At 33.8% G+C, this 72089-nt stretch overlaps 3 protein-coding genes across 5 annotated transcripts in view; all 3 read right to left on the bottom strand.

Moving 5' to 3' along the window:
* The window catches only part of LOC100606450 (NKG2-D type II integral membrane protein), a 15497-nt gene extending 5245 nt beyond the window's left edge, over nt 1-10252 (bottom strand). Inside the window, exons 1-6 of the mRNA XM_003265485.4 lie at nt 10213-10252; nt 8355-8462; nt 1492-1584; nt 1240-1275; nt 351-502; nt 1-32 (exon numbers count right to left, since the gene is read on the bottom strand). The exon at nt 1-32 is cut by the window's left edge and continues 72 nt beyond it. Coding sequence (XP_003265533.2) covers nt 1-32; nt 351-502; nt 1240-1275; nt 1492-1584; nt 8355-8462; nt 10213-10252 — 461 coding nt within the window. The remainder of the gene's footprint in view (nt 33-350; nt 503-1239; nt 1276-1491; nt 1585-8354; nt 8463-10212) is intronic.
* A 23923-nt stretch (nt 10253-34175) lies between these two features.
* Nucleotides 34176-38827, bottom strand: LOC101178428 (NKG2-F type II integral membrane protein). Its single transcript, XM_004092122.2, has 6 exons — nt 38640-38827; nt 38165-38263; nt 37578-37622; nt 36883-37034; nt 35122-35222; nt 34176-34287 (listed from the first exon to the last, which is right to left on the bottom strand). Exons 1-6 carry the CDS (start codon nt 38824-38826, stop codon nt 34176-34178), a joined length of 696 nt encoding a protein of 231 aa, XP_004092170.2. The 5' UTR covers nt 38827.
* A 5398-nt stretch (nt 38828-44225) lies between these two features.
* LOC100607694 (NKG2-A/NKG2-B type II integral membrane protein) lies at nt 44226-52884 on the bottom strand. Of its 3 annotated transcripts, XM_003265490.4 has the most exons (8): nt 52536-52884; nt 51398-51469; nt 49157-49374; nt 48671-48766; nt 48106-48159; nt 47434-47585; nt 45737-45837; nt 44226-44846 (listed from the first exon to the last, which is right to left on the bottom strand). In XM_003265490.4, exons 3-8 carry the CDS (start codon nt 49341-49343, stop codon nt 44735-44737), a joined length of 702 nt encoding a protein of 233 aa, XP_003265538.2. In that variant the 5' UTR covers nt 49344-49374; nt 51398-51469; nt 52536-52884; the 3' UTR covers nt 44226-44734. The 3 variants fall into 3 exon arrangements, with proteins under 3 accessions (XP_003265538.2, XP_004092169.2, XP_030660373.1); XM_004092121.3 differs by lacking the exon at nt 48106-48159 and having other exon boundaries at nt 52536-52821; XM_030804513.1 differs by lacking the exons at nt 48106-48159; nt 52536-52884 and having other exon boundaries at nt 51398-51578.
* Nucleotides 52885-72089: the final 19205 nt, after the last annotated feature.

The raw sequence follows: 72089 nt of genomic DNA, 5'->3' as shown, positions 1-72089 counted from the left end.
CAGTGATATGACTTCACCAGTTTAAGTAAATCCTGTTTGAAACCACGAATAAACTATAAGTAAAATCAGTGGTCATAATTTTAGTAAATGCAAGACCATAACCATTTCATCTGTTCTCACACTTGTAAAAAAGTGCATTCTGTCCCCTAACTGGCATAATTCCCATCTGAGCACGCATATGTGATGCCTACAATTTCTGTGCTTTGTCATTTTCACTGAAGAAAGATTTAGGGTTGGTATTAGAATAACCAAGTCATAGTGTCCCTTATATGTTCTAGGTTCATATTCCAGTGAGTTGTCTCAGATGTTAGGATTAAATATAGGATGGGAAATTAAAATAAATACTCAACCTGGTCCTCTTTGCTGTATACTTTCAGAAGGCTGGCATTTTGAGACATACAAGAAGCCTGGCTCTCATACCAGTTTTTACTCTCATCAAAAAATTGATAGCAGTTATTTTTATAACATATCCAGTTTTTAGGACATGGGCCACAGTAACTTCCTAGAAAAGAAGAATATATTGTTAATTCTACACATCTGAACCATTATAGCAGATTTTGTCTAGACAAATTAAATGCCCTTTTCACTCTAACTCTAAAATTTCAGATTATTAAATTATTACAGTCATAACCAAAGGCATATCTCTACATATTCATAGAGAGATGCCAGGCTAGGCCTGGTGTCTCATGCGTGTAATCCTAGCACTTTGAGAGGCCAAGGCAGGTGACTCACTTGAGGTAAGAAGTTTGATACCAGCCTGGCCAACATGGTGAAACCCTGCCTCTACTAAAAATACAAAAATTAGCTGGATGTGGTGGCTCACGCCTGTAGTCCCAGCTACTTGGGAAGCTGAGGCACAAGAATTGCTTGAACCCAGGAGGTAGAGGTTGCAGTCCCAGGTACTTGGGAGGCTGAGGCATGAGAATCGCTTGAAACTGGGAGGCGAAGGTTGCACTGTGCTGAGATCACCCCACTGCACTCCAGCCTGGGTGACAGAGTGAGACTCCATCTCAAAAAAAAAACAAAAAAGAGAGAGAGAGAAAGATGATGTCAAACGTAAGTAGCCTCTACTTTTTACAAGTATTCCCTCATTGTTAAAAGGAAAACAGAAGCCATAGTGTATTACAGACTGGAATTAATTACTTTTTCCTTTTTTTACATCATTGAATACATGCCTACACAATAATGTAGGTAGATACATATAATATATGCTCTCAAATGTTTAAAAAATTCACTTACCGGTCATGGGAATTTGAACTTCTTGGTTGAATAACGCTATTAAAATAACCATAAGTATTAAAAAGTTGGTATTGTCAGTAACTTATAGTATAAGCAAATATAGTTTACAAATTTCTGGACTAATAGCAAAAATGTGACAGATACATTTAATATTTCTAGTTTATGTTTTTGTGTTTCTGAATACTAACAAAAGTAATACATTATAATTGTTAAATTGACAATGTTGCAATCTACTTCTCTGTTATCACTTACAATTTAGGAATACGGCACTCCATATTGTTACCATAATAATGAAACGGATTCCCATAGCTACAGCAATGAAGCAGCAGAAAAAAAATGGAGATGCTGTTAAAGAAAAAAGAGACAGATCAGAAGAAGAAACATAAAGGCTTTGGGTATCTTTGTATTTAATATAAATATTAGAGTTTTTTTTTAATGAGAAGGTAGTACTGATCCTTTTTCTGCCTTAATTATTTTTCCCAGAACATAAATACTTTGCAAATAATCAAACACTGGAGTACAACAATGTAATATTTCCTTCTATACTTCTCTATAAGTTCCCCAGTCATCCCTAGAGTAAATTATGCTTATGATTTATTATTTTTATGCAGATACAATAATAAACATAAAGAAGGAGGAAGTATCATCAAGATGGCTAACTACAGGCACCCAGCACTCACTTCCACAAAGGACCAAAACAACAAGTAGACAACCACACATTGAATAGAGTGTTGAAGGGAGAAGGCTGGAATTCAGCAAGAAAGTGACCAAGTCTCTCTGAGGCACAGATGCTCAGGGCGATAGCACAGAAAGGGAAGAGAAGCAGGTGACACGGATCAGCTTGGAGCCAAGAGGGACCCTCCATTGAGGAGAAAAGGTAAACAGGAGCTCCCCAGCAGTCCACATTCCCATTATAAATACCTGCTATTCTAGGTATAAGAGAGCTCCACATTCCTCACAATCCCTGAGTCCAGTATAGGGAATTGACTGACATCCACATAACTGCATTATTCCAGAGTGGGAATTCACACCAGGGTCCCTCCTTCCCTGGAACACAGGCTGCAGCAGCACTGCACCATTTTGAGAGTGTAGCCGCCACCAAAGTACACTCTGCCCTGCGGCCTAATAGTTCCTTTATCTTCACATGTTTGGGGCCCAATAGCTTATGCATCTTCATATCCCTGGGGCCCTGCTGACATTCCACCAAATCCACCTAGAGGACTGCAGCATAGCAACACCAGGTGATCCCAACCAATGGTGTAGTCGTGATCCTTGCATCAAGCCCATACAGAGCCCTATGCCCAGGGAACATGCGATGCAGCCAAGTAGAGAGTCTGTCCTCAGCATAGAGAGAGTCATGCATGTGCCCCCCAGATTCCCAGAGCCACTCGCTTGGGGCCCAGTGCCACCACTCCCAGCAATCCCACTTTCTCCAGCAGCAGGCCAGAAGAGCATGGGATGATATATTCAAAATGCCGAAAAAAAAAAAAAAAAAAAAAAAACCTTCTCCCAAACAAGAATACTGTATTAAGCAAAACTATCCTTTAGAAATAAAGGAGAAATACTCTTCCAGACAAGCAAAAACTGAGGGAATTCATCACCACTAGACTAGCCCCACAAGAGATGCTTAAGGGAGTCCTATACCTGGAAGCAAAAGGACAATATCTATCATCATAAAAATACACAAAAGTATAAAACTGGTAGAGCAGATACGCAAATAAGAAAGAGAAAGGAATCAAACATTATTACTACAGAGAACCAGCAAACCACAAAGATAAATAATGATGGAGGGGAAAAAAATCAATGGGTAGGCAAAACAACAGGTGTACTGGAAAACAATTAAGAAAATGACAGAAGAGCAAGCTGGCTGTGAAGAACCCTTTAATGATCATCTTCTCACAGAAACATCAAATTAAATAACTATCCATGCAAGAAAGTACCTTTAAAAGAATTCAAGAAATTAGGTGAGCTATCACAGTACCCTGATTTTAGCATGATAACAAGAAAGAACACATTAAAGAGGTAAGAAAAGATGGTCTTGCCTTACCTCAACACCTCCCTTCCAAACCCAGACAGTGCAGTGCTTAGAGAGAAACTGCCTGCTTGGGAAATGGAAATAAGAGTGTGGGACTTTGTGTTGGAACTTAGACCTGGCCTCACCACATTGGAACACAGCAAAAGACAGAGACCCCATGGCCATTGATTCCAAACCAGTGCTCATACGGGGAGCATTTTGACCCACCGTGGGCCAGAGGTGAATCCACTGCTTAGGCAGGAGGAACCTTAGTCTCAGCCCACTTTATCACCAGCTGACTAAAGTGGCCTTGGTCCCAGGAAAATTTCAGTGGTTGCAGGCCATAGCAACCATGGCCCTTGGGCAAGCCCTGGCACAGCACTGGTCTGGGAGGCTGTGGACAAACAGAAAACTTTCCAAACCCAGAGAAAGATATGAATAATCAAATACAGGAAGGTCAAAGATTAGCAAGCAGATTCAACCCAAATAAGATTACCACAAGGCATATAAAATTTAAATGTTCAAAGCTTGAGACAAAGTGAGAATTTTAAAGGAAGCAAAATTTAAAAAGCAAAATAAATATAAAGAAGATTCAACACATCCGTTAGCAGACTTCTTAGCAGAAACTTTATAGGCCAAGAGGAAGTGGGGTGACATATTCAAAGACCGAGGAAAACAAAATGCCAACTGAGATACTGTACCCAGCAAAACTATCAACATGATGGAGAGAAAAAGTATTTCTCAGGCAAACAGAAGTTGAGTGAATTTATTACCACCAGACCTGTCTTACATGATATGCTAAAGAGAATTTTTTCAGTCAGAAGAAAAAGAACACAAATGTGCAATAAGAAAACATTTGAATGTATAAAATTCACTGATAAAAGTAAGTACACAGACAAATTCAGAATATTCTAATACTGTAATTGTGGTGCCTCAACCACTCAGATCTTATAAGACCAAAAGACAACTCCATCAAAATAATAATAATTACAATTTGTTAAGAGATAGTCAATATAAAATGAGGTAAATCCATACAAACATAAGTCAACATGTGAGAGGAGGTGGAGTTAAAGTGTAGAGTTCTTTAGATTTTTCTTTTTTGTTTTGTTTTTCTTTGCTTTGTGATCAAAGTTAAGTTGTCATCAGTATAAAATAATTGCTATAGCTATAAGATGTCCTTGAAGTCTCATGGTAACCACAAAACAAAAACCTATAATAGATACACTAAAATGAAAATGAAGGAATTAAAATACAGTGCCAGAGAAAGCAACTTGATCACAAAGGAAGACAGGAAGAAAGGAAGACTTACAAAACCACCAGAAAACAAGGAACAAAATGGCAATAGTAAGTCCTTACCTACCAATAATAACGTTAAATGCAAGAGGGCTAAATTCTCCAAGCAAAAGACATAGAGTGACTGAATGGATTAAAAACAACAAAACCGAACAATATATTGCCTACAAGAAACTCACTTTGCTTGTAAAAACACACATAGACTGACAGTATAGGGATGAAAACAGATATTCCATGAAAATGAAAACAAGTAAAGAGCAGGCATAGCTATACTTAGATAAAATAGACTTTAAGTCAAAAAAAGTAAAAAAGAGTCAAAGAAGACCATTATAAATGGGTCACTTCAGCAATATAATATAGTATTTATAAGTATACATATGCACCCAATACTACAGCACTCAGATATATTAAGTAAATATTGATAGATTTGGAGGGAGAAATAGACAAATACAATAAGGGTAGGGGAATTCAACAACACATTTTATGCAATGGACAGATTGTTCAGGGAGAAAATCAGAAAAGAAACATCAGAGTAAAACTATAATATAGACCTAATGAAACTAACTAAATGTACAGAACATTTCACCCAACTGCTGCAAAATACACCTTCTTCTTATCAGCACATGGAACGTTCATCAGGATAGACCATATGCTAGGTGACAAGTCTCAACACATTTTCAAAATTCAATATTATATCATGTAAATTTTCTGACAACAGTGGAATAAAACTAGAAATTGATAACAAGAGGAACTTTGGAAACTGCACAGATACATGAAAATTAAACAACATGCCTTTGAACAAATAAATTCAGTAAAGTTTCAGGATACGAAAATCTACGTACAAAAATCAGTAGTGTTTCTATACACCAATAACAAACTGGATGAAAAAGAAATCAAGAAGTCAATTCCATTTATAATACCTACAAATAATAAAATACCCTGGAATAAATTTAATCACACAAGTGAAAGACTGCTACAATGAAAACTATAAAATACCGATGAATGAAACCAAAGAGGATGCAAAAAAATGGAAAGACATCTCATGTTCATAGACTGAAAGAATATTGTTAAATTAATCATATGACTCAAAGCAATCTACAGATTCAATGCAATTCCTATCATGATACCAGTAACATTCTCTACAGAAATAGAAATATATCCTAAAATTTGTATGGTACCACAAAAGACTGAATAGCCAAAATAATCTTGAACAAAAGTGAAGAAAACTGGTGGCATCACATTACCTGACTTCAATATATACTACAAAACTATAATAACCAAAACAGTATGGCATTGGTATAAAAATAGACACTTAGACCAATAAAACAGAATAGACAACCTAGGAATAAATCCATGTATTTACAGCCAACTGATTTTTCCAGAAAGGCACCAATAGCATACACTGGGAAAGGACAGCCTCTTCAATCAATGGAGCTGAAAAAACTGGATATCCACACAGAGGAATGAAATTAGACCTTCATCTCACACCATATACAAAAATCAACTCAAAATGGATTAATGACTTAAATATAAGAACTGAATCTATAACGCTACTAGAAGAGATAAGAGAAACACCACAGGACATTAGGCAAAGATTTTATGGGTAAGACTTCAAAAGTACAGGCAACAAAAGCAAAAAGAAACAAATGAGACTGTATCAAACTAAAACACTTCTCTGCTGCATAGGAAACAATTGACAGAGTGAAGAGACAACTTGTAGTATGAGAGAAAATACTCGCAAACTATTCCTCTGACAAGAGACCAATATCCAGAATATACAAGGAATTCAAACAACTCAACAGCAACAACAACAACAAAAGTTGATTTGAAAATGAGCAAAGGATCTGAATAGATATTTCTGAGAAGATATACAAATAGCCACGGATATATTTTTTGAAAGTCCAACATCATTCATCATCAGGAAGATGAAAATCAAAACCACAATGAATATCATCTCACCCGAGAGCGAAAAAAAAAAAAAAAAAAGAATATCATCTCACCCTAGTTAGAATAGCTATTATTTAAAAAGACAAAAAATAACAAATGACAGTGAGGATGCAGGGAAAGGCTAATGTTTATATAATTTTGGTGGGAATGTAAATTAATATAGCCATTATGGAAACAGTATGGAGGTCCCTTAAAAAACTAAAAATATAACTACCATATGATTCAGGAATCTCAGTCTTTCTCCAATGGAAAGGAAATCAGTATATTGAAGTAATGTCTACACGCCCATGTTTATTGCAGCATTATTCACAATAGCCAAGATATGGAATTAACCTGTGTCCATTAACAGATGAATGGCTAAGCACACACACACACAGTCATAAAAAAAGAATGAAAAGAATGAAATCCTATTATTTGCACCAACATGGATGAGTCAGAAGTACATAATGTTAAGTAGAGTAAATCAGGCATGGAAAGATAAATACCACATGTTCTCACTCATTTGTAGGAGATACAAACTTTTAGCTCATAGAAGTAGAGAGTAGAATTGTGGTTATTTAAGGCTAGAAAGAATAGGGGGGAGAAGATTGGGTGAGGTTGGTTAATGGATACAAAATTACAGCTACATGTGGGATTTTTCTAGTGTTCTATAGCACTGTAGGGAGAGTACAGTTAAGAGTAATTTATTGTGTATTTTCAGATAGCTAGAAGAGAAGGTTTTGAATGTTCCCAACACAAAGAAGTGATAAATGTTTGAGGTGATGGATGTGCTAACTACCTTGATTTGGTCATTAGACATTGTATAGTTGAATGGAAATATCACTGTATCCCATAAATATGTATAATTATTACATGCCAACTAAAAATAAACAAAAATTACCATTCCCCTTAACTGCATATTAAAAATACATTTTAAAGAAACTATAATACACAAAATATCCTATGAATTTTTTTTTTTTTAACTAAGACAATATCCTGGTGATTGGTCCTCATGGCATATAAGGATACCAAATTTATAAATATCTGCATTGTATTTCACTGACAACTCTGGACAGAATCTAATTTTTGATGGACTTTCAATTTTTTTTTCCAGTGGATATTTAAATTGTTTCTTAGGTCTTGCTATTAGAAATAATGATACATTTCATATCCATCTGTGCATATTTTTGAGTCCCTCTCTGGATAAATTCCCACAATGATAATTGCTGAGTGAAGGGACATGTGTGTTTTAAATTTTGGTAACAATTGAATATTTTAGTCCAAAAAGGGATTTTTACATATAGCACTTTGCGTTCCTTAAATTAATTCTTGTAAAGTGATGCTATTTGTTAATAATTTATTTCTTAGTTTTTAATCAAAATTGATAGGTGAGGGTCATCTGTTGTTTTCCTTTTCATACAAACTATATAAAGGTCTATTATCAATAATATTCTGCTTTGAAAAAAGACATTGGAGAATATATCTTCTTCACTGAACTCAGAAACAATTCTATAAATAATAATCAAGCTATCACTTCTATAATATTTAGGAACATATCTCTGGAGGGTTTTTAAAATATCTTTTCTCTTCTCTTTTTCATTTCTATTTAGTTTTCTTTTCAGTGATCTCTTAGAAACTCCTGCCTCGATTATATTATCATGATAATAAACTCATCATTTTTTAGGGCATGACAATATTCTAAACTCAATAGCTTTTAATACCATAATTTTATTACATATTTTAATATTATATTAGAGTTCATGTTATTCCTGCTTTCCTCATGAAGATAAAGTAAACTGAATGATTGCCATTGATTTAATCACATAGTTTCCAAGATTCCTTTCAATATACTGAGAGTAGACAAATGGAACATAGGACTTACCATTTCCTCTACATTTGCTTTTGATTACTGGACAACTTTGCTTTTGCCATCGTGTTGAAAAATCACTCTTTGCTAGATCCAAGTTATAATTATGAAATTCACTCATCTCTAGAGAAAAAGAATTCAGGCTTATATGAGTCATGGCCTTTCTGCCATTTGGGGCATAAATTTTAAAAATTCAACTTGCCATTTCCATCTAGGTACTTCCCCGACTATCCTTTTTAAAGTACAACATGAACTTACTGTTGTTTTATATTACTACATTATTATGTTTACACTTTACTATACAAATAAAATTATATTTATGCCATGCACAGTACCCTTAGCAAGACCCTATATACTATTAAAATTAGTTAACTTGTAATGTATAATGAAACCTAACATTACCAGAAAGGGACTTGCTATAGTGAAAAGACAGATATAGGGAGAAAGACATGTATTTAAATCACAGATCCACATATACAAACTTGATAACTTCACAAACAACCTAGCTTTTGTATCCTAGTTTCCTAACTTGCAAAAGAAGAAAGAAATAAAAAAGAAAAGGATATTATCACAACTCAGTATGGGTATTTTAAAAATGAAATAAAAGTACAATGAACTTAGCATCAATAACATCAATCATTTAGCAAGCTTTTAGTAAATACTAGTGTGTCTAATTTTCTTTTTTTTTAAGATGGAGCGCAATGGCGTGATCTTGGCTCACTGCAACCACTGCCTCCTGGGTTCAAGCGATTCTCCTGCCTCAGCCTCCTGAGTAGCTGGGATTACAGGCTTGTGACACCATACCTGGCTAATTTTTGTATTTTTAGTACAGACGGGGTTTCACCATGTTGGCCAGGCTGGTCTCGAACTCCTGACCTCAGGTGATTCACCCACCTCGGCCTCCCAAATTTCTCGGATTATAGGCATGAGCCACTGTGCCCAGCCGTCTAATTTTCTTTATAATAAAGGACATACATAGGCTAAAATAGTGGGCTCTAACGCTTTAGAACAAAGACAGATTATCTTGCCTCTGAACAAAATACCTAAAGAATCATTTTGCTCTCTTGAAATATTAATTATTTACTGATGATTAATATTAAAAGCCATTTTTTAAACTTTTATTTTTGGTTCAGGGGTGCATGCGAAGGTTTGTTACATATGTAAATTCATGTCACGGGGGTTTGTTGTACAAAAGCCTTTTATAAATTAAATGATAATATGAATTATCTTTTATAGGTAAAATTAAACATTGTTTGCACATGTAATATCTAACTCAGTTATTTTACATATGGAGTAAAGAGAGTAGGTATCACTTTATGGATGAAGAAATTGAATGCTAGAGATGGCCAAAATCATAAAGCTTATTTAATATAATGTTACCAACTGTGAATAAGTTATACATTTATAAACACCTTTAGGATAAAAAGCGCTTTAAAATACATGTCACTTGATTTGAATATTACACAAATCTACTAAGATAAATATGGAATGTTTCATGCCTGTATTTGATAGAAAAAGAAACGAAACTAAACTACACAGAGGTTGCAGATTGACCCCACTTCAAATCTAGAGAGCGGTAAAAGTTTGAGTGAAATTCAAGTCTAACTCCACATCTATTTCATTATTTCAAGCTGTCCCAAGTTGTGAGTGACTTTACCATAATATAGTTAATAAAATAAAGGGAAAAAAAGTTTTTAAATTTTGGAAGACTTGATTTAAAATACAATATGAACATAACATGAAATCAACATAAATAGAACATGAAAAGAATCGGACTAAATTGCTTGCCTATGCCTTATACGCTTGTATGAAATTCTTGGTATCTTAAAATTGTATAAAAACAAAACTACACACTTATGTGGTAAAAACATACCCCAGCTGTGTCGAGACCTCCGACCACGAGTCCACCCCATCAAATAATTGTAAGTGCACGTCTGCCGCAGAGAGGAATCTAAAGTCTTCAATGCACAAAGGATTGAACAATCCTGAATAAAATAAAACTGGGCATTTGTTTTTTGTTCTCTTTCCTGTGATGAGATAAAATATTTTGAATAGAAAAGTAAAATGCAGAAACTTTTCCCCTGTGCATGCCTTTAAGAAAATAGAAATGACAATTCACATAAAGCCAGGCAAAATTAATTTTATACATTTCTCTTGGTTGTAAAATAATCGCCAATTATTTTAAAATGTCATAACAATATAATGAATATATTAATTCACCTACATTGAGATATTTAATACAAATGTTTTACATTATTGATATTAGATAACAACACACATAGTTTTCTGTTTATAGTCATTTATTGCTTCTTGGTCTTTTAGCTAAGATCAAGTGTTTCTAGTTGTTTATTTTATCTGGCAATAATTTAGTTTTCTTTCTACAAGCTAAACTCAGGTAAGTTATATGCACTTTTGTTGAATGTCCTTTTCTAGTGCATTTTAATCCAACGTGCCCATATCATCATCATCAACAAATTACCATCACCATCATCATTAACAAAACTAATCTCACATGTTTATATAGTAACATCTTAGCAATGCATAGCAGAGCTTCCAGAAAAAACTATTTAATAAATATGCATAGTGCTTAGATTTTAAAAATAAAAGCTATTTCATATTTTATTATGATAGTTGGAAAGCACAGATATAACTTGTTTCACCTTGCATGTAAAGATGTGTATCAAAGGTAAGTAAGTGCCCCCTACAATGTCAGAAAACTCAAAAATTTGAGAATTCAAATTGAAGCTCAATTCTTCTCATCCTAAAAGATTCATTTTTCTAGTTTTGCTTAGAGACAAAGCTTCTTCTTATAGTAATATTACAACTTCTGATTCTTCAGTAAGTATATCCTAATTACCTATTATCAGATACAGTGATAGAATATACATCAGAAATGATAAGCATTCTGTATCCTCAGGAGTTCTATTCAAGCATCTAAGAAACAATTAGAATTACATTATAGTGTAAATATTTTTATTTTTTTGAGGTTGAAATATAGTTTCTCATATCTTGAATAATAAACACACACACATGCACACACCTGCTCAGAGAGGGAAGATCTTGATTCTTGTGGATAAAAGCCTTCTATAAAACTAGAAAATTTAGATATGTCCTCAGTTCCTGATCTAGAATTGAAAGTGGAGATACTCAGTGAATTTCTATCTTTGAGAAAGATGTGACAAATATTATATCTCATCTTCCTGTGGAAAAACATAAACCACAGTACTTCCGCCTTATCACTACAAAAATATTGTTAATTTGGTAAAAGAGTTAAGACCGCCCATTGTTGGATAAATGTTAGGTTGGTGCAAAAGTAATTGTAGTTTTGCCATTATTTTTAATAACATTTTAGGATTTGAAAATGATGAATTTAAATGATGCCATTTAATCCTAAATATTTTAGAGATTCAATTCAATTCAGGTTAACACCTCAGCTTTTGTTGTGGGGCTTACAAAGCAGAATTCTACATGTACATTAAATTACAAAAGTCAAGACTGGGTAAATCACTATTGAAGATGAAGAAAATGTGGGACCCTTGTTTTACTAGATAGTAAGACCTATGTTAAAACCATATTAATAAAGGCAAAGTGGCATATGGGGCATAGATAGACAAATTGAGAAGGGAAAAAATACAGACAAGAAAAAGTCATGTGCATAGATTAAAAAATATTTTAATGTTAACTTTTTTCACATGTAATTTGCAAATATATTCACCCATTTTCTAAGTATGTTGTCATTCTTGAATTTTCTTTTGATGTACAGAAATTTTGACATCTACTATAGTTAATGGTTTCTATTCTTGTATTTGTTGCTCATGCATTTAATGTCGTATCTAAGAAAATGGTGCCAAGACAATGTCATGTCTTTTTCCTGTATTTTTTCTAAAAGATTTGTTAGTTTTTTTATGTCTAAGTATTTTATTTAAAATATATTTTTGTATCATTCAAGAAAATAATCCAACTTTATTTTATCGATGTTGATATTCAGTTTTCAACATCATTTTTGAAGAGATGATTTTTCTCTATTGTACTCATGGCAACCTTTTGGAAGATCATTTGATCATATACAGAAGGGTTCATTCCTGAGCTCTCTATTCTGTTCTTTCATCTGTTTATCTTTGTGTCAGTATCACATTGTTTATGTTACTGTAGCTTTTAACTGTAGGTTGTATTGACATCTTCGAAAAATAAAATTTTTTGACCCTTGAGCAAAAAAAAAAAAAAAAAGGTAACATTGCAGATAAAGTGGGAAATTAGCTTCTATTCAACAATTAGTTCTGGGTTGCTATCACACTGGCCTTTAAGTTAAAAAAAATTAGTCCTGGGAATTTTTAAATTTTAATATAAAAAACATGAAATTGCATCTCTGTCATATATACATCATATGCAGAAGAATCAGGAACTTAAATAAATACACACCCCAGTATACATAAAAATAACTAAATATATGAACTGATACCAATGAGCAAGATCATCTAAATACATATTTTATTTATGTTTATTAATTTAAAATACCAACATCAGACATCATATAAAGTAATATAAGATGAACACATTATAAAATTTTAACAAAAACCAAAGTTATTAATCTCAAAACTCTGAAACATAAGGAAGGAAAAGAACTTTCATGTGGTGATGTGTTAAAGTTGGACAACAAATTTATTCAATATTTTTTTTCTTTAGTGAATACTATTTGCTATGCACTTTTCTAGGTCTCGAGAATGTCAAAGTAAACAATCCAAAAGAAAGTTTTTGCCCACATGGAAATTAATTGCTTTTTTTTTTTTTTTTAAGAGATGGAGTTTCACCCTTGTTGTCCAGGCTGGAGTGCAATGGGGCGATCTCGGCTCACTGCAACCTCCGCCTCCTGGGTTCAAGCAATTCTCCTGTCTCAGCCTCCAGAGTAACTGGGATTACATCCATGTGCCACCACACTTGGCTAATTTTTGTATTTCTAGTAGAGATGAGGTTTCACCATGTTAGTCAGGCTGGTCTCGAACTCCTGACCTCAGGTGATCCTCCTGCCTTGGCCTCCCAAAGTGCTGAGATTACAGACATGAACCACCACATCCAGCTGGAAATTACTTTTTAGTTTAGGTGATATAAAATGAGTAAGTATAAAACAAATTCAAAATTAAACAAGATAGGTGAATATAAAACAAGTTGAAGAAAACACGTTATTTTCTGACATACCAAGATTCTTTTCAGTTAATCAACATTTTCTATTAACTATTTTATATAGTAAAAATAGATCTATATAGAGGAAATATAGGCTGATATTTTCTAACAACCACATTTTAACAAATATTTTTTGGGTTTTGAAAGGAAATGAATAAATCTGTAAATGCAGGCTTTTTATGGGGAAAACCTGAATCACAATTTCCTGAAGAGTTATTTTTATATATGTAGTTTTCGACTGAATAGAGATTATCTCTTAAATACAGAATTGAGAAAAAGGGATAGGAATAGGATAAAAAAGAACATTTGAATATCCTACTTATTTCATTTAGTTCAAACGGCGACTTATAGCCAACTGGGAAGTCCCCAGACATACCTAAAAGAAGTTTTTTGAAATAAATACCATGATAAAGCTAGGCACAGGGAGAGTTATATTGTCATATATAAAGGTCCCTAAACCAAGTGACGGAGTGTGGAAAGGATTCTTAAAGAAGAAAAGTCTAAAATGGGTCCTGTATGTTGAGTTAAAACAATTACTTAGATAAAGAAATAGTATGTTAAAACTCCAATTTCTTTCTCAATGTTGAACATACACTCACTTTGCTAGTCATGATAGTAAACTTATTGGGGATTTGCTGGGCATTTGTACTGGTTTATGCTCTGTGGAATTGCACAAGGACATAGCATAGCTTTCAGATAAAATACTTTCTAATAAGTGAAATAAAACCAATGCAAATGAACTTATGCAGAAAGAATAATTGACTATAAAAGTACCTGAACAAACTTCATATAGACATATTTATATAACTTTAAAAAACTATTGTTAGAAGAAAAGTTACAATATTTTGCAAACAGCCTGGGCTCAAGTCATTTGAGAACATCCATCACCACAATAAACTATTTAATTACTTTCATTAGTTGAGAAGAGCAGACAATCAACTGGCCTTTTTGGTCAGTAAGCTAACTCACACTGTGGCCTCAGAAAACCCTTCTCTTCTGGTACACAGGAAAGACTTAACACGCAGTGCAAGTTTGTGGTGAGACACAGAGCGCTTGGCAGATTGCTTGCTTCAAGCTGTGACAGTAAAACTGGATGTGGTCAGAAGCGTTTACTGGACACTTGCCCAAATATGAAAGCGTAAGATGTGCAGTTATTGTCAAGCAAAAATTTTGTAATCTTGACCTTTTGGTAAATGTGTTTGAATTGACAAAAGACATGTCAAAAATGACAAATTTTAAAAATTCACATGGACAATAAAGAAAATAAAAGAGATTGAAAGAAATAGAGCTGAGTCTTTGGATATGCTGGGGCATCTATGGCCACACCACCGTGATGCACCCAATCTCATCTGGACACGCATGAGCATATTGAAGCAGAAGTGAAATGATGACTAATGTAAAAGTAAAAAAGTCTGCAAACATATTTTAAGAAATATATATATATATTTTCAGAACCTATTTTGCATTCAGCTAGGTATTATGTACCGGGCTACGTACTGACATATAATGTCAACTGGTGTATTGTAATTGTATGAACTCAAGGCAGAGATTCCATAAGTCTTGAATTTATACTTTGGGGAAAAACAGGTCATCATCTTGGCAATTAATTAACTTTCTCTGGCACAGCTTCCTAAGCCAGGAATGATTAAATGATTTTTTTGGCCCCATCTCCGTTGAAATTTTGTATAATTCTAAAATTTAGCAATTCAACTGCAATATCTTTAGCAAATCTTTGTGTTATATTAACTTAATACATGCTAGGACACACCGTTTTTTTGCTTGTTTCATTGCAATCTACATAGTATAATGGAACAGAAAAGTGGTTTTTCCCACGCTGGTATTATCTTTATAATTGTGCATAAATAGCCATAAATAAACAGTAACTTTAAAAAATTGCTCTCAAGTAAGTCACACGCATGATTTGCAGGTCAGATGACATCATATTTTTTATTAGCATCCTGGTTACTTTTCTCTGATTGCTTATTTGTTTGTCATTAAACCTTCCATTTCCTGCTATAGTGATAATCTCCACATTCATAAATGGAACGAGGCCTTTAATGACTTCTGCATCTTGGATTCAAATGGATTTTGTGTTTACTTCAGTGCTTCAAATATCAAAGAAGTCTTGAATTTTGAAGATGTCTTAAATCTGTGGCGTTACTTACCACAAGTGCCTAAAGACACAGATCTAGAGATAAGACAGCATTTTTTTTCCAAAGGAAAATGGCTCATTAATTGTAGATCTGAGTGAAGCAAGGTGTCTCAAGTCACATTTTTTCCCTCCTATGTACCTATTAGCAGGTGCTCAAATTTTAATTGACTTATTTCTCCTTCCTTTATCCCCAGTAGCTTCATTTGTGTGCAAAGGAATAAAAAATGCAAGTGGTTAAAAGTCTACAATGCTTGCATTATATTTTGGGGAATATAAAAATCACTACTAAAATCTTACAGTGATCCTCTTGAGGTCTTAGCCAAGAGGCCCTGGCGTTTTTCTGCACTGTAATAATGTTGTCTTCATAATTTGACATAGAAGTAATAGTACCAAAGCTTAACAAAAATAAGTAAATAAGTAGGAAATTACTGATATTTTCATAATATAATTCTATATTTATTTATTGAGCTTTTATCTATTATGGGGCAAGCATATTGTTTGACCATGAATAAACAAAGTTCAATAAAGTATAAAGCACAGTTCCTATCATCTAGTTGTCCACACTCTATTTAAGGCATACACAGAAGCATATGGTTTTAAATTAGTATGTAATTCACAATGGTAGACACAAACTCTGGGTGTTTTAAATGATAGTATTATAGATGATAATTTTCTAATAGGTCTCCAGTATTAAATACGAGAAAATGGTGTTAGAGAAGGTGTCCCAGATTGGGTGATTTCTGGAGATTTAAAAAAATATGTTAGAAATCAAGGTAATGTTGTTAAAACATACAAAATGCCAAAGACAGAAATCTCTAAAACATAGAAGAGAGACATTAAAATGAATAAAAAAAGCTATATGCAGTCCAGTATTCTTGGTTTATTAAGTGGCATTATGAAGAGCTGGAGATGAAAACAGAGCCTGGAACAACCTGGAACCACAAGAAAGGCTGTGAGTGAGAAGAAAGATTTATAATCTAAGCTATGTTGTTTTATAGTACCATGTAGTCAGTAAGAAGCCTTTGAGGGGTTTTAAGGAAGAGAGAGGTTAACAAGGCAGGGCTTCCATGCTTTGAGCAGACAATGTGACCTACTCAGAAGATAATGAATTTGATATTCATGGAGCTAGAACAGACACAAATGGTTAAGGGCCACATGCCATAGAAGCAAATGATGTTTTTATGTGGAACTGTGATATTAACAAAGAAAACTATTTCTCAGTGGAAATACCAATCTCTACCAGAAAGCAGAACTAATTACTGACAATGCTACACTAGAGCAGATTTAGAATGTAATGTTGGTTTCATTCTCTGAGGAAGTGGGGTGTATCTAAATGGCTGTTATATGGCAACATTGTGGTTGCTGCATAGTAACGTTGTGTTTATTAACAATTTATTGCCTCTTAGTTTCAAATCTATCCTTCACCACCCTGCTCTACCATAATGAAAACAGATCCCATAAAATTTCTCCCTTGCCAGTTATATGATAAATTTTGTCCCTCAAAGGCACTGTGTAGTCTGGAGGAGAAAGGGTTTTTCTTCCTGGTTTTATGATACTTTCTCTCCTTTTGCTCCTATGGCTGTGGCTACCAGCTGCATGTTTGCATGACATCCTGTGGTATTTGCCCTCCAGCAAGTTTTTGTTAGCTGTCCGGATCCCTGTTCCATGCCTTCCAGTATCTAGCTCTGGCACTCTGGAATGAAAACTTTTCCTCCTGGCCAGTCACAGCGTGAGATCCATCCTCACCAATTTCAACTTGCTAGTTTTAGAACTGCCCTGTCCTAGGGCCACCCACAATTGTTGAATTGTCATTTTAAACACCTTCAAAGACTAGAAGAAATTAACTCATCTGAATATATAAGTGGAAATATTCATTTTATTCAGCACTTAGAAATAACAGTTCTTGATAATATTATGATTTATAATTTATACATGGTGTGTTTTAATGAATTGCAGGTGTTTAAGAAATAAATAATATAGCAGGTCACGGTGGCTCACGCCTGTAGTCCCTCACGCCTACAATTCCTCATGCCTGCAATCCCAGCAGTTTGGGAGGCCGAGGTGGACAGATTGCTTGTGGTAAGGAGTTTGAGACCAGCCTAGCCAGCATGGCGAAACCCCATCTCTACGAAAAATTAGCAAGGCATGGTGGCAAGTGCCTGTAGTCCCAGCTACTTCGGAGGTGGAGGCAAAAGAGTTGCTTGAGCCTGGAAGGCTGAGATCGCAGTGAGCCGAGACTGTGCCACTGCACGGGTGACAGAGCGAGCCTCTGTCTCAAAGAAAGAAAGAGTATGCACCTGGATATGTATTTTTAAAATAATGTAAAGATTTAAAAACAGTTCTAAGAACCTAATTGCATGGCTTTTGAAGCAACTAGAAGTATGTTCTTTACAGATGGTGGGAGTAACGTTATATTAAGTTTGCGTAAGCTCTAACACTTAAGTGTTTATAAGCTTGTTTATAAGCTGGTGTTTACAAGCATGTTTTTATTTCCGAGCAAAATTCAAAAGAAGTTTGTCTTTGTAAAAATTCAAATGTGCACAGTTCTTATTCTTCTCTGAAGATACTGGAAATGTATTGCTAATACTGGTAATATATAACAATTTTTTTATGAATAGACGACTTCTTTAATAGTTATATATCTAAATCTGAATATTTTCTATATAATTTGTCTATGGAAACAAATATTTATAGAATTGTTCACGTATTGCTCTTTTCTTTCTAATATTATTCCTTCTAGGTATAAAATATAGAAGTTCTCAAGAAGATTAGTGTTTGCAACGGAAAGCTGGGCCATTTGGCCACACCTGCAAATGATTATTGGTTTTGTGGGAGACTGCAATCCATAAAAAATTACTGGCAGAGTTTGAGAATTTGTATAGGAAAACAAATTTTATGAGATGCAAAATCAATACTATTATACTAATTTAAATTTTGTAATAGCAAAGCTAATTCTTATTACTTTTCAGTCTTTCAATTCGCTAAGATAATGAGTGTTATGCACTGAACACATAAAAATGTATTGCTGTGACTGAATGAAGAGGACAAATTAACAAAACAATTCCACGGCTCTGGAAATTGATCAAAGGCTAATAATCATTTGTGAACTATTTATTCTTGGAAAAACTGCTAGAGATTCAAGGAAGAATGCAGCAAATTTGTAGTAAGTTTACCTAGTGCTGCTCCCGTGCCTCCTGCCCACCCACCACACCCCAGCACAGTGAGTAACAGTTGCAGTTTTTACAGCTTGGGGAAAATCAGCAGTGTTTTTTTGCCACAAGGACAGACTTGATTAGTGGTCAGAGGTTGGGGCATAGTGTAACAGACCACTGCTTTTCAACTGAAAGTGCTGAATTTTGCAGGAAATGAATGAGAAAACCTCATTATTATTTTTTTTTTTCTTTTTAGTCTGAGGTGTAGTCTCCTCTGGGGCAAGAACAGTGCCAGCCATAAATATAACAAAATCCTAAACATGAGAGTGCAATAGACCTCATGACATTAGCCCTCTACATATTCTTTAAATTTTTTTTAAATTGACACATTGTAATTGTACATATTTATGGGGTACAATTTGATGTTCAATACATATATATGTTATATTAAATAATCAAATCAGGGTATTTAGTGTATCCATCTACCTCATGTATTTATCATTTCTTTGTGGTGAAAACATTCAAAAGCCTCTGTTTCAGCTATTTTGTAATATGCAATATCTTCTTGTTAACCATCATCACCCTACTATGCAATAGAACAGAACTTATTCCTCCTACCTAACCATAACTTTGTACCCATTGACCAAGCTCTCACCCTGTCCCCTTCTTTTTCTCTCCTCCAGTCTCTGTTGACCACTGTTCTGGTGTTTTTCTGGTGATCGCTCTGCTTCTATAATATCAGCTCTTTTTTGCTTTAATTCTACATATGAGCGAGATTATGTGATATTTGTCTTTCGGTGTCTGCCTTATTTCACTTAACATGATGCTCAGCAGGTTCATCCATGTTGTATAAATGACAGGATTTTATTCTTGATTATTGAAAAAAATATGCATATGTTTAGAGGAGACCAGGGTGATTCCAGTAAAAAGTAAAAGCCCAAGGAGACTTGAGAACTGATTGCAAGTTTATGAACACTTCCTCCACCACACACACACACACACACACACACACACACACACCCACTGGCACAGAGTGGAGCCTCTACTAACTTAAGGTTTTTGAATAAACCTTTAAAATAATATATTGGCTGGCAACCAAGCTATGCAATTCACAAAGGCAATCCCTAGGAAATGGGGCTAAAAAATAAAAATAAAAAATTAGAATTTGAAACAAAAACATCAGCAAATGCATTTTAAAGGAAAAAGATTCTGCAGTAAAATTTTATGTAAGTTACCCCCCAAAATCTTTATAAACCCCCAAATTTATTTTTATGATACTATATTATAAAAATATCTATTATAAGAAATTAGAAAACATGTAGAAACTGGAAAATGTCTTCCATACTTGGAAGGAAAGACAGCCAGTCAATAAAATCTGACTTTTTCTGGGACAAGATGGTAGATTTATCAGAAAATATATTTTAAAGTAACTATTATAAATGTACTTAAATTATACAGAAAAGTATGTTCAATTAATTAAATGAAAATATGATGGCAATGAGAAAACAAGTAGGAAATTTTGGCAGAGAAATGAAAACCAAGAAATCAAATTCTGAGTTGAGAAGTACATTACTTGAAATGAAAACTTCACTAAATTGGCTAGAAAGAAAATTGAGATTCAAAAGGAAGAATTCATCAACTTTGGGATATATTAATAGAAATTATTCATCCCAGAGAAAAAGAGAATACAGAAAGATGTAGAAAAATAATATTAAGACAAAACTGACTTAAAAACTTTTCAAATTTGCTTTTTAAAAAAAGTATACATCCAAGATGCTAAACAAACGAATGACTAATAGAATCAGCATGTAGAAATCCTTATCTCAAAACATCATAATCAAGTGACTGAAGAGGATTTTAAGACAAAGATGCTGAGATAATCTTGTGGAACAGGTAGGATTTATTATGAGATGACTTGAGTCAGTGTGAAAATCAGGGAATGGTCAAGGTATCCCCTACCACCAGGAGCATTTAGTCCACATTACCTTCCACAGAACCCACATTTTCCCTGAATACTATTCTAGATTGGAAGGAGGCAACATCAACAAGATAGAGGAATAGCATACCCCAGCACTTGCTCCCCATAGAAACAACAACTTAATACATCCAGAAATAAACGTTGGTACATATGGACTAGTGATTTTCAATAAGAGTGCCAAGACCATTCAATGGGAAAAGGACAGTATCTTCCAGAAATAGTGTTGAGAAAACTGGTTAGACATATGCATTACACCATCTACAAATATTAACTCCTAATGTATTGAAGACTTAATGATAAGATCCAAAGCTATAAAACTTGTAGAAGAAAACAAGTGAGGAAAGCTTCATGAAATTGGATTTAGCAATCATTTCTTGATATAACAACCAAATTACAGGCAACAAAAGCAAAAAACAGGCAAATGGGGTTACATCAAACTTAAAAATGTCTGCACAGCAAATGATAGAAGCAACAAAATCATGTATCTAGTAAGGGATTAATATCTAGAATATATTAAGAACTTACGTAATCAAATGACAAAAACCCAAATAACCCTATTTAAAAATGGACAAAGGATTCAAATAGATATTTCTCCAAAGAAGATATACAAATGTCCAATAAGCAAATGAAAAGATGCTTAACATTACTATCATTAGAAAAACATACATCAAAACCACTGTTAAATATCACTTCATACCCATTAGCATGGCCACTATGAAAAAAGCAGAAAATAACAACTGCTGGTTAGGTTGTGAAGAAATTTGAGCCCTTGTGCACTGTTAATGAGAATGTAAAATGGTACGGTCACTATGGAAAACATTATGGAGGTTCCTCAAAAAATTTAAAATTGAGTTGACATATGAACGAACAATCTTACTTCTGTAGAGCCAAAGGAGTTGAAATCAGGATCTTGAACAGATATCTGCACTCCCATGTTCATTGCAACAGTTAAAACATAGAAGCAACATACATGCACATTGATGAATTGGTGGATAAAGAAAATGTGGCATGTATATAAAATGGAATACAATTCTGCCTTTAAAAAGAAGAAAACCCTATTGCAACAACATGGATGAACCTGAAGGACATTATGCTGAGTAAAATAATAGTAAATTCATAGAAGCAGGGAGTAGAAGGGTGGTTGTCAGGGGCTGGGAGAGGGAAAAACAGGGGAGTATTAGTCAAAGGGTACAAACTTTCAGTTATACGAGATGAACAAGGTCTAGAGATCTATTTTACCACACAGAACGTGTAGTTAACAATGTTGTATACTAAAGATTTGGCTAAGAGGGTAGATCTTATGTTAAGTATTTGTATCACAAAAAATAACAATAAATAAAGAGGGTGGAAGGAAACTTTTGGAGATTACAGCTATGTTTATGACACAGATTATTGTGGTGGTTTCATGGTTATATACTTATCTCTAATCTTATCAAGTTGTATGCATTAAATATGTACAGCTTTTTGTATGTCAATCATACTTCAATAAAGTTGTTTAAACATTTTTAAAAAGGATAATATATTTTATTTTAAAAAAGGAAGTCTTGTTACATGCTGCAACATGGATAAATCTTAAGGACATTATGCTAAGTTAAATCAGCCAGTCACAAAAAAACAAATGCTGCATGCTTTATTTATATGAGATATCTAAGGTAGTCAAACTCATAGCAACAGAAAGTAGAATGCTGATTGCTAGGGGCAAAAAGGGGAGTTGTCCAATGTGTGTAGAGTTTCAGTTTTGCAAAATGAACAAATTCTAGAAATCTGTTGTAAAATGTGAATATGGTTAACACTACTGACCTGTTCACTTAAAAATGGTTGAGATATATGATATGGTTAAGATGTAATGGCTCAGATGTAACATACTGTATAAGTTCAACTATATGACATTCTGGAAAAGTAACAACTATGGAGACAGTACAAAGATCAGTGCTTGCCGTGTGTTTGAAGGAGGAAAGGATGAATGGGCAGAGTACAGAAGATTTTCAGGGCAATGCAATTTTCTGTATGATCTATGATGATAAAGGCATGTCATTATCATTATATATTTGGCCAAACCCATAAAGTGTACAAAACTGAGTGAAACTTAACGTAAACTATGGTCTTTCAGTAATAATGATGTTTCAATTGTAACAAATGTACCATGCTGGTGGGGCATATTGATAATGGGAGAGGTAGTGCGTGAGTGAGGACCATGAGAAATCTCTGTAGCTTTCTCTCAATTTTCACAAGATGTGGAACTAGTATATAAATAGATACCTAGATTAATCAAATAGACTACAAAATGCAAAAATGTATCCACAAATATATGGAATGTAGAATAGTTCAAGAAAGATGTAAAGGCATTCAGTGGAGAAAGTATAATCTTTTTAACGAATGTTTAAACACTTGGCTATCAATATGCACACATAAAATATTTTGATCTATACCTCATACCATATACAAAATAAGCTCGACTTCTGCACAGCAAAAGAAACTTTAAACTCCTGTAAACAGACAACCTACAGAGTGGGAAAAATATTTGCAAGCTATGTACCTGACAAAGGTCCAATATCCAGAATCTATGAGGAACTTAAACAATTGAATAATCAAATAATAAATAATCCCATTAAAATAGGCAAAAGACATAACAGACAATTCTCAAAAGAAGACATACAAGTGGCCAACAAACATATGAAAAAAATATGAAACATAATTATCAGAGAAATGCAAATCAAAGCCGAAACGAGATTCCATCTAACACCAGTCAGAAGGACTATTACTAAAATGTCAAAGACAACTGATGTTGGCAAGGCTTTGGAGAAAAGGGAACGCTTACACACTGTTGGTATGAATGTAAATTAGTCCACCCACTGAGGAAGGCAGTCCAGAGATTTCTCAACGAACTTAGAACTACCATTTGATCCACCAATCTTACTACTGGGTATATCCCCCAAAAGACACATGCCCTTGCGTGTTCATCGCAGCACACTTCATAATAGCAAAGACATGGAATCAACCTAAACGCCCATCAGGGATAGGCTGGACAAAGACAATGTAGTACATATACACCGTGGAATACTAGGCAGTCATTAAAAAAAAAAAAACAAGATTATGTCCTTTGCAGCAACATGGATGCAGCAGAAGGCCATTATTCTAAGCTAATTAACACAGAAACAGAAAGCCAAATACTGCATGTTCTCACTTATAAGTGGAGCTAAATGATGAGAACACATGGGCACATAGAGGTAAATAACAGACACTGTGGCCTACCTGAGGGTAGAGGGTAGGGGAAGAAAGGGATCAGGAAAAATAATTAATAGGTACTAGCATTCATACCTGGGTGACAAAATAGCCTGTTCAACAAACCCGTGTGACACGAGTTTAACTATAAACCAAACCTGCATGGGTACTCCAGAGCTTAATATAAAAGTTAAGAAAAAGAGAGTTCAAAAATTGGTAGTGTTTAATTGAAACAAAATAATATAATATTATATTTAATAAACATGTATACATTTATACATACAATTAAAATATATAAATAATAATGTATTTTAAAATTTAACAGATACATATGGAATGATTTTGATTTGTCACAAAGTGCTTGTATTTAAAAATAGGGGTTTGCTATCTTTATAAGATACTCGTTTAACATAAACATAAGACATATGAAAATGAAAAATGGAAAAAATATATCATGCAACACAAACTGGTAGAAAACTACTTTAATATACTGTAATAATATAAAACAAATTGTTATTAGAAATGAAGCATATTCATAGTGACATATTTATCATCTATACCATTAGTAATTTTAAAATAATTTGTATGTACCTAATAATACACATTTAATATAGAATTGAAAGAAATATATGAGTAAATAATAAAATTAGGGATTTAATCACTTCTCTTTCATATCTCATCACACAGATACATCACTGACTACAGAGAGATTTAAACTAGACAATTAGCCAGCACACCTGTGTATACACACACATATAAACTCTATACTAATTCGAAATACTAATATTTTTAAGCTACACTATATTTTCATAAGCCTATGCATTTTAATATCAAATTTAGAAGCTTGCTATAAATACAGTAGCACTAGCCAAAGTTGGCCAGTGGACAGTTAAAATGTACCAATTCAAGTGTAATATTAATTAATTAGAAGTAAATAACATTAAACATAAGTTTATGAGTCACACTAGCTACATTTACACAGAGATGAAGAACATTTCTAGCTTCACAGAAAATGTTCTAACTACAGTTTACTAACACAGAAGTCAGTAATCAAAACTTTAGGAACTTTAGATGGTTTTATATTCAGTAATAAAAGTCTAAATAACCTAAGGGCCAAATATATTATCACCGTAAATGTTCACAATTTTTACATCAATTATAAGTAAAACAGAGCGAAATATTTTCTTGGGAAAAACTGATTGCCTCAAATGCATATATTGCAACAAAATTGCAGATACTGAATTGTCTGAATATAAACAGAAACCTGAAATTAAGTAGAAGTAAAGTGGTAGGAAGAAAACAATAAATAGTAAAAAATCATGACAAAGAGCAAAATTACAGTAGAGAGGGTCAATGAATCTGAAGGTATCTTCATTGAAAGGACTTAATAAAATTGATAAAATTTTATTACATTGATAATAAATTGATAAACTGATATTAAAGAATTTGAGAAGGCACAAATATTTTTCTAGATTAAGGGAAAACCATTATAGTTTTTACAGATATTAAACAGATAATGAAACCATATTATGATGAATACTTTTATATCCATATGAGATAGAAAATTCTCAAAAATGCAAATTACCAAATTGCAATACAACAAACAGAAATCTGAGTAACCTCTATATGTGCTAAAGAAATTGACTTTCCTACATAAACTGTCCTACAAAAATATGCTACAAACTCAGATGGCATCGCTAGTGAATAATCACATTTTAAAATAAAAGAGTACCCTTACACAAAGTCTTCTAGGTTATAGAAAAAGAGGAATGCTTCCCAATATATCCTTAAGAGCAAAGCCTCTCATGTACATAGCTATAAATTAAAACACAGTGCAATCTTCTATGCATTAATAAATTTAAACAGGCAATACAGAATGACCAGTATGGTTTTATTTCAGTATGGTTTAACATTTGAGAGAAGTGAAACAGTTTACTTTATAAACATCATGCAGAGAAAACATGTATCATTCCAACTGATGCCAAAATAATAAAAACGTTACAATTGATAACAAAATCTATTAGAAAAACAGGAATATGATAAAACTGCTTCAATATGAGAAAGGTATAATAAAAACAAACAAACTTTGTAAATATGGATGAAATGTTGCAATCTTTTTACCCAAAATAGGAAATGATACATATGATATACATATAAACTTTCTCTGCCTTCTATTCAACATTCAAAACAAAACCTTAGCTAGTCCAGATTCAATGCAATCTGTATTGAAATACCAGTGACATTCTTCACAGAAATAGCAAAAGCAATCCTCAAATTCATATGGAACCACAAAACACCCAGCATAGCCAAAGGAATTCTGAGCAAAGTATCAAAGCTGGAGGCATCACATTATCTGAATATACTACAAAGCTATAGCAACCAAAACAGCATGGTGCTGGTATTAAAACAGACATATAGACCAATGAATCCAGAAATAAATCCGTGTGTTTACAGACTACTCACTTTTGACAAAGGTGCCAGGAACATACACTGGAAAAAAAGATAGTCTCTTCAAAAAATAATGCTGGGAAAACTGCATATTCATATGCAGAAGAATGAAATTAAACATCTATCTCTCACCATATACAAAACCAAACTAAAGTGGATTAAAGACTTAGATGTAAGATCTGAAACTATAAAACTGCTAGAAAAAAACATTGGAGAAATGTTTTAGACATTGGTCTGGGCAGAAAATTCTTGAGTAAGACCTCAAAAGCACAGGCAACAAAAGCAAAAATGGACAAATAGGATTATATCAAGCTAAAATGCTTTGGCACAGCAAAGGAAACAATCAACAGAGTGAAAATACAGCCTACATAATGAGAGAAAATATTTTTAAGCTATTCTACTGACAAGAGATTAATAACCAGAATATATAATGAACACAAACAACTTAGTAACAAGAAACTAAATAATTAGATTTAAAAATGGGCAGAATATCTGAATACACATTTTTCAAAGGAAGAAATACAAATAGCTAATAGGTATATGAAAAAGTGCACAACATCACTAATCATCAGAGAAATGCAAATAAAAACCACAATGAAATATCATCTTACCCCAGTTAGAATGGCTATTATCAAAAAGGCAATAATGGATGCTGATGAGGGTGTGGAGATAAGGGAAAACTCATACACTGTTGGAGGGAAAGTAAATTAGTACAGTCATTATGGAAAACAGTATGGAGATTCCTCAAAATGCGAAAAATAGAACTACCATATGATCCAGCAAGCCTACTGCTGGGTATGTATTCAAAAGAAAGGAAATCAGGTTATCAAAGATAGATCTGCTCTACCATGTTTATTGCAGTACTATCCACAATAGCTAAGATATGGAATCAACCTAAGTATCCATCAGTGGATGAATGGATTAAGAAAATGTGGTACAGATAGATCACATACATGTGGAATAATAATGGAATATTATTCAGTCATAAAAAAATCCTTTTAATTTGTAACAACATGGTTGGAACTGGAGGACATCATGTTAAGTGAAATAAGCCAGGCACAAAAAGGTAAATATCACATGTTCTTACTCATATGTGGGAACTAATACAACTGATCTCATGGAGGTAGAGAGTAGAATGATGGCTACCAGAGCTGGAAAGGATAGTGTCAGGGGTATGAAGAAAGGTTGGTTAACGATTACACAAATATACTTAAAAAGAATAAGATCTAGTGTTTGGTAGCAGAAGAAGGCAGCTATATTTAATAATAATTTATTGTATATTTCAAAATAACTAGGGGAGATTTCAGATGTTCCCAACACAAAGAAATGATAAATTTTTTGAGGTGATGCATATTCTAATTACATGATTTGATCATTACACATTGTATGCTTGTATCAAAATATCACATATATGCCATAAATATGTACATTATTATGTACTCATAATTTTTTAAGTTATAAAAAAGAAATAGAGAAAATATGGCAATTGGAAAGAAAAAAGTGGGATTATTTACAGATAAAATACCTGTTAATATAGAAAACCTGAAAAATTACAACTAAAATGATAAATTTAATACAAAAAAATTCAGTGAAGTAACTAGATATAAGAATCAACTTGCAAATTTCAATTGTATTTCTATTTATAGCAACAATTACTAAAGAAATTTTTAAAATAAGGATGTCATTTGCAAAACCGTGAATCTGAAATACTATGCTTGTTTGCTAGCTATATATGTATTTCTATTAATTATAATTTACTGTATTTTCATATTATAATTCTAAATAACCTGATATGATACATGCTTATATGCATGTTGTGTGTTTTTATTAGAAATACATTTATTTATATTTACATATTTATTTCATTTTTATAAACTAAGTAATTTTTTGTCACATTATAGAATTAAAACAACAAAATCATTCACAGAGATGCCAAATAATGTAACATTCACTAATGTTCTCTTTTTAAATTTGAGGTACCGATGTAGACTATTCCTGCAAACACTCACTTATTGTTTTTAATTAAATAGCATTATACAGTCATGTGCAACTTAATGATGGGCATATATTCTGATTAATGGATCACTAGGCAATTTTGTCTTTGTGTGATCATAGAGTGTGCTTCTACAAACCTGGATGGTATAGCCTACTACACACGTGGGCTATCTGGTATAACTTATAGCTCCTCGGCTACAAACCTGTACAGCATGCTACTGTATTGAATACTGTAGGCAAATGTAGCACAATGGTAAGTATGTGTTTATCTAAACATATCTCAACATAGAAAAGGTACAGTAAAAACACAATATAAAAGATAAAAAATGGTACACCTGTGTAGCGCACTTACATGGAGCTTGTAGAACTGGGAGTTTCCCTGGGTGGGTCAGTGAGTGTTGAGTGGAATGTGAAGGCCTAGGACGGTACTGTGCACTACTGGACACTTTTTAAACACCATATACTTAGACAACACTAGATTTATAATAATCTTTTCTTCAATAATAAATTAAATAACTTACTGTAACTTTTTACTTTATAAATTTTTTGATTCTTTTCTAATAAAACAGCTAAAAACACACATTGTACAACTCTACAAATGTATTTTTATATCATTATTCTGTAAACACTTTCCTATATAAAAATTTTTTATTCTCATTTTTTTCTTACTCTTTAATGTTTTTGTTAAAAACTAAGACACAAACAAACACATTAGGCCTGCATAGAGTCAAGATAATCAATGTCACTGTCTTTCATTTCCACATCCTGTCCCACTGGAAGGTCTTCAGGGGCGATAACTCTCACAGAGCTGTCATCTCCTATGATGACAATGCCTTCTTCTGGAATACCACCTGAAGGACCTGCCTCAGCCTGTTTTGTAGTTAACTATTTTTTATAAGTAGGTGGAACACACTCTAAAATAAGAATAAAAAGTGTAGTATAATTCACAATAGCAAAGACTTGGAATCAACCTAAATGCCCATCAGTGATAGACTGGATAAAGAAAATGTGGTACATATACACCACGAAATACTATGCGATCATAAAAATTAATGAGATCATATCCTTTGCAGGAACATGGATGGCGCTGTAGGCTATTATCCTTAGCAAACTAACGCAGGAACAGACAACCAAATGCTGTATGTTCTCACTTATAAGTGGGAGCTAAATGATGAGAATACATGGACACACAGAGGCGAACAACATGCACTAGGGCCTATCAGACGGTGAAGGGAGAGTGGAGGGAGAGGATCAGGAAAAATATCTAATGGGTTTCAGGCTTAATACCTGGATGATAAAATAATTTGTACAACCAACCCTCATGACACAAGTTTACCTATGTAACAAACCTACACATGTACTCCTGAACCTAAAAGTTAAAAAAAGTGTAGTACAGTAAATACATAAAACTAGTAACACAATTGTTTATTATCAAGTACTATGCACTGTACATAATTGAATATGCTATATGTTTACATGACTGGCAGCTCAGAAGGTTTGTTTAAAACTAGCATCACCACAAACGTGAATAATGAGCTGCCCTATGACAATGGCTACAATATCACTAGGATATAGGAATTTTTCAGCTCCATTATAATTTTATGGAACCACCATCATATATGTGGTGCATTGTTGACCAAATCATTTTTTTTGTCACATAACTGTATATCATATCCTTGTTATATGTAAAAACATGTTTTTTTTTCACTCTTCCAGCATTTAACTTTAATGGGATCTATGCTTATTCAAAGGCATAACAATATAAAAGAGCAACAAAAGTCACCAAAAATAACAGAAGTAATCAGAATTTACTCTATATGATATAAATATATAGTACATATATAGATATAGAATCGAAATATATATTACTGTGACTACTGCTAATAATGGCAATATCTAGTGTCTTAAGAGTTATGGATTAATTGGGAGTCAATAATGAGTGAAAATATACTTAAATATGATGGCAAATAACTTCAAGAAATGTTTTTAAATGGAGAGAATTAGTTAATATTCACTAGCAGCAAAGAAAATAAAATTTAAATATATTCTAAAGATGATGCATTTCAAAAGAAATTATGTGGATATACCTACCTAGTGAATGAATAAAATATTGATGACAATGTTTCAAACTTTAAACATATTTTTATATTAGAATTCAGAAAGCAAATATAGGATAATCAGTAAATAAAAGTAGAGGGTAGTCTTAGTCCATTTTTGCTGCAATGACAAAATTCCATAGACCGAACAATTTATAAGCAACAGAAATTTATTTCTCATGGTTCTCAAGGCAAGATAGTCTAAGATCAAGGTGTCAGCAGATTTGGTGCCTGATGAGGGCTGCTTTCTGCTTCCAAGATGGCACCGTGTTGCTATGTCCTCACATGGCAGAAGGGAAAATGGGGTGAATGCTAGTTCCTAACAGCCTTTTTATGAGGCACTAATCAATCCATTATGGCAAAGCCCTGCTGACTTAATTTGTTCCCCAGAGGCCCTACCTCTTAAAACCAACAAAATAGGGATTAAGTCTCAATAAAAATTTTGAGAAGACACAAATATCTAAACCACACGAAGATAGTTAGATCTTTTCATTGTCTAAGAAGGGGTAAAAGTACTAATTTGTTGTGCCCTGTAAAATGCAGGGCACTAATGAAAGAATATTCAAAGCATATTAAATTAACAAATTGGCACAGTAGAAAATAAACAATAAAATATTTCAAGTGAAAAGATAAAACAATAAAAAGTTAGAGTTTAAAAACCTGGTAATGTTCAATCTAAATTAGATAATAATTATAATTAATTATATAATTATGTACTTACAAATAAAATATATAATAATTATATTTAAAAATCTAACACAGTAAATATAAATAAAATTATTTTTATATTAAAAACAAAGAGTGTTTATTCTAAAAAATAACTGCTGTTGTAGGATACTCCTTTAAGCACAAGGAAAAATTAAAATGAAGAGATGAAAAAATACATAATACAAACCAATAGAAAACTGCTATTGTTAACATAAAGTCATAAAATAAGACAAAAAGTCATTATTGAAAATAAAGATGCATGTTTCATAATAATAACTGTATTTACATCATTATAATATTTTAAAAATAATGTGTATGTATCTGATAATACAAGTTCAACATAGAATTGAAAGAAGTAAACAAGTTAACAATCAAAAACAAGGTTTTAACACTTCTCTTTCACAGCTTGTCACAGAAGCAGACACACCAGTGAATCTTTAAAAAGTTTTGAACTACACTATTAACCATCACCTATATGCCCAAACTCACACACACTTGTACAGACAGTATATACTAACAGAATACTTCTGTTTTTAAGTTCACATGGAAATTTTCCAAAAGTACACTATAGTCTCATGTTTCCAAGCATATTAATATAAAAATATTAAACTGTGATTTCAATGCAGTATCACTAGCCTACATTGGTCAATGGACACTTGAAATGTAGCTATTCAAATATAAAATTAACTAATAAAAAATAAAATCAATTTTGCAGTCACACTAGCCACATTTACACAGAAATGCAGAATATTTCCAGCTTCACAGAAAATGCTCTATACAGTTTATCTAATATAGAGGTCAATAACTAAAAACTGGGAAACCTGCATGATTTTAACTCAGTAATATATTTCTAAATAACTTACGGGCCAAAGACATTATCACAACGGATGGTCACATTTTAATATGAATTATAAAGAAAATAGAGCAAATTCTTTCTTGTGAAAAATTAATTGCCTTAAATATATATAGTAAAATATGAAAGTAGAATTAAATTATCTGAGCACTCATCAAATGAGATTAAAAACAGAAAAGCTGAAATTAAATATAAGTAAAGTAGAAAAATGAAAATAATAAACAGTAAAAAATAATAACAAGAACAGAATTATGGTAGAGAAGCTCAACGAGGCCAAAGGTATTTTTATTGAAAAGACTTTTGATAAATTGATGAGATTACCATAGAAAGAATTTGAGAAAACATGAACATTTTATTTCTAGATTAAACATGGGGAAACTGTTGTCGTTTTTACAGATACCAGATATTAAACCATATCAGGAATACATTTTAATATCCTACAAAATAAAAAAAAATCCTAGAAAATACAAATTACCAAAACACAATAAAAGAAACAAAAAACCAGAGTAGACTCTACATATATTAAAGAAATTGAGTTTGTTATACAAACTTTCCTACAAAAAATAATTTATAAATTAGATGGAACCACTAGTGGATAATAACATTTAAAAATAAAATTACCCTTACACAAATGCTTCTAGGTTATAGAGAAAGAGGAATGCTTTCCAATATAGCTTTGATAGCAAAATTTCTCATGTACACAGCTTATAAAAACACAGTTGAATCTCTTTTGAGCCTAGATAAAGAAACAAATCTTACTCTAAATATAATGTATGCACCAATTTATTTTTAAAGGGGCAATACCGTATGATAAATACGGTCTTGTTTCAGAAACACAATGCTTCTCTAACATTTGAAAGAAATGAAGGTAGTTTACTTAAACATACAGAGAAAAGATATATCATTTCAATTGATAAAAAAAGATAGAAATGTGACATCAATTGATAAAAACTATTAGAAAAACAGGAATACGATAAAACTACTTTAATATGAGAAAAGTATAATAAAAAATTCCTAAGCATAAATGAAATGTTGGTATGTTTTGTCAAAACAGAAAATGACACATATAATATACACAGAACGTTTTTTGTTTCTTCTATTCAACATTAGAAATGAATCCCTAACCAGTGAAAATATATCAGAAAAAAATTCATAGCATCTGGAAATAAAAAGAAAAGTATAATTTGTATATCAAACAGCTGTTTAAATGGAAAATCCAGAAATATCTATACTTGATGATAAACAGGTAAAATCAGTGAAGTAACTGGATGTACAATCAACATGCGGACATCAATTGTATTTCTATTTAAAGCAACAAAACGTATTAAAGAAAATTGAAAAATAAGTGCCATTTACAAAAGTATGAATGTGAAATGCCTGTATTTCTATATGACTTCAATCCTCCCAAATCTGATAGAAATTAAAGAAAGCCTAATGTATTGAAGGGCACAGCATGATATTGATTAAAAAAGTCAATATTATAAAGAAATCTTATATTTAAACACTACTTCATATATCACATTCAATCCCAAATATACATCCAGGAGTTTTTTTTTATTAAGGTGTCATGTATACAGCATAAATTTCATCCATTTAATGTGCATTAAGTCAGTTACTTTTAGTATATTCATAGTTATGACTATCACTGCTGAAATTTAGAAAGTTTCCATCATCCCAAAAAGAAACCATTAACAATAAACAGTCACTGTCTATTCCAACCTTCCCTTAGGCATTGGCAACCACTATTCCACTTTCTGTCTCTATGGGATTGTCTATTATTGATATTTTATATAAACACACTTGCATACTGTGAAACTTTAAGAAAGACTGAATGCCACAAATATAATGTTGAGTAAAACGAGCAAGACACAACAGCAGTAATATCTGTACTTAGTGGTGTGTATATTACATTTCAATAACTGATTTTGAAAAAACTTTTTTATTATTAGGACAAATTACATAATTTATTTTAAAACTTTTTCAATCAAAATATTATTTCCATTTTATGAAATTTAAAATTACCTGAACAGACTCCAAATTCAGTTGCTTTAATTCTAAAGTTTATGCTTACAATTATATAGTTGTGAAGATCCACATCTGTGTGATTTAAGCCCAGATGAGTGCAGCATTACACAGTTATGTTTACCAATATCTGATTCTGTTATCCTGTGATGGAGAAAAATCCATAATCCCGTTAGATTGTATGGGGACAATTCACGGAACAAGAGCATTTTCCACAAATTGTAAGAAAAGAACATTATAAAAACAGATGATATTTTCCATATAATAATATTATGAGTTGGTAATATGAAAACTGTATGAAGTAGTCCTTTCATCTGCACAGGGGATATGTTCTAAGACCCCCAGTGGATGTCTGAAATTATAGATAGTACTGAACTGTATATATTCTGTGTTTTAGCTATATATACATACTTTTGATAAAGTTTAATTTATAAATTAGGCACAGTAAGAGATTAAAACAAACTAATAACAATGGAAAAAGAACAATTATAACAATATGCCAGCATAAATACCCTTGCATTTTGGGGCCCTTATTAAGTAAACTAAGAGTGACTTGAACACAAGCGGTACAATATCGCCTTAGTCGATCTCATAACTGAGACAGCTGAGTGACTAATGGACAGGGAACTTAGGCTGTGCAGGTATCCTGGACGAAGCAATGATTCATGTCCCAGGTGAGATGGAGCCATACACTATATAAAGGATTTGATCACACCACTCAGAACAGTGAACAATTTAAAACTCATGAATTTTTTCTTCCTGGAGTTTTCCTTTTAATATTTTTGGCTGTGGTTGAGCCCAGGTAACTAAAACCACAGAAAATGTAATTGTGGATCATTCTTTAATATTTATAACAACATTTCACTAACTTTCAACATCTTTATTTATGGCTATAGTTGCACTTAAATTTATTCATAATGTTATTCCAAACCTGTCCTTTTATATCTTCTACTATATAGCATCATTCAAAAAACTTACCTCAGTTTGAACATTGAGCCATTTATTGACACCCATGGATGATCACTGCTACTACGAGAGATGCCAGCCCATGAGAGAACTGGCAGGGAGCCCAGAAATTTCTAATGAAAAATAAAAAAATTTTCATTTAAATAATAATTATAAAAGATTTTATTAATTTTTAGGTGCTTTCTTTGAATTCTAAACTTTTATTAATTTTTAAAAGTGCAGGTAATACATTCTTTCATAGGATGCTTAATTTTCAAAACAAAATAAATACCTTAAACAAAATAGTAAACTTGAAAACAACTTTTATAGTGTAAAAAACTATTACAAATTTTTGTAATTTTGACTTAAAATGAACTCTTCAATTTTTATACTTAGTACATTCATTCTTCTCATTTTAATAAGCAAAATTGTGATTCATATAATTTAACAGTTGCTTGTGTTGGTAAGACAGACACAGTAAGAACCGAAATAAATTTCCTGATACTGTGCATGTATTTCTCCAGATATTCTGATTAAATAAATGTATTTTTCCACTATGTTTCTCATAGTGGAACTTTTCCTTCTTGAAGTTTAGAAGGAAATTGAAAGGTTGCCATTGAGGAAATAAATGACATAGAGGCCAAAAATTGGCTTTTCTGGGCGCCACACCACCCTCTAACTAGATAAGCCCTCACTTTTATCTGATTTGGTTTTGGTGGAATAACAATGGTCTTGACCAGGTACATGGACACCTTTTTCTCTGCTACTCCCTACTAAATACAACTCTAAACTCTGCAAGCAATGAGAGACACATGGAAAACTCTGAAAGGTGGAAAGAGGAAGGCAAAATAGTTTGGGACCCCAGAATCAGGGATCAACAGACTGTCCGGGCATCTTCAGTCCCCCACTCAGGAGAAGAAAGTGATCTAGTCCTCTGTTTCTCAGAACCAAATCTGGCAACAGGAGGTGGCTCAGCTAAACCCACTTCCACTCTGTATTGAAAGGGAGTCCTGCCAGCAACACCAGGCAAGGCTGGTACCACTGGCAAGGATGATCTACCAGGAGACCTGCTACCAATTAGAAGCTAAAGGAAGTGCTTCTTCTCTCAAAGCAAAAGACACCAGGGTAGGTGCAGGTGAGAGGGATCAGCAAAGGAACCTCATGACTACATGTGCACATCCAGGTTCCTCTTTGTCCCTGAGGACATGAGACTCACTTCCCCATCCAGAGACACAAGACTAAACGGATTGTAAGTGTTCTATGTGCATCATGCAGCAATGAACAGTAACAAACAACAGCTAATTGCATTATTGCACAAATATCATATAGGAGTAAAAGAAGACACACATGAAAATGCACGTTGTATGGTTCCCTTGACATAAATTCAGAAACAGGCAAAGCTTATTTATCACAGTAAACGTCAATACAAAGGTTTGGAGAGGAGGCAGGAAAAGTGAGGAAGGCTAGAAACTTCTATTTCATGATCTGCCTTGTATCATGAATCCATTCACTTTGTGATCAATATGCATGGCCATGACATGCTTAGTTTTCTTTATATTTATTTTGCGATAAAAGCATTTATAGAAGCATGGGTTTCCATGAAAAGCAAAACTGGAAATAATCTAATGTGCATTAACAGTATATGAATATAAAAGTATTATGAAGTCAATTGAATATTACACAGACTTAAAAATATATGAAGTAAATATATGTATAAACATATGGATGATTTCTACAAATATGATATTGACAGAAATAAGCTTTTAGTAAAGTGTTGAAACATTTATGTCTTACCATTTCTTCTTCATTATCTATAGAAAGCAGATCAGAGTTCTTCGAAGCACAGGCCAGCAAACTCTCTTCCCAAGTTCTTTTTTCCTTACCAATGTAATAACAACTGTTGGAATATGTAATCCACTCCCCAAGACAATGGCCACAATGACGTGCTAAATAAAGATATGAATTACTATGCAGAACAATATGTTTACAAATGAAAATTATTTTATATATTTGCAAAGCTATAAACATATAGGTACACAATATCTATGCATCCTCATAGGCTGTTAAATATATATTTTAAAATAACTAGTCACTCATACACACATGCACAATAAAAGGTCCACCTCTCATCCCTTAACTGTGTTCCCATATAGAACAAGCCAGCAAACAAAAATCCACCCTACACGTCTTAAACATCACTGAACAAAACTGCTTTTCAAGTATAATAAAATTATTTATCTCATCATCTTATAGTAGTAGGAAATTTCAGTTAATTAAATGCAACAAGAGGGTATAATGATTTTAACTGAGTATTTCTACTTATTATTGGAGAAAAGGAAATGCCCTCATATAATCTTTATTTTATAAACATTTATGGCTCAATGTTATAGTTTATTTTCCCAAAACATTTTATTATCATTTTGCATCCCTTAAGATAGAGACAAAATATAAACAGTACTAACATCAGAACATTGACAATCATAATGTACCTTTCTGGATTCTTCTATTCAGGGAAAAATTGTTCTGCTCCAGTACTCCAATACCTAGAAAAATTAAAGTAATTCCTACAAAATTAATATCTAGATAAACTATAATAATTTCAGTTGCTTACTTTGAAATACAAAATTTAAAATTATTTTAAATTGGAACAATCTGAAATAAAAATGACATTTCTATAAAAATAAACAAAGTAATGAGATCTTTAAGACAAATATTTTAAAGCCATTAGCATAAAACTTCACCATCTCTTATAGTATTTGATTTAACCAGTTTCAAAAATTAATTTGTTTTTCTAAATATTTTTTCTCTTAAAACATGTCTTTGAATCATGAAATCAGAATACATCTCTGTGTGTGTGTATCATATATACATATATATTTAATACACACTCAAAAATAAATGTTTTCTACAATTATTCTGTTATTTATAAATTTGAAAAGTTCAGAAGAACTATATTATCTTGGGGTTCAGATATATACGTTAAAAAGAGAGTTTTAATCCTATTATGAAATGTTTCAAGGCGCTTCCAATCATTATAGCGAAAAGTTCCCTTATAATCGTTCAAGAATACGCTTACAAGGAATAAGAACTATTGTTTTTAACACAGTGGCCATCAGGACAATGCAAATGATTCCTAGGACCTCAGCAGTGAGCTTCTCTGGAGGTGGCAGTAAACCTTAAGGGAGAGAAATAGAGTCACTGAGAGAGGGGAGATAGAGAGTTGATGAGGTTTACATACAAGAGAACCCACGTGCACAGGTAAACATAACGATAAACTCTGTCCTCTAAATCTATATCTACTCTAGTAATCTTTCTCTCAGAATATACCATTTCATTTTCAGTAAGTATAATGCTCCATGAGTTGTTGATCACAGATTACAATTGAACAACGCCTGAATAAAATCAGGCTTCAGATTTCATATTAGAATATTAGATCCTGACTTTGACCTCTGATTCTCACAAGTGCAAAATATTCCCTCATCTTTCCCCACCCTTCTGCATTCAACTGCACATCCTAAACAATAATATTGAAGATCTATTTAACGTTTTACCTTTGCAGTGATATGTCTTGTCATTCCCTTGACGATCCGAGGAAACATTTTGAAGGTTTAATTCTACTTGGAATATTTCCTGCTCGGTTTCTGAAATGGAGCTTTTATTGCCCTTAAGTTTCCTTTGCTGCCTCTCTGGGTCCTGGGCCAGACTCACTTCTGAGTATGTTCCTCTTTGTTTATTCATCTCCGCAGCTGTGTGATGTGAGGGACTGTGCTCTATGATAACTGCACTTAAAAAGCTATAAATGGTGTATATTTTGACAGGATCCCTGGTATAGGCAAACTGCATGTGTTGGAGACTGAGTAATAATGTTCATTTTGCTGTTGACCAATATAAAAGTCTGGTACTAATTTCCTAAAGTTTTAAACTGAAATCTCTTTAAACAATAGGTCATTTTTTAAAATGTATTCTATATTTGACATAATATTATTAATGGGAACAATAAAAAACAATACATTTGTGAAAACTAAGAAGTAATTGAATATAAATATCTTCATTAATTTAAAATCAGATTCTACAGGAATATTTTATCACCAATAGAATACCTGTGTAAAAAACTAAAAGGGGTGAAATTTGAAAATAAAATGCCCTAATTGTATGACAATTTTAAAATTCATTAATGTAAGGATTGAGTGCTAAAGATGGAGGAATAATTTGTTAGCATATAGAACAACTTTTAATACTAAAATACATTAATGACTTACATTCATTTACTAAAAGGGCATGAGGTCTTGGCAAATGTTTTTTATTCTGAATGATTGAGGAAATCAGAAAAATTGCTACAATTTTAAAGAAATATTTTATACCTTGTAAAACATTACATTAACTTATGCATAAACTAAATACTATTGAAAAAGATTTAACTGTTTATTTTACAGAAGTTATTGGTAACTGATTTAATGACTAAAATAGGAAAATGATAAATGTAAGTTTGGACCATATATGAAAGAACACTTTAAGTTCAAACTTTCAGAAAGATCCTGTGGTTGTTTTAAAAGGCAGCGAGGGTCACTTTGGTTGTGTAAGTAATTGTAATAAATCAGAAAATATAATTTAATAATCTAGTCAATGAGCTCTGTAGCCAGTGAGATTTAAAATTAATTACAGCTTTGAAACTCATAATGCACGACCTTTACAAAGTTACTTGGTGTCTACAACCCCAATTTACTAATCTAGATTGGGGAAAATAATTTATGAAGTATAATGTATATAAAACACTTAACATACAACCTGGCACACATTAGTCCTCAATACATATTAGATATTTTAATTATTTTTAACACAATTGCCATTTCATTATTTCTAATTCATACTGAGTGTGTTAAATAACTAATTAGGTAGGAGTCTCATGTCAGTGTAGTACATCTTTTCTGCAATGTTTGTCTGGCTCAATTTTTTTAGGTCATCCTATATTTATAATTAAGTTTAGATTTGCATTTTATGGAAACTACTTCATTATTATGTTCTTAAAAAAATAAAATCTGCTTCAATTAAATATAAGTATGTGTATGAGAAATTATGTTTGACATTCACAATTTGATGTATCCATTAAAAAATTCATTTTTAAAGTCTGGGCTAAATATAAAGTATTATTACATCTATAATGATTATAAAATTTCAAATTAATTCTTCATTGTCACCATATTTATCGGTTTCACTCTAAATTATATTGATTAACAAACCTATTATTATGTATGCATGTGCTTGACTAATTCTCCACAGGCAATAATGTAAATACTTTAAGAAATCCTCAAACATATATTATATTTTGGGTTGTTTTTCACCCTGAATTATTCATGTAAAGACAATTCTGCTTTGATTTTATTCTGTATTAACTTTACCTTGTTGCATCACATTTAATATTTACAATCTTCTACTAAGGGAGATGAGCTAGTAGAGAAACAGGAGACTGGCAACACATACCTTCTGTCATCAGAAAGTCACACGCCCTTCAGTGGAGAGGTCAGCTTACCTCTTAAAGACACAAAAGATATCTGTGATCCGGTGAAACCCTGTCTCTACTAAAAATACAAAAACTTAGCCAGGCGTGGTGGCGGGTGCCTGTAGTCCCAGCTACTTGGGAGGCTGAGGCAGGAGAATGGTGTGAACCCGGGAGGCGGAGTTTGCAGTGAGCTGAGATGGGGAGCCACTGCACTCCAGCCTGGGTGAAAGAGCGAGACTCCGTCTCAAAAAAAAAAAAAAAAACAACAACAAAAAACCCCAGATATCTCTGATCTTCACAGACTGCTCTGTGAAAGCTCAGAGTGAGGCAAGAGTGCAAAAAGCAGATTCCTCATCAATGTATCACGTCGGATTTGAACAGGAAATTTTCACACTAGGGCCATTTTGAATCAGTTTATCTCATCATACACCTCAGAATATAAGAGATTGAGCCGCTAGGGTGTCATTTAGTTTGTCCATTTTCAAGTGACTTTTAGAAATTATTTTTATAGTAAACAAGATTTGGGGAGAATAAACTACTACTACCCATGCAGTTAATTGTTTCCATCTCAATCACAAACACTAAAATCTTATACCTTTTTAAGAGTCTCTTAGATGTTTAACTTCTACATTTATACAGGGTGGCTAAAACTTGGGATTATGTACTTCTTTATCATATACCGCTATAATATCACTGCTAATATGATGACAAATTTTTAAAATAATAATCTTACCAATAGGAATTTAATGTATTTGTCACTAATTATTCTGAGAAAATACATTTTCCACTTCATTGTAATTGACATCAGTTCTCAAAGTTAAATTCCCAACTTACCTTCTTGATAGTTCTTAAAATTCTCTCATTCAGTTTTTTTTAAATAAATTAATCAGATAACTCTCATTGAAATATATGTCTCTGGGGAGAATAAATTATTAAACAATATTGTACTATATCACCATGCCACAGATTGAAATATATAAAAGCCACCCATTATCTTGTTCATTGATTTATTTTCCAATCATAACTGTCTGCATTTTAATAGGAATATTTGTTGTAAATGACTAATGCTTAAATCAAACTATACAGAGAGGGAAAAGTAATTTTTAAAATGTCATTTCGTTAAAAATAGGGAGGGCAGAAAAAGTAGATGTTTAAAACACAAGCTAAATGGTACATGAGGACTCAGGCGCGGTGGCTCATGTCAGTAATCCCAGCAACGTGGGAGGCCAAGATGCATTGATTTCTTGAGCTCAGGAGTTCAAGACCAGCCTGGTCAACATGATGAAACCCCGTCTCTACAAAAAAATACAAAAATTAGCCAGCATGGTGGTATTGGCCTGTAGCCAGCTACTCTGGTGGCTGAGGTGGGAGGATCGCTTGAGCCTTGGAGGTGAGGTCGAGGCTGCAGTGAGCCGAGATGAAATTTACTGAAATTGGGGAAATATACTTCATAATGATAAATTAATTTTCCAAACCATTAGTAATATATTTTCTATCATTGCATATACCTAATGATACAAGTTCAACATATAATTGAATAAAGTGAACAAGTAAACAATCAGAAATGGGATTTTAAAGACTCTTCTCTTGATGCTTAATACAAGACAGGCCAGTGAGCCTATAGAAAGATTTAAACTAGACAAGTAACCATCACTCATATGAATACATTCACACACACACTCACACATATACTCAATTTCAATGTAGTACCACTAGCCAAACTTGGCTAGGAGATAGTTGAAATGTAGCTATTCGAATTTAACATTAATTAATAAAAATAAATAGTATTTAAAACCAGTACCTCACCACATGAGCCACATTTACAGAGGGATGAAGAACATTTTCAGTTTCATAGAAAATGTTCTAACTATATTTTACCTACAATAGAAGTCAACAAACAAAAATCTAAGAACCTTATATGGTTTTTACTTCAGTAATATATGTCAAAATAACATATGGGCCAAAGAAATTATCAAGATGAATGGTCACAAAAGACTACTAAAGGAAGATTTTGAAAAGGCACAGATATTTTATTTCCAGTTTAAACATGGCAATACCATTATGGTCTTTACAGTTATTAAACAGGCAATAAAACTATATTATCAATGCATTTTAATGTCCATATGAAATAGAAAATTCCTAGGAAATGCTCATTATCAAAATGTAGTACCTCAAATAGAAATCTGAGTAAACCCTACATGTACTGAAGAAATTCAGTTTAGACATAAACTTTTCTACAAAAATAGCCTGCAAACTCAGATAGCATCACTAGTGAATGATAACATTTAAAAATAAAGCGGTACTCTTTTTTATTATTATTATATTTTAAGTTCTAGGGTACATGTGCACAACGTGCAGTTTTGTTACATAGGCATAGATGTGCCATGTTGGTGTGCTGCACCCATCAACTCGTCATTTACATTAGGTATTTCTCCTAATGCTATCCCTCCCCCAACCCCCCACCCCCCAACAGGCCTGGGTGTGTGATGTTCCTCGCCCTGTGTCCAAGTGTTCTCATTGTTCAATTCCCACCTGTGAGTGAGAACATGCGGTGTTTGGTTTTCTGTCCTTGTGATAGTTTGCTGAGGATGATGGTTTCCAGCTTCATCCATGTCCCTGCAAAGGACATGAACTCATCCTTTTTTATGGCTAAAGCAATACTCTTAACAAATGCTTCCAGGTTATAGAAAAAAAGAGAAAATCTCCCCAAGATAGCCTTGAGACCAAAACTTTTTCAAGTACATAGATATAAATAAAAACATGGTCAAATATACTTGCGAACATGGATGAAGAAAAAAATCTTACCCTAGATATAATATATGCACTGATATTTTTATAAGGGGCAATATACAATGATCAGCATGGATTTGTTTCGGAAATAAAGCCTAGTTTAACATTTGACAAAAATAAAACTAATCTATTTTGTAAAATGTTATATAAAGAAAACATATATCATTTCAAATAATAAAAAAAGTTACAATTGATAAAATCTATTAGAAAAAAGTAATATTATAAAACTGCCTCAATACAAGAAAGATATGATGAAAAAAACACCAAACTTTGTAAATATGAATAATATGTTGAATTATTTTTTGCCAAAACCAGAAAACGATACATATGATACATGCAAAATTTGATTGTACCTTCTATTCAACTACGGATATAAAGCACTAACCAGAGAAAATAAATGAAGAAAAAATAAGTTGTGGCACCTGGATAGAAAAAATAAAAGTGTGACCATTTGCAGATAAAATTGCTCTTTATATAGAACACACAGAAAAAATCTATAGTTGAAATGATAGATTTAAATATGTAAAATAAGTGAAATAACTAGTTATAAAATCAAAATGCAGACATCAATTGTATTTCTATTTACAGTAACAAAAATTATTAAAGGGAATATTAAAATCAGCCTGCCATTTACAAAGGCATGAATGTAAAATATCTGCATTTCTGTATGATTCAATCCCCCAAAATACATAATATGATAGAGAGAAATTAAAGAGAACTCAGTACATTGAACCCAGTACATTGAAGGACACTATATGATATTGATTGGAAATGTCAAGAAGCTAATCTTTTAAAATTACTTTAGAGATTAAATGCAGACTCAAGCAATCCCAGGACAGTATATTTTTTTTGGACAGCTTTATTGAGGTATCGTATACATAGCATAAATTTCATCCACTTAAAATAATTAAAAATCAGTGATTTTTAGTATATTCACAGAGTTACAACCATCACCGCTACTGAAATTAGGAAGTTTTCATCACTGACACAAAGAAACATTCTAGCAATTAGTGGACACCTCCTATTTCAACCTCCCTTAGGCATTGGCAATGCTATTTTATTTTCTGTCTCCATGGTTTTGCTTGTTCTTGATACTTCATATAAACTGACCCACATAGCATGCAACTTTTAGGAAGGCTGAATGCCACAAACATCATGTAAAGCAAAATGAGCCCGACTTAAATGCCAGGATATCTGTAGTTTTTAAATTGTGTGTATTATATTTCGATAATTTATTTAGAATTTTCTTATTAGAGCAAATTATGCAATTCACTTTAAGACTTATGCAATCATAATATCATTTCTATTTTAACAAATATAAAATTTATCTGATGAACTGCAAACTCAAATGCTTTAATTCTAAAGCTTATGCTTACAATGATATATTTTTGAAGATCCACACTGGTCTGATACAAGTCCACGTACAGATAGCATTGCACAGTTACGTTCAGCATGATCTGAGTCTTTCATCCTGTAATGGACACAAATCCATACTTCTGTTACATTTTATGCAAACAACCCATGAGACAAAAGCATTTTCCATGTACTGTAAGAAAATAATTTTATGAAAAAGGGTAATTAAATTTTTCATAATATTAGTAAGAGTCATTATTCCGAATACTCAATACAGTATTGAGTATTCAATACTTCGTCCATGGGGGATATGTTTCAAGAACCCAGTGGATGCCTGAAATGGGAGATAGTACAGAACCCATAGAGAGACTATGTTTTCTCTACACATTCATAACTATGATAAAGTTTAATTTCTAAATTAGACACAATAAGAGATTGACAACAACAACTACTAATAAAAAATTATAAGCAATATGCCAACAGCACTACTATTGTGCTTTGAGGATATTCTTAAGTAAAAAAGTAAGCGTGGCTTTTTAATGAAAACAAGCACTGCAATTCCCTGATAGTCCAGCTCAAGCTTGTCTAACTCGCTGCCCATGGGCCGCATGTGACCCAGGCTTTGAATGCAGCCCAACACAAATACGTAAACTTTCTTAAAACATTCCGATATTTTTTTTTTTTTTTTTTTTGCTCATAAGCTATCGTTAGTGTTAGTGTATTTTATGTGTGGCCCAAGACTATTCTTTTTCCAGTGTGGCCCACAGAAGCCAAAGATTGGACACCCCTGGGCCATCTGATAACCAAGAAGGTTACTAGTTGACCAATGAGCGATTGACATATATGGACTACTATGGTCTATTGTAAAATATTTATGTCAATATTTCACTAACTTTCCACGTCTTTCTTCATGTCTATGATTCCACATAGATTTATTCATATTATTCTTCTGAATTTATCCTTTATATATATATATATTGCTATGTAGCGCCATACAAAACAACTTACTCATGTTTGAGAGCCAAACCATTTATTGTCACCCATGGATGATGACTGCTGTTACGAAACACACCAATCCATGAGAAAGGTGAAATGATGGCCAGAAATTTCTAAAAGAAAAGAAAGAATTTTCACTTAAATAATAATTATGAAAACATTATAAATATATTAAAATTGAAAACCACTATTTGCAGTACCAAAAACTTTCATAAATGTTTATAATTTTGATATAAATGAACTCTTCAGCGTTTGTACTTAGAACTTTTATTCTTCTCATGTTAATAAAGAAATTTTAATTCTTGCATTATAATAGTTACCCCAATTGACTGAATAAACACAGTAAGGATTTAAATAAGTTTCCTGATACTGTGCATTCATTCCTCCAGATACTGTGACTAAATCAATCTATTTTTGTACTATATTTCTCAGAGTTGGAGATTTAGAAGAGAAATGAGAGGTTGTCATTTGGAAATAAATGACATGGAAGCTACAGATTGGGTTTTCTGGGTACCACACCATTCTTTAACTAGATAAGCCCTCACTTTTATCTGATTCGGTTTTGGTGGAATAACAGTGGTCCTGACCAGGTGACGTAGACTCGTCTCTCTCTGCTACTCCCTACTAAAAACAACTATAAACTCTGGGATTAATGAAAGACAAAAGCAATGGAGAACTCTGAAAGTTGGAAAGAGAAAGATGAAATTGTCTGGGACCCTAGCATCAGAGATCAACCAAGTGTTCGAGTGAGCATGTTACGTTCCCCACACGACAGAAGAAGGTGATCTAAGCCTGCTGTTGCCCTGCACCCCACCTGGCAATAGGAGGAGGCCCAGCAAAGCTCACTCCTGTTCTGTATTGAAGGGGAGTCCCCTCCGCAACACCAGGCAAGGCTGGTACCACTGGCAAGGAGGATCTACCAGGAGACTTGCTACCAATACAGCCAGAGGAAGTGCTTCCTTCTCATACCAAGAGACATCAGGGTGGATGTGGGTGAGGAGGATCAGCAAAGGAACCCAATGACTACCAGTGCACCACCCAGGGTCCTCTTTGCCCTGAGGGCATGAGACTCACTTCCCCATTCAGAGACACAGGATTGAATGGATTCTTAGTGTTCTTTGCACATAGTACAGCAGTGAACAGTAACAAATGTCAGATAACTGCAATAATTTGGAGGAATTGCACAAATATCAGATAGGAGTGAAAAACACAGACATGAAATTCACACTGTATGATTCCCTTTATATAAATTCAAAAGCAGGCAGACGTTATTTATAACATTAAAAGTCAAGACAGTGTTTTGGAGAGGAGTCAGGGTAAGTGATGAGGGCATACACAGGGGTGGAACTGCTAGAGCTGGAAACTTTTATTTCATGATGTGACTTGTATCACATGAGTTCATTTACTTTGTGATCAATCTGCACGAGCAGATCACATCATGCCTGATAAAATTAGATAGCAAAATTTATTGTGGATTCAAAGCATTTATAGAAGCATGGTTTTCCATGAAAAGCAAAAACTGAAAACAATCAAAAGTACATTAGCAGTATATGAATTTTAAAACATTATTAAGTCAATCAATTAAATATTACATAAACTTGAAAACATATAAGCTAAATATATATACCCACACATATGGATGATTTCTGCAAATACATTATCGACCGAAATAAGCTTTTCATAAAGTGTTTAAAACATTTACATCTTACCATTTCTTCTTCATTTTCTATAGAAAGCAGACCGGAGTTCTTCGAAGCACAGGCCAGCAAACTCTCTTCCCAAGTTCTTTTTTCCTTACCAATGTAATAACAACTGTTGGAATATGTAATCCACTCCCCAGGACAATGGCCACAATGACGTGCTAAATAAAGATACGAATTACTATCTAGACCAATATGAATTTTTAAAAATGAAAATTATTTTACATATTTGCAAAGGTATAAACCTATATGTATGCAACATATCTATGCATCTTCACAGGCTGGTAAATACGTAGTTTTAAAATACCCAGTCGCTTATATACAGGTGTGCAATAAAGGGTCAGCCTCTCATCTCCTAATTGTGTTCCCATATAAAGCAAACCAGCAAACAAAAATCCACTCTATACATGTCTTGAAAATCAATGAACAAACTAATCTGATTTTTAAGGAACAATAAATAACTTGTATCTTATCATATTATAGCAGTAAGAATTTGAACATAACAGATAGAAAGCATAGTGATTTTACTTATAGTTGATGACAAGGGAATGCCTTAATCTTTATTTATGAACATTTATTGCCAAATTTTATAATTTTTCACCCAAAATTTTATTTTTGTACAGCCTAAGACCAAGAAAAAGTAAACTGTACAATATTAAAACTTTAAAAATTATTATATACCTTTCTGAGTTCTTGTATTCAGGGAAGAATTGTTGTGCTTCTGTATTAATGTAGCTAGAAAAATTAAAGTAATCTTTGTAAAAAATTAGCATCTACATCAATCATAATAATTTTAAGTTTTTGTTTGATTTTTTTTGTATTAGAGTTAGAATACTATGGAATAAAATTGATTTTAAGAAAAATTTGATAAAGTAATGGTGGTTTTTTGGAAAAGTATTTCACAGATCTAAAGAACCAAATTTTACCATCTCATATAGTTCTTATAATTCTTGATTTAACTACTTTCAAAAATTAACTTCTATTTCTCAGTAAGGTTTTTCAGACTCCTAGAACATATTTTTGAGTTATGAAATCCAAATATATACATACAATTGCATCAGAAGCGAATCCTTTCAACAATTACTCTTTCATTTATTCTTTGACAAATTCAGAATAATCATTCCACATTTAGTCCAAATATATACATTACAATGAGAACTCTATTCCCTGAAAATATGAAATGTTTAGAGGCACATTCAATCATTAACGTGAAAATTCCCCTTGTAATCTTCTAAAATAGACTTACAGGGAATAACAGCTATCGTTACCACAGAGGCCATTAAGACAAGACAGATAATTCCCAGGATCCCAACAAGGAGCTTCTCTGGAGCTGACGGTAAATCTGCAGGGAGAGAAATGGGAACAGCGCAAAAGGAGAGGTGGATACAGTTGTTTAGAAGATTCACAGACAAGAGAACCTGAATGCACAGGAATCATACAGAGAAACTTGGACCCCAAACCCTCATCTCCCATTGTAATCTTTTTCTCAGAATAATATACCATTGCATTTTCAGTAAAAATCATGCTCCATGAATTATTTGACAAAGACTACAAATTTCAACAATGAGTTAAATCAGTCTTCAAATTTTATATTGAAATAGCATATCTCAACTTGGAATTCTGATCTTTGCAAATAGAAAATATGTGAGCAATCCCTTGTCTTTCCCCACATTCCTGTACCCCAAGCTGCACATCCTAGACTGTTATATTGAGGATCTTTTAAATGCTTTACCTTTGCAGTGATAGGTTTTGTCATTCCCTCGAAAATCCTGAGAAGCTTTTTGAAGGTTTAATTCCGCATAGGTTATTTCCTGTTCAGTTGCTAAAATGGAGCTTTTATTGTCTTTAGGTTTTCGTTGCTGCCTCTTTGGGTTTGGGGGCAGATTCAGGTCTGAGTAGATTACTCCTTGGTTATCCATCTCTGCAGTGTGTGATGTCAGGGACCGTACTCTATAATAACAGTAGCTAAGAAGTTAATAAATGGTTTATATACAAGATTCCCTAGTGCAGTTAAAAGGGTGAGGTGGAGAACGAGTATTGGAGCTCATTTTGCGTTAAAGAATCTAAAGTTCTTTCTCTAGTTTTCTTCAAGCCTAAACAAGTTTCTTATGAATATTTGTTTTAAAAAAAGATTTTTGGGCCGGGCATGGTGGCTCACGCCTGTAATCCCAGCACTTTGGGAGGCCGAGGTGTGCCGATCACGAGGTCAGGAGATCGAGACCATCCTGGCTAACACGGTGAAACTCCGTCTCTACTAAAAATAAAAAAATTAGCCGGGCGCGATGTCAGGCGCCTGTAGTCCCAGCTACTCGGGAGGCTGAGGCAGGAGAATCTCTTGAACATGGGCGGCAGAGGTTGCAGTGAGCGGAGATCGTGCCACTGCACTCCAGCCTGGAAGACAGAGTGAGACTCCGACTCAAAAAAAAAAAAAAGAAAAAAAAAGATAAATTTTCTGCATTTGACAAAATATTATTGCTGGGGCAATGAGAAGCAATAAATTACTAAGGAATAAAGAAGTTCAGGAATAAAAATATATTTCTTAAAGTCTGATGCTTCACCTGTGTTAAAAATTAAAATGTTGTATTAGAAAAACTTCTGCACTCATTTTTATGTTAATTTTGAAATCCAGTAATGGTTAAGACTATGTGGTCTGCACATGAGTAACAATAAAGTTGACATATATATATAAATTTCTTGCACTGCATTACTTTTATTTAGTAATTTATACACATTAATGAAAATCAATGGGGTAATTAAATGGTCTTTTCTTAATGGCTGAAATGTTCTAAGAAATTATTAAAAATTATTTATTAAAAATTATAAAAATTTAAATATTTGTATATGACAGAAAATGCTATGTGACACAGCTGACTTATGCATAACCTAAATAGTATTAGGAACACTACATAAATTGTTAATACTTATAGAAGTATTGGTAATTTAATTAGTAATTGGTAATTTATTTCCTGGCTAAATTATGAACCAAAAAATGATAAGTAAAAGTATAGGTAATTCATGTTAAAGCACATTTCATTTAAACTTATAGAATGATTTTATGGTTGTAAAAGTGAGTAAAGGCCACTTTAGTTGTATAAGTACTTGTAAAATTTCAGATAATGTAATTAAATCATTTAGTCAATGGGCTCTGGAGTCAGTGAGATCTAGAATTAATTCTAGCTTTGACACTTATAATGTGTGACCTTTAAAAAGTTATTCTATTTTTCATAACCCAGTTTGTTAGTCTAAAACGGGAATAAGAACATATAAAATGTTGCATGTAAAACATTTACCACTCAACCCCGCACTTAAAGTTCTCAATAAGCATTTGATATTTTAATTATTATTTTAGTCACAATTGTTATGTTACTGTTTCTGATTCATGTCAGTTAAAGCATGGAAAGTAAATCTTCAGATAAATCTCCTATATCCGTGGGCTACATCTTTTTTTTGCAATATTTTGATCAATTTTTAAAAAATATTTTGGTTGTTTTTTATTACCTTTAGCATTTTATGTAATCTACCTCATTCTGATTTTTATTAAAAATAAAAACTGCTTTTATTTAATCTACACGTCTGAGGAATTGTATTTGGCTTTCATCAATTGATTAATTTATTTTAATAATCTTTAATGGCTAAGCTAAATATAAATTATTATTATTCAAAGATACATGATGTACTGATTACAAAATACAAAATTAATTGTTCATTATTGTGATGTTAATAGGTTTCACTTAAATTATGTTGATCAACAAACCCACTAGGTTTCCACAAACAATAATTTGAAAACTTTAAGAAATCCTTCAACATATTTCATATTTTAGGTTTTTACCCTGAGTTATTCAAATGAAGACAGCAATATTCTACTTTGATTTTATTGTATATTAATTATACCTCCTTTGTATCATATTGAGCCCTTGTAGTCACCCACTAAATGAGGTAGGCTAGTAGAGAGTTGGAGAGTAGCAACACATACCTTCTGTCCCCAGAAAGTCACGCATCCTTTAGTGGAGAGGCCAGGTTAGTCTGATAAAAAGGCCTGCTATAGCTGGGTAATAAAAGGTGAAATTTAAAGGCATAAATCCAGGACAAGAACAAACAATGCCTGCCATCTTCACAGACTGCCCTGTGAAGGCTCAGAGTGAGTCGAGTGGAAAAAGTAGATTTCTCATCAACGTGTTACTAAGGTTTGAACAGGAAATTCTACACATGGGCTATTGTGAAATCAGTTTTATCTCATCACACACCTCCAAAATATAGGATACTTGGTCTATTAAAAGTACAAGGTTGACTTTGAAAGTGTGTCATTTAGTTGGTCCATTTTTCAAGTGCCTATGAGAATTTTTTTTTTTCTGTCTTGATCACAAACATTGCCAACCCTCACCTTGTTAAGAGTGCCTTTTAGACTAGGTTGCTAAATCTTAACATTGCATACTTCTTTTCTTTATATTATTTTATTATGCCACTTCCATTATAAAAGAAAACATTCTAAAACTCATAGTAATATTATCAACTGATATCTACTGATTTTTTCCTTAATTATTCTGAAAAATTACTTCAGTAATTACTCAACTGATTGTAGCTGGCACAAAAAGCATCATTGCCAAAGTTATATTATTAACTTCTCTTAGTTCTTAAATTTTTGCTTTTAATTTTTTTAAATAGATTATTTAATCTTCAGATTTCCCTTGATAAAAATAAATGTATCTTGGAAAGGTAAAATATTAATCAATTTTGAAATATATTACCATACCAGAAATTGAAATATTAAATAGCTATGCATTACATTCTTCATTTATTCATTCTCCACCATAACAAATAATCTCAACTTTGATAGAAATATTTAGTTGTAAATGACAAAAACTGAAGTCAAACTGTGTATAGGGAAAAAGTAATTTTAAAATCTTACTAGGAGGAAAGTCAGTAAATTGGCAGAATAAGTGGTCCCCCACACATATGCCCCCACAGCAACAGTAATTTTTCAGCCATCCACAGACAAAAGTTCCTTTGAGGGAGTTTTGGAATTCAAATAGGAGTTTGTAAAATGCCAGCGGAACCCAAGACCTAGGAAGGTTGTTTTGGGGAATAGATTTGCATCCAAGTGGCAGACTTACCAACAGTGATTCCATCTCCAGACCTGAAAAGGGACCCATCCTCCTGTGGACTTGCCTTCAGCCCCATTAGGCCTTGGTCATGCTGCCAAAACCATTTGCCCAGGGGTCCAGGAGGAGACTCACACACTAGTGTCTCAGGAGGTAGGCATATCAACTGTAGTCTCAATGTAGACCCTGAAACAGCCCTCTAACTTGGCTTTAACTAGTGTCAGCCACAACTTGAGATCAGTCCTTCACCCACAGAGACTTCCTGGGAGACATATACATCTGTACCTCTGGGGCATGCTTGCTGGCCTCTGTCCTATAGAAGATACTAAAATGAATCTCCACTCAAACTCCTCTCAACTGTGACCTGGGTTAATCACAGGAAATTGCTGTGAGACTCACTCATCTTTGTCAGCAGTATAGGCTTGCTGACTTCAGTTCCATGGTAAAACAGCCTTGAATCTTGACCTTCACCCTTCTCAGCTGTGGACTGTGAGCAGTCTTGCCACTTCAGGATACAGAGGGATGGCTTGCGCATCCATGTCCCAACTAGGAGACCATTGACCTAGGTTTCACAGCAGATCCTTAAATTGGACAGAAAAGGGAATTCAACCCTTCTCAGCTATGCTAGAAAGCAGTTTGCCCACACAGGGACCTGAAGAGAGACATCATTAGTGACCCTGCAGACACAGACCTTAGTTTTATTTCAGATCTTGAAACAATCCTGGATCAAGCTCCAGCCCAACTCAACTACAGTCTGAGGCAAGTCTGCCTGCCCACAGACCTGCATGAAAACACACTCAACCATGACCCCAGAGACAGACATGAAGACACTGGTTTCAGCTATAGACCCCGAGGAAACCTTGTGACTTAGCACTAAATCCTCTGTGCCACAGGTTGAGGAACCCACTCAGAGACCCATGAGCAGCCTTCCCAGCAAACTAGATAAACTCTTCCCCAACTACACACCTAATAATAGACCCACCATTTACAGACCTTGAAGTGGACCCTCATCCCCTCCCCAGCCCTATACAGTATGATTCTAAAGCCAGTTTGGTCCTCTGAGGCACTAAATAGGATACAAGCCTGCTAGAAGCCCTAGTAAAAGGATCATGAACCAAAGATCCCATTCTGGACCCGTAAGCAACCATATGATCTGGCTTGAACCCCATTCAACCATGATACTGAAGGCAATCTCATCAGCCCAGGACACCAACAGGAGAAGCTTTTAACCTACCGAAACCAGTCTGTAAAGACTGAAAGAGAGTCTGCTCTTTCAAATGCACAGACACCAGTACAAGGATAAACAAATAACAAAGCATCAGACAAATATGACACCACCAAAAGAAACTAATAAAGCTTTAGCAACTGATCCAAATAAATGGAGATCTGTAAGTTTCCTTTAGGATAATTCAAAACAATCATCTTAAAAAATCTCAGTGAGATGCAAAAGAAAAGAGTACTAAAAAATCTAGAACAAAAAATACATGAACAAAATAAAAATTTAATAAAGAAATATAAACCATTAAAAAGAACCAAACAAAAATTCTGGAGCTGAAGAACACAATGAAAGAAATAAATAAGTCAATAGAGAGTTTCAATACTCGACTCAATCACGCAGAAGAATTAGTGAACTCAAAAAAGAGTCTTTTAAAATTAACAAATTAGAGTAAAAAAAGAATAAAAAGTGGCAAAGAAAGCATGAGACTTTTGAGACCCATCAAGAATATGGTATAGAAAGTACAGAAACTTCAGAAGGAGAAGAGAGAGATAAAAGGTCAAAAATATTTTTTCTTTAAAGACATACTGTCTGAAAACCTTCCTCACTTGGGAAGGATATGGAAATCCAGATTTATGAAGCTCAATGAATCATGAGCAAGATCAGCCCAGAAAAGACTATTATGAGGCACAATATAATCAAATTGTCAAAAGTCTAAGATATGAGAATCTCATGGGGGGTTTTATTTTTTAGCTTAATGTGATCCCGTTTGTCCATTTTTGCTTTGGTCTCCTGTGCTTGTGGGGTATTACTCAAAAAATCTTTGGCCAGTCAATTGTCCTTGAGAATTTTTCCGATTTTTTTTCTTTCAACTTTTATTTTTAGATACAGGGAGTACATGTGCTGGTTTGTTACATGGGCATATTATACCAGAATAGTGAGTATAATCCAAAGTAGGTAGTTTTCTGAACCATTCTTCCCTACTCTCCTCTCCCCTCTAGTAGTCTGCAGTGTCTTTTGTTCCCATATTTATGTCTAAGGGTGCTCAGTGTTTAGCTTCCACTTATAAGTGAGAACCTTCAGTAGCTGGTTTTCTGTTCCTGCATTAATTTGCTTAGGATTATGGCCTCCAGCTCTGTCCATGCTGCTGTAGAGGACATGGTTTTATTCTTCTTTATGGCTGAGTACTAGTCCATGGTGTATATATGCCACATTTTCTTTATCCAATCCACCACTGATAAGCACGTAAGTTGATTCCATATCTTTGCTGTTGTGAATAGTGCTGTGATAAAAATGTGAGTGCATGCATCTTTTTGATATAATGATCTATTTTCATTTGGTTATATTCCCAGTAGTGCAATTGAGGGTCAAATGGTAGCTCTGTTTGAAGTATTATGAGAAATCTCCAAACTGCTTTCCACAGCAGTTAGGCTAGTTTACATTCCCACCAATAGTGTATTAGCATTTTCTTTTTTCTGCAGCCTCACCAGCATCTGTTGTTTTTGGACTTTTAAATAGTGGTCATTCTGACTAGTGTGAGATGGTATCTTATTGTGGTTTTGATTTAAATTTCTCTGTTGATTAGTGATGATAAGTGATTTTCAATATGCTTGTTGGATACTTGTATGTCTTCTTTTAAGGAGTGTCTGTTCATGTCCTGTGTCCATTTTTAAATGAGGTTATTGTTTTTCCTTGTTGCTCTGTCTAAATTCCTTATAGATTCTGGGTATTAGACCTTTGTCAGATGCACAGTTTGCAAATAATTTTTCCCATTCTGTAGGTTGTCTGTATATTTCATTAATAGTTTATTTTGTTGTGCAGAAGCTTTTTAGTTTAGGTCTCATTTGTCAATTTTTGTTTTTATTGCCCTTGCTTTTAAGGACATAGCCAAAAAATTGTTTGCCAAGGCTGATGTTGAGAAGAGTATTTCCTAGGTTTTCTTCTAAAATTTTTATAGATTGAGGTATCACATTTAAAATTTTAATTATCTTGAGTTAATTCTTCTATATGGTGAAAGGTAAGGGTCCATTTTAACTTTTCTGCACATGGCTAGCCAGTTATACTAGTGATACAGGAACGAGAAAGAAATTATTTAGGCAGATAGTGAGGGTAAAGGAATTCTCAGCAAGGCTTCCCTTTTAACAAAAAGCAGCCCCAAATAACTTCTTTTCTAACAAAGAGCAGCCTGAAAAATCGAGCAGCAGACATAGATAAGCAGGCTGGAGACTTGCATGCGTGCATGCTGGCAGCTGGGCCAATAGAAAAGGGGCTGACTGGAAGCCAGGCATTTTCAACGTGGAGGCTCCATCTTCCCTTTTCTTTGTCACTAGTAAAGAACCAGGCAACATGGCCAGGTAGACAACCATCTGCATAATAAAAGATTAGAGTTGAGTGGCCAGCTTCTTTAAGTGCTATGCAAATGGCATGCCTAGTCTGACCAATCTTTCATGCCCTATGTAAATCAGACACTGCCCCCTCAAGCTCATCTATAAAACCTTCTACATTTCACTGCAGAAGCAGCAACCCATTTTCTCCAGTACCCATCCCTGGGCAAAGATCTCTTCTCTTTCTTTTGCCCATTAAACTTCCTCTCTTAACCTCACTCTGGTGTGTTCACGTCCTAGTTTTCTGTGGTCATGGGACAACAAACCTCAGATATTACCCCAGACAACAAGGCGATTTCATAGCATCATTTATTGAATAGGGAGTCCATTTATATTCCTTTTTTTCTTGTCTGTCTTTTTGAAAATCAGATGGCTGTAAGTGTGCAGCTTTATTTCTGAGTTTTCTATTCTGTTCCATTAGGATAGATGTCTACTTTGTACCATACCATGCTGTTCTGATTACTGTAGTCTTATTGTAAAATTTGAAGTTGGACAGTGTAATGCCTCCAGCTCTCTTCCTTTTGCTTAAAATTGCTTTAGCTATTCAGGCTCTTTTTTGGTTCCATATGAATTTTAGAATAGTTTTTTTCTAATTCTGTGAAGAATGGCATTGGTAGTTTGATAGGAATTGCACTGAATCTGTAAATTGCCTTAAGCAGTAAGGCCATTTTAACAATATTGATCCTTCCAATACATGAGCTTGGAAAGTTTTTCCATTAATTTGTGTTATCTTTGATTTTTTTCAGTAGAATTTTGTAGTTCTCCTTGTATAGATCTTTCACCTCCTTGGTAGGCTGTATTTATTCCTATGTATTTCATTTTCTTTGTGTCTATCATAAATGGGATTGTGTTTTATATTTTACTCTCAGCCTGGACATTATTAGTGTATAGGAATGCTACTGCTTTTGGTACATTTATTTTATATCCTGAGACCTTACTAAGATCATTTATCACTTCTAGTCGCCTTTTGGCAGTCTTTTTCTCATCTTTTAATTTTAGGTTTAGAATACATGTGAGGGTTTATTACATAGGTAAACTCATGTCGTGGGGGTTTATTTACAAATTATTTCATCACCCAAGTATTAAGCCCAGTACCCAATAGTTATCTTTTCTGCTCCTCTCCCTCCTCCTACTACTCTCCACTCTCAAGTAGACCCCAGTGTCTGTTATTTCCTTCCTTGTGTTCATAAGTTCTCATCATTTAACTTGTACTTATAAGTGAGACCATGCAGTTTTTGGTTTTCTGTTCCTGTTAGTTTTCTGAGGATAATAGCCTTGATCTTCATCCACATTCCCACCAAATATATAATCTTCTTCTTTTTTATGGCTGCATAGTATTCCATGATGTATATGTACCACACTTTCTTCATCCAATCTGTCATTGATGGGCATTTAGGTTGATTCCTTGTCTTTGCTATCATAAATAGTGTTGCAGCGAACATTCACATGCATGTGTCATTAAGGTAAAATGATTTATATTCCTCCGGGTATATACCCAGTAATGGAATGGCTGGGTCGAATGGTAGTTCCTCTTTTAGCTTTTTAAGGAATCACCATACTGCTTTCCACAAGGGTTGAACTAATTTACACTCTCATCAATGGTGTATAAGTGTTCCCTTTTCTCCACAACCTTGCCAGCATCTTTTTTTTTTTTTACTTTTATATAGTCATTTTTACTAGTGTAAAGTGGTATCTCATTGTGGCTTTGATTGCATTTCTTTAATATTTGTGACATTGAGCTTTTCTTCATATGCATGCTGGCTGCATGTATGTCTTCTTTTGGAAAGCATCTGTTCATGTTCTTTGCCCACTTTTTAATGGAGTTTGTTTTTCTCTTGTAAATTTATTTATGTTCCTTATAGATTCTGGATATCAAACCTTTATCAGATGCATAGTTTGCAAATATTTTCTCCCATTCTGTAGGTTGACTGTTGACTCTGTTGATAGTTTCTTGTCCTGTGTAGAAACTCTTAAGTTTAATTAGATCCCACTTGTCAATTTTTGCTTTTGTTGCAATTGCTTTTAGTGTCTTTGTCATGAAATCTTTGCTCATTCCTATGTCCAGGATGGTATTGCCTAGGTTGCCTTTCAGGGTTTTTATGGTTTTCGGTTTTACATTTAAGTCTTTAATCCATTTTGAGTTAACTTTTGTATATAGTGTAGGGAAGGGGTTCAGCTTCATTCTTCTGCATATAGCTAGACAGCTATCCAAGCACTATTTATTGAATAGGGAGTCTTTTCCCCATTTCTTGTTTTTGCCAGATTTTTTTGAAGATCAGATGATCATGAGTGTGCAGCCTTATTTCTGGACTCTCTATTCTGTTCCATCAGTTTATGTGCCTGTTTTTGTGCCAGTGCCATGTTGTTTTGGTTACTATAGCCCTCTATTATAGTTTGAAGTCAGGTAATGTGATGCTTCTAGCTTTGTTCCTTTTGCTTAGGATTGCTTTAGCCACCGAGACTCTTTTTTGGTTCCATATGAATTTTAAAATGTTTTATTTATTTAGTTCTGTGAAGAATATCTTGGTAGTTTGATAGAAATAGCACTGAATTTGTAAATTGCTTTGGGCAGTATGGCCATTTTAACAATAATGATTCTTCCTACCCATGACCATGGGATGTTTTCCCTTTTGTTTGTGTCTTCTCTGATTACTTCGAGCAGTGTTTTGTAATTCTCATTGTAGACATCTTTTATCTCCCTGGTTAGCTTTATTCCTAGGTATTTTATTCATTCTGTGGCGATTGTGAACAGGATTGCCTTTCTGATTTGGGTCTCGGATTGACTGTTTTTGGTGTATAGGAATGTTAGTAATTTTTTTATGTCAATTTTGTATCCTGAAACTTTACTGAAGTTGTTTATCAGCTGAAGGAGGTTTTGGGGTGAGACTATGGGGTTTTCTAGATATAAAATTATGTTGCCAGTAAAGAGAGAGAGTTTGACTTCCTCTCTTCCTATTTGGATGTGCTTTATTTCTTTCCCTTGCCTGATTGCTCTGGCTAGGACTTCTAATACCATGTTCAACAGGAGGGGTGACAGAAGTCATTCTTGCCTTGTGCTGATTTTCAAGGGAAATGCTTTCAGCTTTTGCCCCTTCAGTATGATGTTGACTGTGTGTCTGTCATAGACAGCTCTCATTATTTTGAGGTATGTTCCTTCAATACCTAGTTTGTTAAGAGTTTTAAAATGAAGGGTTTTGAATTTATTGAAAGCCTCTTCTGTATCTATTAAAATAATCATTTGGTTTTTGTCTTTAGTTCTGTTTATATGATGAATCACATTTATTGATTTGCATATGTTGAACCAGCCTTGCATCCTGGAGATGAAGCCTGCTCAATCATGGTGAATTAGCTTTTTGATGTGCTGCTGAATGTTGTTTGCAAGTGTGTCACTGAAGATTTTTGCATTGATGTTCATCAAGGATATTGGCCTGAAGTATTTTTTTTTTTAGACAGAGTCTTGCTCTGTTGCCAGGCTGGAGTGCAGGGCGCCAACTTGGCTCACTGCGACCTCTGCCTCCCAGGTTCAAGCAATTCCCCAGCCTCAGCCTCCTGAGTGACTGGAGCTAGAGGCACACACCACCATGCCCAGTTAATATTTTGTATTTTAAAAGAGACGGGGTTTCACCATGTTGGCCAGGATCCTGACCTCATGATCCACCTGCCTCGGCCTCCCAAAGTGCTGGGATTACAGGCATGAGCCACCATGGCCAGCCTGAAGTTTTCTTTTTTGGTTGTGTCTCTACCAGGTTTGGTATCAAGATGATGCTAGCCTCACAGAATAACTTAGGGAAGAGTCCCCCATCTTCAATTTTTTGGAATAGCTTGTATAGGAATGGTACAAGCTCTTCTTTGTAGAACTGGTAGAATTTCGCTGTGACTCTATCAGGTCATGGGCTTTTATTGGTTGGTAGGCTATTTATTACAGATTCAATTTCAGAGCTTGCTATTGATCTCTTCCTGGTTCAGTCTTGGAAGGGTGTATCTGTCCAGGTGTTTATCCATCTCATCTAGGTTTCCCAGTTTGTGTGCATAGAGGTGTTTGTGGTAGTTTTGGTTGTTGTTTTTATTTCTGGGGGGGTCAGTGGTAACAGTCTATTCATCATTCATAATTGTGTTTATTCAGGTCTTCTCTCTTTATTATTCTAGCAAGTGGTCTATCTATTGTATTTTTTTTTCAAAAAACTCTTGGACACATTGGTGTTTTCAATGGCTTTTGGTGTCTTGATTTCCTTCAGTTCAACTCTGATTTTTGGTCATTTCTTGTCTTCTGCTAGCTTTGGGGCTGGTTTGTTCTTGCTTCTCTAATTCTTTCAGTTGTGATGTTAGGTGGTTAATTTGAGATCTAACTTTTGATGTGTGTATTTAGTGTTATGAATTTCCCTCTTAACGCTGCCTTAGCTGTGTCCCAGAGATTATGCTATGTTGTATCTTTTTTCTCATTATATTCAAATAATGCCTTAATTTCATGATTTACCCAAAAGTCATTCAAGAGCATGTTGTTTAGTTTCCATGTAATTGCATAGTTTTGAGCGATTTTTATAGATTTGACTTCTATTTTTGATTGTGCTATTGTCTGAGAGTGTGCTTGGTATGATTTTCATTCTTTTGCATTTGCTGAGGATGGTTTTATGTTTAATTATGTGGTTGACTTTAGAGTACGTGCCATGTGATGATGGGAAGAATGTATATTCTGTTGTTTTGGGGTGGAGAGTTCTGTTAAGGTCTTTCAGATCCATTTGGTCCATTGTTGAGTTCAGGTCCTGAGTATCTTTGTTAATTTTCTGCCTCAATGATCTAATAGTGTCAGTGAAGTGTTGGAGTCTCCCACTATTATTGTGTGAGAGTCTATGTCTCTTTGTAGGTCTCTAAGAACTTTCTTTATAAGTCTGGATGCTCCTTTGTGGGGTGCCTATATACTTAGGATAGTTAGGTCTTCTTGTCTAATTGAACCTTTACCGTTATGTAATGTCCTTTGTCTTTTTTTGATCGTTGTTAGTTTAAAGTCTGTTTTCTCTGAAATTAGGATTGAAACCCCTGCTTTTTTCTGTTTTTCATTTGCTTGGTAGATTTTCCTCTATCCCTTTATTCTGAGCCTATGAGTGTCATTACATGTGAGATGTGCTGGAGAGGATGTGGAGAAATAGGAATGCTTTTATACCATTGGTGGGAGTGTAAATTAGTTCAACCATTGTGGAAGACAGTGTGGCGATTCCTCAAGGATGTAGAACCAGAAATATCATTTGACCCAGCAATCCCTTTACTGGGTATATACCCAAAGGATTATAAATCATTCTACTATAAAGACACATGCACATGTATGTTTATAGCAGCACTGTTCACAATAGCAAAGACTTGGAACTAACCCAAATGCTCACCAATGATAGACTGGATAAAGAAAATGTGGCACATATACACCATACACCATGGAATACTATGCAGCCATAAAAAAACGATGAGTTCGTGTCCTTTGTAGGGACATGGATGAAGCTGGAAACCATCATTCTCAGCAAAGTAACAAAGGAACAGAAAACCAAACACTGCATGTTCTCACTCATTAAGTGGGAGTTGAACAATGAGAACACATGGACACAGGGAAGCAAACGTCACACAGCGAGGCCTGTCAGGGAGTGGAGGGCTAGGGGAAGGATAGCATTTGGAGAAATACCTAATGTAGATGACAGGTTGATGGGTGCAGCAAACCACCAGGGCACATGTATACCTATGTAACAAATCTGCAAGTTCTGCACATGTATCCCCAGAAGTTAAAGTATAATAATAAAAAAAGCAAGAGACAAACAAAATTACATCAAACTAAAAAAGCTACTGCACTGAAAAAGAAAAAAAAAACAACAGAGTAAAGAGACAATCTAAAAAATTAGGGAAAATATTTTCAAACCATATGTCTGACAAAAGGTTAATATTCAAAATATATAAGGAACTAAACAAATCAATAGAAAAAAATATTAAAAATGGACAAAGAACCTGAAAATATTTTTTTTTTTTTTTTTTTTTTTTTTTTTTTTGAGACGGAGTCTCGCCTGTCCCCAGCTGAGTGCAGTGGCGATCTCGCTCACTGCAAGCTCCCTCCGGTTCACGCCATTCTCCTGCCTCAGCTCTCCGAGTACTGGACTACAGGCCCCCACCACGCCCGCTTATTTTTTATATTTTAGTAGAGACAGGTTCACCGTGTCTCGATCTCCTGACCTCGTGATCCCCGCCTCGCCCCAAAGTGCTGGATACAAGCGTGAGCCACCGCGCCCGGCCCTGAAATATATTTCTTAAAAGAAGATATACAAATGGCCAACAGATATATAAAAACATGCTCAACATCACTAATCATCAGGAAAATGCAAATTACAAACAGGATGACTAATCATTTGACCTCTGTTAGGAAGGCTGTTACAAAAAAAAACAAAAGATGTCAAATGTTCATTAGGATATGAAAAAAAGGGAACCCATGCACATTCTTAGTGGAAATGTAAATTAGTACACTAGTAATGAACAACAGTGTGGAGATTTCTCACAAAATTAAAAAATAAAGCTACCATATGATCCAACAATTCAACTACTGGTTATATTTCCAAAGGGAAGCATATTAATGTATCAACAATCTATCTCCTTGTCCATGTATATTGCAGCATTATTTAAGATAGTCATGAAATGTAATCAAACTAAGCGTTTATCAGTGGATCCATGGATAAAGAAAATGTGGTATGTACACACAAAGGAATATGACTTAGCCTTAAAAGAGAAGGAAACAGTCATCTGTGAAAACATAGATGAATCTAGAGGACATCAAGCTAAGAGAAAAATGCCATCCATATAAAGACATATATTATATGATCTAACATGGATGTATATTCCAAAAACAGTTGAACTCATAGAAATAGCGACAGGAATAGTATTAAATCTATAGATTACTTTGGGCCATATGGCCATTTTAACATTATTGATTCTTCCTACCCATGAACATGGAATTTCTTTTTATTAGCTTGTGTCATCTAGGACTTCTTTAGCAGTCTTTTGTATTTCTCTTCGTAGATATTTTTCACCACCTTGGTTAGATGTATTCCTAGGTATTTTGTGTGTGTGTGTGTCTATTATAAATGGGATTATGTTCTTGATTTGGCTCTCAGCTTGAATATTATCGGTATACAGAAATGCTACTGATTTTTGTATATTTACTTTGTTTCCTGAAAATTTATTAAAGCCACTTATCAGTACAGGGGTTCTTTTGGAGAAGTCTTTAGGGATTTCTGGGTATCAAGTCACATAATCTGCAAAGAGAGGTAGCTTGACTTCTTCTTTTGTTATTTGGATGTGTTTTATTTCTTTCTCTTCCCTGATTGCTCTGGCTAGGACTTCCAGTCCTATGTTGAATAGGAGTGATGAGAGTAGGCATCTTTGTCTTTTTCTAGTTTTCAAGGGAAATGCTTCTAGTTATTGCCTATTCAGTATGATATTGCCTGTGGTTTGTCATAGATAGCTCTTCTCATTTTGAGATATGTTCCTTCAATGCCTAGTTTCTTGAGAGTTTTTATCAAGAAGCCATGTTAGATTTCATCAAAAAATTTTTCTGCATCTGTTGAGATGATATTTTTTTTGTTTTTGATTGTTTATGTGGTAAATCACATGTATGGATTTGCATATGTTGAGTCAAACTTGCATTCCAAGAATAAAGCCCACGTGATTGTGGTGAATTTTTTTTTTTTTTTTGAGGTACTGCTGAATTCAGTTTGCTAGTATTTTCTTGAGGATTTCTGTATCTATGTTCATGAGGGATATTGGCCTGCAGATTTCTTTTTCTGATGTGTCTTTGTCTGGTTTGGTACCAGGGTAATATTGGCCTCATAGAATGAGTTGGAGCTTATTCCTTCCTCCTCTATTTTTTCAGAATAGTGTGAGTAGGCTTGGTATTAGTTCTTTAAATATTTGGTAAAATTTATCAGTGAAGCCATCGGGTCTCAGGCTATTCTTTGCTGGAAGACTTTTTATTGCAGCTTTGATTTATTTGTTATTGGTCTATTCAGGTTTTGAATTTTGTTATGGTTCAATCTTGGTAGGTTATATGTGTTTATGAGTTTATCCAACTTTAAGTTTTCAAATTCATTGGCATATAGCTGCTCATAGCGGTCTCTAATGATTCTTTAAATTTCTGCAGTATCAGTTGTATTGTCTCCTTGTTCATCTCTGATTTTTTTATTTGGGTCTTCTTTCCTTTTTTCTTAGTCTGGCTAAAAGTTTGTCAATTTTGTTTATCTTTTTGAAAAATAAACTTTTTGATTACTCTTTTGTATTTTTTAAAATTTCAATTTCATTTATTACAGGTCTGATTTTTATTATTTATTTCCTTCTAATTTTGGGTTTGGTTTGCTTTCACTTTTCTACTTCAAGATCCATTGCTGGGTTGTTTATTTGAAGTTTTTCTACATTTTTCATGAAGTTGCTTATTACTGTAAACTTTCCTCTTAGCACTACTTTTGTTGTATCCCATAAGTTTTGTTATTGTATATTTCCATTTTCATTTGTTTCAAAAAATTTTTGTATTTCCTTCTTAATTTCTTCATTGACTTACTGGTCATTCTGGAGCATATTGCTTAATTTTTATGTATTTGTATAGTTTCCAAAGTTCCTCTTGTTGTCAATTTCTGGTTTATTCCACTGTAGTCAGAAAACATACTTGATATGAGTTCAATGTTTTTGAATTTTTTAGTCTTGTTTTGTGTTCTAACATTTGAAAGAAACAGAAATCTAACCTATTCCAATTCTACTTTTTATATTTCATATAGAGCTTCTAGAAATTAAAATGCAATACTGGACGGATGGGCACAGTGGCTCACACCTGTAATCCCAGCACTGTGGGAGGCCAAAACGGGAAGATCACCTGAGGTTAGGAGTTTCAGATCAGCCTGACCAACCTGGAGAAACCCCGTCTCTACTAAAAATACAAAATTAGCCAGGTGTGGTGGTGAATGCCTGTAATCCCAGCAACTCAGCAGATGAGTCAAGAGAATCACTTGAAGCTGGGAGCCAGGGGTTGAGGTGAGCTGTGATTGCACCATTGCACTCCAGCCTGGGCAACAAGAGTGAAACTCAAAAAAAAAACAAAAACAAAATGCAATACTGGAAATAAAAACATCACAAACAAGATAAATAGTAGATTAGATTACCCAATGCAAAAGAATAAATCAGGGATAAGAACTATCCAAAATGAAAACAGAAGAAAGCTTCAAAAATATGAAAAAGGACCAAACAGTAAAGAATTAGTGGTTAGACAATACAAGAAAATATACCACATACATAATTGGTGTCACAAAAGAACATGAGAGACAATATGGAACATAAAATATATATATGGAAAAATATGAAAAGTATTTCTCACTCAAAAAGAGTCAGAAAGGAACATTCAGCATACTATTACAAAGTTTTATACTATACAAGAAGTGATATAATACTATTTAAAGATAGACTGTGTAGGGAAGTTTGGATAACTTTTAATATAGAACAACCAATAAAAACAAAAGATTATTATTAATAAGCCAGTATTGAAAAAAATGAAGTAATTTTAAAAACTCAATTAATATAATTGAAGGTAGTAATTATGGGACAAACCAGAAACAAAGAGAAAGATTATAGATGTAAATTCAACCATTTGAACAATTACATTAAATATAAACGGTCTGACTACAGTTAAAAGACATATAATATCAGATTGGATAAAGAAACATTATTCAATGATATACTGTATTTGTTTATGTTTATATGAATAAATAATATACTAACAGTTAAAATATGGAAATTATGTACCATGCAAACATTAATCTAAAGAAACCAGGAGTGGTTATATTTATGCCAGACAAAATATAATTCAGAAGAAGAAATATTACCATGAATAAAAAGCAGTATCACATAATGATAAATTAATCAAACATTCCAGAAGACATAAAAACACTAAATGTGTGTGCATCTATTAAGTGGGATTCAAAATGCTTAATGATTAAAAATAAAATGAAGGCCGGGCGCGGTGGCTCACGCCTGTAATCCCAGCACTTCGGGAGGCCGAGACGGGTGGATCACGACGTCCGGAGATCGAGACCATCCTGCCTAACATGGTGAAACCCCATCTCTATTAAAAATACAAAAAATTAGCCGGGCGTGGTGATGGGCACCTGTAGTCCCAGCTACTTGGAGAGGCTGAGGCAGGAGAATGGCGTGAACCTGAGAGGCGGAGCTTAGAGTGAGTCGAGACAGCGCCACTGCACTCCAGCCTGGGCAACAGAGCGAGACTCTGTCTCAAAAAAAATAAAATAAATAAATAAATAAATAAATAAATAAATAAAATGAAATTAGAAAAAATACAAAATTACAAAATTACATTTGGATATTTTAACTCTCTTTTCTTTTTAAAAACATTGTTTGATGTATATTTGTACATATTTGTGGGGTTCATGTGATATTTTGTGGCATGCATAGAATGTGTAATGATTAAATTAGGGTATTTACGATATCCATAACTCAAACATTTGTCATTTCTTGTGTTAGAAACATTTCAAGTTCTTTCTTCTAGCTATTTTGAAATATACAATACATCGTTGTTAACTATAGTCACTACTGTGCTAGCTAACATTAGAAGTCGTTTATTTTATCTAACCATGTTTGTACCCAATCTCTCTTTATCCCCTCCCCCCATATACGCTTCCCAGGCTTTGGTAACTATTATTCTCCTCTCTACTTCTATGAAATTGACTTTTCAAGCTCCCACCTTTAACTGATAAAACAAAAAGAGGGAAAATTAGTAGGGTTACAGAATAATTTATTAACAATATCAACCAAATATCAATACCAAACAAAGCTTAACTTTGTTTGCATGTTTAGAGCAAACACTACCACTAACAGTGGCAGAATGAATATTCTTCGTAAGTGCATAGGAAACATTCACCAAGTTCGTTCATACACTGCACATAAAACCAGCCTCAATAAGTCTTGGAGGATAGAAATTATGCATAGTATGTTCTCTCATACAATAAAAATAAATTTGAAATTGTTAGCAAGATGACACTAGAAAATCCACTAACATTTAGAAAATTAAAAGCACGCCTCTACATAAATCCATGAGACGTAAAATTACAAAATATTTTAATAAATAAAAATTAAACACCTATCAAAATTTGGGAGATGTGTTAATAGTGAGTAGAAAGATAATTATTTCATTAAGTAAAAAATAAAGGGTCTCAGATAATTGACTTAAGCTTTACCCTAACATACTACCAAGTGAAAAACAAGTTAACCCCAAATGAGCAAAAGGAACAAAATAATAATACAGCAGAAAAGTATGAAATAAGAACTGTTAACCCCAAATAAGCAAAAGGAACGAAATAATAATACAGCAGAAAAGTATGAAATAAGAACTTAATAGATAAAATTGATTACTGTGAAAGCCAGTCTTTGAATAGATCAGTAAGTTTGAAATAACTAGAGTTAACAGAAAAAAAAGAGACAAGACAAAAATTATCATTACCTGAATGAAAAGGTGTGGGGAACAATTGCAAAAATCTTACAGATATTAAATGGAGGATGAGTGACTTATGAACAAATGCCAATAAATGTATTGACTTACATTAAAATGGATTCCTTGAAAAATACAATTAAAGATGCCTATACAGGAATTAGAAGCCCTATGTTGAACTGCATCAATTAAAGTTAAATTTTTGTTAATTATTTTGCAACAAAGGAAACAGTAGGTTCAAATGATTTTACTGGTTAACTCTTCCAAATCTTTAAAGAACACAGTTCTCTTGATTTTTTTTGTTTTTGTTTTTGTTTTTGTTTCTGAGACGGAGTCTCGCTCTGTCGCCCAGGCTGGAGTGCAGTGGCGCCATCTCGGCTCACTGCAAGCTCCGCCCCCCGGGTTCAAGCCATTCTCCTGCCTCAGCCTCTCCGAGTAGCTGGGACTACAGGCACCCGCCACCACGCCCGGCTAATTTTTTGTATTTTTAGTAGAGACGGGGTTTCACCATGTTAACCAGGATGGTCTGGATCTCCGGATCTCGTGATCCACCTGCCTCAGCCTCCCAAAGTGCTGGGATTACAGGCATGAGCCAACGCGCCCAGCCTCTCTTGATGTTTTAAAACAAACTTTTCCAGAGAGCTTATTCAAAGAATAATATGAGAAAACTTCCTAAATCCACGTAATTGGACATTAAGCTCTAGAAACACAAAGGACTCCAGCTAGGATTAATAAACGTTGACACTGAGACTCATTATACCCTGTCAAAAGTCAGAGACAAAGAATCTTGAAAACAGCAAAGGAAAAGCAACTAATCATGTATAAGAAAGTTTCCATAAGATTATCGGCAGATTTATTAGCAGGAACACAGCACACCAGAATTAAGTGGAATAAGATATTCAAAATGCTGGGAAAAAATGCTAACCAGGAATACTGTACCTACCTTTCCTCCTGGTAGTTCTGAGGAAACGAGGCAGCCCAGATGAGTGGGTTTCCTCTCAGCGAAGTACACCCCTCCACTAAGGGACTGTCAAAGTGCTTCGTTAAATGGGTCCTGTTCCCTGTGCCACGCAACTGGGTGAGACCCTCCAGCAGGGGTTGTCAGACACCCTGTTATACAGGAGTGATCCTACTGGTGTCAGGTTGGTGTCCCTTGAGTTCAGAGATCCCAGAGGAAGGAGCAGGCACTCATCTTTGCTGTTCTCCAGCCACCTTGAGTGACATCTCCAGGTGAGGGAGTGAACCAGATGAATAGGCCTGAAGTGAACCCCCAGCAAAATGCAGCAACCCTACAGAAGAGGGACCTGACCATTGAAAGAAAAACTAACAAACAGAAAGCAACAACAATAAAATCAACAACAACAACAAAAATCCCCACAAAAACCCCAACCAAGGGTCAGCAGCTTCGAAGATCGAAACTGGACAAACTCGTGAAGATGAGAAAAAAATCAACAAAAAAACGCTGAAAACCAAAAATGCCAGAGTGCCTCTTCTCCTCCAAATGATTGCAGTGCTTCTCTAGCAAGGGCACAGAACTGGATAGAGGATGAGATGGACGAATTGACAGAAGGAGGCTTCAGAAGATGGGTAATAAAAAACTGCTGAGCTAAAGGAGCATGTTCTAACTAAATGCAAAGAAGCTAAGAACCTTGATAAAAGGTTAGAGGAGCTGCTAACTAGAATAACCAGTTTAGAGAGGAACACGCATGACCTTATGGAACAGAAAAACACAGCACAAGAACTTCGTGAATCATACACAAGTATCAATAGCCAAATTGACCAAGCAGAAGAAAGGATATCAGAGTTTAAAGACCACCTTGCTGAAATAAGGCATGCAGACAAGATTAAAGAATAAGAATGAAAAAAAACAAAGCCTCCAAGAAAAATGGGACTAGGTAAAAAGACGAAACCTATGATTGATTGGAGTACCAGAAGGAGATGGGGAGAATGGAAACAAGCTGGAGAACACACTTCAGGATATTATCCAGGAGAACTTCCCCAACCTAGCAGGACAGGACAGTCTTCAAATGCAGAAAATGCAGAGAACGCCACAAAGATATCCCGCAAGAAGGTCAACCCCAAGACACATAATCATCAGATTCTCCAATGTCAAAATGAAGGAAAAAAGGTTAAGGGCAGCCAGAGAGAAAGGTCAGGTCATCTACAAAGGGAAGCCCCGCGGATCCCTCTGCAGAAACCCTATAAGCCAGAAGAGAGTGGGGGGTCAATATTCAACATTCTTAAAGAAAAGAATTTTCAACCCAGAATTTCCCTACAGCCTGGGTGACAGAGACCCTGTTCCCAGCACCCCCCAGAAAAAGGGACACAAAGAGGAAAAAGGAAACAAAATGACTACAAGAAATACAAGAAGTGCTGAAGAAGATGGCAATAGTAAATCCTTTCATGTAATTAATTAAGTATAAGTGGATTAAATTATTCAATAAAAAGACCCAGTGTGGCTGAATGAGTAAAATGCCAGATCTAACTGTATTCTGTCTACAACAGAAACACTTTTGATGTAAGGGCACACACAGTCTGAAAATGAAAGGACTGAAAAAGAAATTCCATGCAAATGGGAACCAAAAGAAAAAGGGGTGGCCGTATTTACATCAGATAAAATAAATGTTAAGTTATAATGATAAAGGATCAGAGGACCAGGACGACACAACAATTATAAACATATATTAGAGCACCCAAATATATGAAGGGAATATTAAAATAACACTTCAAAGACAAGACTGTCCACTGCCTACAGTATCCCATTCTGGATAATTCTCAACATCCAATATTCAATACTTAATTCTGGGTTGCTGACAGTAACATCTCACTATTGAATTTTGATAGCAGAAAGAATAGAATAATAGCTTTCTTATTTTTAAACCTTATAGAAAGGAAAAAGATTTGACAATTTCAACTGCTTGAAAGATAGGTTTAGGACCTACTCTGCCATATATAAAACACATTAGTAGGCTGAGTGGCAAAAACAGAATTAATTCTTGAAGTCTCTGGGTAAACATTTGAAAATTGTATTGAATTTAGTCTGGGATCTATTCTCTTCAGAAGCTCTACTTTTAAAGAAAGAAGACAGGCTTGTTTCCTAAGTCTGTCTCAGAACAAAAAGAAATCTTCTGAGTTAGAATCTTTATTAAATACATCATTATAAATTAAATTAAATTAAATTAAATTAAATATGTATATCAATGTTCACATTATTTTCACAGATATAGCAATTTAAACCTGGCTAAGATTCCTGAAATATTTCCTGAAGGAAAATAGCAAACGGAAAATTCCCCAAAAGCTCTTTGGAATATCAGCATGCAGATTAATATAATTTGTATTATGTCTATACATTCTAAGTCCTATAATAAAATGTATTTCCATAAATAAAATTTTCCCCATTCAAATAAGCATCATCAAGTAAGTAAATATCCTAACAATGAGACTAAATCTAATTGAAATATCAACAGAGCTCAAATTGAATGGTGTTTTCTGAATGAAATTTTTCACTTTACTAGGTTCTAACGATATAATTCAAAGCTAAGCAAAAATTTACCCTTTCTTCTAGGGGAGAATAGGATGCTTTGCAATTTTATTCTGAATTTATAAAGACATACCCGTTCTTTTATTATGTTTTTACATCTTTGCAAAATTGACTGTATCACTGACACAATCAAAGATTTAAAGTTATTACTATTCCTTTAAAATGCCAAAGGTTTTCTTTAAACTTTTCAAGTTTGCGCACACCTCAGAATCGAAATGCCAATTTCTGCAATCCTGGCTCAGGGTTTTCTAGAATTTTTAGCCACATATTTAAAAACACCTTACCAGCCATGGTTTTTCGAAATTTAACCTGGTATTTCTCCTTTTCTTTCTCAATGAGTGGATAGTTGATTTTGTGACTGACACACCAAAAACACTCACTTCTTTCGGGCTAGAGGAATTTCAACAAATCTACTTATCGAAAATGGAAAGCAAAGACAACTAAACATTAAACATGCTATTTCATACAATGTCTAGTAAATAGTATTTTTTTTATATATCAATTCCCCAGAAATCGCACCACTGTGCAGAAGAAATTTCAAGTCTGTAAAGCATAATTCTTTGGTTCTATGACTGAAATATTAAGATAAATTACTTTTAAAACAGATAACTTTCAAGGAGAAAAAAAGGAAAAACAAATTATTCTTTCAATTAAAAAAATTTTTAATATTTTTCCTAAACCAGTGTGGAAACATACAATTTTGTACACATGACACTCCACAATGTGTGCATAATCAGACCTCATATGTTTAATGAAATGCTTTTTTAAGAAACATATTTCTTCAGTGTAATAAAATATTTAATATTTGTAATAGATTTGTAAAGTAATTTCCAGTCTGACTCACAATTATAGATTTAAATTTTTTGCTAGCAAATTTATTTTACATCAACAAATTCTATGTATTATTGTTCTTATAAAT

The sequence above is a fragment of the Nomascus leucogenys genome, chromosome 23 (assembly GCF_006542625.1).
Source record: "Nomascus leucogenys isolate Asia chromosome 23, Asia_NLE_v1, whole genome shotgun sequence".
In the NCBI taxonomy this organism is placed as follows: Eukaryota; Metazoa; Chordata; class Mammalia; order Primates; family Hylobatidae; genus Nomascus; species Nomascus leucogenys.
This window is presented reverse-complemented; position numbering and strand designations above follow the sequence as displayed.

Bases quoted from the DNA above. Each gene is read 5' to 3' on its own strand.
- LOC101178428 (XM_004092122.2), bottom strand. From the start codon at position 38,826: ATGAATAAACAAAGAGGAACATACTCAGAAGTGAGTCTGGCCCAGGAC. The intron at 37,623-38,164 runs GTAAGCGTATTC...TAGGTATTGGAG, and splicing joins AACAATAGTTCTTATTCCTT to TACTGGAGCAGAACAATTTT. The intron at 35,223-36,882 runs GTAAGACATAAA...ATTTTTCATTAG, and splicing joins TAGATAATGAAGAAGAAATG to AAATTTCTGGGCTCCCTGCC.
- LOC100607694 (XM_003265490.4), bottom strand. From the start codon at position 49,343: ATGGATAACCAAGGAGTAATCTACTCAGACCTGAATCTGCCCCCAAAC. The intron at 48,767-49,156 runs GTAAAGCATTTA...CTCTCCCTGCAG, and splicing joins CAAAACCTATCACTGCAAAG to ATTTACCGTCAGCTCCAGAG. The intron at 44,847-45,736 runs GTAAGTTGTTTT...TGTCCATTACAG, and splicing joins GGTTTGGCTCTCAAACATGA to GATGAAAGACTCAGATCATG.